General features: G+C 38.5%; 2 protein-coding genes and 2 pseudogenes across 4 annotated transcripts; all 4 read left to right on the forward strand.

Moving 5' to 3' along the window:
• Positions 1–17,760: 17,760 nt before the first annotated feature.
• Positions 17,761–18,675, forward strand: LOC308645797 (olfactory receptor 7E24-like; the record flags this gene model as incomplete). Its single annotated transcript, XM_081288204.1, has 1 exon — positions 17,761–18,675. Exon 1 carries the CDS (start codon positions 17,788–17,790, stop codon positions 18,673–18,675), a length of 888 nt encoding a protein of 295 aa, XP_081144330.1. The 5' UTR covers positions 17,761–17,787.
• Positions 18,676–26,011: 7,336 nt separating this feature from the next.
• LOC308645798 (olfactory receptor 7E178-like) lies at positions 26,012–29,968 on the forward strand (annotated as a pseudogene). The gene is made up of 2 exons: positions 26,012–26,960; positions 29,078–29,968. The product of its transcript is annotated as an olfactory receptor 7E178-like (transcript).
• A 7,552-nt stretch (positions 29,969–37,520) lies between these two features.
• On the forward strand, positions 37,521–38,351 carry LOC308645799 (olfactory receptor 7E178-like; the record flags this gene model as incomplete). The annotated part of the gene is made up of 1 exon (XM_081288205.1): positions 37,521–38,351. One exon carries the CDS (start codon positions 37,521–37,523, stop codon positions 38,349–38,351), a length of 831 nt encoding a protein of 276 aa, XP_081144331.1.
• Positions 38,352–53,435: 15,084 nt separating this feature from the next.
• Positions 53,436–54,402, forward strand: LOC308645800 (olfactory receptor 7D4-like; annotated as a pseudogene). The gene has a single exon. The product of its transcript is annotated as an olfactory receptor 7D4-like (transcript).
• Positions 54,403–72,089: the final 17,687 nt, after the last annotated feature.

The following is a 72,089-nucleotide window of genomic DNA, read 5'->3' on the forward strand; positions in this document are numbered from 1 at the left end:
TTGGGAAAAATTATATCACTCATATGGACTTTGGAAACAAGCAGGAGTGTCCATACTCATATCAAATAAAATAGATTTCAAGCCAAAGTTAATCAAAAGGGATAAAGAGGGACACTACATACTGCTCAAGGGAACCATACACCAACAAGACATAACAATCATAAATATATATGCCCCAAACAACGGTGCAGCTATGTTCATCAAGCAAACTCTTCTCAAGTTCAAGAGTCTAATAGACCACCATACAATAATCATGGGAGACTTCAACACACCTCTCTCACCACTGGACAGATCTTCCAAACAAAAGTTGAATAAGGAAACTATAGAACTCAATAACACAATTAATAACCTATACTTAATTGACATATATAGAATATACCACCCAACATCAAGCAGTTACACTTTTTTTCTCAGCAGCACATGGATCCTTCTCAAAAATAGATCATATATTATGTCACAGGGCAACTCTTAGACAATATAAAGGAGTAGAGATAATACCATGCATCTTATCTGCTCATAATGGAATGAAACTGAAAATCAACGATAAAAGAAGGAAGGAAAAATCACGCATCACTTGGAAAATGAACAATAGGTTACTGAATGATCAATGGGTTATAGAAGACATCAAGGAGGAAATTAAAAAATTCTTAGAGATAAATGAAAACACAGACACTACATATCGGAATCTATGGGACACATTGAAAGCAGTTCTAAGAGGAAAATTCATTGCATGGAGTTCATTACTTAAAAAAAGAAAAAAAACCAACAAATAAATAATCTCATACTTCATCTCAAAATCCTAGAAAAATAAGAGCAAAACAACAGCAAAAGAGGTAGAAGGCAAGAAATAATTAAAATCAGAGCTGAAAGTAATGAAATCGAAACAAAAGAAACAATTGAAAAAATTGACGTAACTAAAAGTTGGTTCTTTGAAAAAATAAAGAAAATTGACAGACCCTTAGCCATGCTAACGAAGAGAAGAAGAGAGAGAACTCAAATTACTAGCATACGGGATGAAAAAGGCAACATCACAACAGACACTTCAGAAATACAGAAGATAATCAGAAATTATTTTGAATCCTTATACTCCAATAAAATAGAAGATAGTGAGGGCATTGATAAATTTCTTAAGTCATATGATCTGCCCAGATTGAGTCAGGAGGATATAGACAACCTAAACAGACCAATATCAATTGAAGAAATAGAAGAAACCATCAAAAGACTACCAACTAAGAAAAGCCCAGGACCGGATGGGTATAGAGCAGAGTTCTACAAAACCTTTAAAGAGGAACTAATACCAATACTTTTCAAGCTATTTCAGGAAATAGAAAAAGAGGGAGAACTTCCAAATTCATTCTATGAGGCCAACGTCACCCTGATTCCTAAACCAGACAAAGACACTTCAAAGAAAGAAAACTACAGACCAATATATCTTATGAACCTAGATGCAAAAATCCTCAATAAAATTCTGGTGAATCGGATTAAAAAACATATCAAAAAAATTGTACATCATGATCAAGTAGGATTCATCCCTGGGAGGCAAGGATGGTTCAATATACAGAAATCAATAAATGTTATTCACCACATCAATTGACTTAAAATTAAAAACCATATGATGATCTCAATAGATGCGGAAAAAGCATTCAACAAAGTACAGCATCCCTTTATGTTCAAAACTCTAGAAAAACTAGGGATAACAGGAACATACCTCAACATTGTAAAAGCAATCTATGCTAACCCTCAGGCTAGCATCATTCTGAATGGAGAAAAATTGAAGGCATTCCCTCTAAAATCTGGAACAAGACAGGGATGCCCTCTCTCACCACTTCTGTTCAACATAGTTCTCGAAACACTGGCCACAGCAATTAGACACACGAAAGAAATTAAAGGCATAAAAGTAGGAAAAGAAGATCTTAAATTATCAGTATTTGCAGATGACATAATTCTATACCTAGCAGACCCAAAAGGGTCTACAAAGAAACTATTAGAGCTAATAAATGAATTTAGCAAAGTGGCAGGATATAAAATCAACACGCATAAATCAAAGGCCTTCCTGTATATCAGCGACAAATACTCTGAAATGGAAATGAGGAAAAACACTCCATTCACAATATCCTCAAAAAAAAAAATACTTGGGAATCAACCTAACAAAGAGGTGAAAGACTTATACAATGAAAACTACAGAACCCTAAAGAGAGAAATAGAAGACGATCTTAGAAGATGGAAAAATATGCCCTGTTCATGGATAGGCAGAACTAACATCATCAAAATGGCGATATTACCAAAAGTTCTCTATAGGTTTAATGCAATGCCAATCAAAATCCCAATGGCATTTCTTGTAGAAATAGAGAAAGCAATCATGAAATTCATATGGAAAAACAAAAGACCCAGATTAGCAAAAACAATGCTAAGCAGGAAGTGTGAATCAGGCGGTATAGCAATACCAGACTTCAAACTATACTACAGAGCAATAGTAACAAAAACACCATGGTACTGGTACCAAAACAGGTGGGCGGACCAATGGTATAGAATAGAGGACACAGAAACCAATCCAAAAAACTACAACTATCTTATATTTGATAAAGGGGCTAAAAGCATGCAATGGAGGAATGATAGCATCTTCAACAAATGGTGCTGGGAAAACTGGAAATCCATATGCAACAAAATGAAACTGAATCCCTTTCTCTCGCCATGCACAAAAGTTAACTCAAAATGGATCAAGGAGCTTGATATCAAACCAGAGACAAGGCATCTGATAGAAGAAAAAGTTGGCTAAGACCTACACACTGTGGGGTCGGGCCCCAAATTCCTCAATAGGACACCCATAGCACAAGAGTTAATAACTAGAATCAACAAATGGGACTTACTCAAACTAAAAAGTTTTTTTTTTCTGAGCAAAAGTAACAATAAGAGAGGTAAATAGGGAGCCTACGTCCTGGGAACAAATTTTTACCCCTCACACTTCAGATAGAGCCCTAATATCCAGAGTATACAAAGAACTCAAAAAATTAGACAATAAGATAACAAATAACCCAATCAACAGATGGGCCAAGGACCTGAACAGACAATTCTCAGAGGAGGACATACTATCAATCAACAAGCACATGAAAAAATGCTCAGCATGGCTAGCAGTCAGAGAAATGCAAATCAAAACCACCCTAAGATACCATCTCACTCCAGTAAGATTGGCAGCCATTAGGAAGTCAAACAACAACAAGTGCTGGCGAGGATGTGGGGAAAAGGGTACACTTGCTCATTGTTGGTGGGACTGCAAATTGGTGCATCCAATTTGAAAAGCAGTATGGAGATTTCTTGGAAAGCTGGGAATGGAACCACCATTTGATCCTGCTATTCCCCTTCTCGGTCTATTCCCTAAAGACCTAAAAAGAGCATGCTACAGGGACACTGCTACATCGATGTTCATAGCAGCACAATTCACGATAGAAAGACTGTGGAACCAACCTAGATGCCCTTCAATAGACGAATGGATAAAAAAAGTGTGGCATGTATACACAATGGAGTATTACTCTGCATTAAAAAATGACAAAATCATAGAATTTGGAGGGAAATGGATGGCATTAGAGCAGATTATGCTAAGTGAAGCCAGCCAATCCCTAAAAAACAAATCCCAAATGTCTTCTTTGATATAAGGAAAGTAACTAAGAACAGAGTAGGGACGAAGAGCTTGAGAAGAAGATTAACATTAAACAAGGATGAGAGGTGGGAGGGAAAATGAGAGGGAAGGGAAATTGCATGGAAATGGAAGGAGACCCTCATGGTTATACAAAATTACATACAAGAGGAAGTGAGGGGAAAGGGAAAAATAATACCAGGGGGAGAAATGAATTACAGTAGAGGGGGTAGAGAGAGAAGAGGGTAGGGGGGGATAGTAGAGGATAGGAAAGGCAGCAGAATACAACACACACTAGTATGGCAATATGTAAATCAATGGAAGTGTAACTGATGTGATTCTGCAATCTGTATAAGGGGTAAAAATGGGAGTTCATAACCCACTTGAATCAAAGTGTGAAGTATGATATATCAAGAACTATGTAATGTTTTGAACAACCAACAATAAAAAATGTAGAAGTGAAAGAAGTAAATTGGACATACAACTTAGCTCCTCATTAGTGTTAGGGTCCAAAACTCATGTGGACATACATTTTCTTTGTATTCCCATTAGTGATGGGAACTCCTTGGAGATGGGGATTTCATGGACCAATTAGTCTAATTATGAGCTCTAGTATTGATCTTCCAAGGTCATATCACAGATCATAATCAGCCTGTGCCTGCTGCCCTTCCATTGATGGTTCTTGTCCAGTGAGCTGCATGGCCGTGCCTCCTCCTGGGGTGTCTGCATCAGGAAGCTCCTGAGCACACGATCTGTTCCTCTGGACCCAGTTGTTCATTCTCTGGGCTCCACACTTGGTAGGGTCTCAGGATCAGCACTTCTAGGTCATGACCCTGCAGGGTGGTAGTGTGACCCAATAAGTGCAGAGGGCCTAGGATGTGGGAAAAACTGGGGAAGTAGTGTTACCTCAGCATGAGGACACTCACCACTGAGTATCCAGAAGGCAGGACACCAGCATGCAGCTTCAACTTGGGGTTGTGGGGTTCAAGCTTTTGTTTCAGGTGGGGAGATGAGAAATCTTATTCAAACTGTGCTCTCCACCCACACTGGTTCTAATTCACACAGAAATCTCACCCACAACAGCACAAAATGAGTCCTTTAGAAGTGTTTCCTAAGCTCTAGGAAAGGATTATGCACTGATGGTAAGGATGATGAAGGGGCTGACAGGAGACTAGATCATGAACTATGTACCGGGTTTCCTAGGCTCAGGTGCTGAGTGGTGTGTTCTTATTTCATGTGCACCATCTCATTTCATTATATGTGTTCACACTATTATTATTATATAGAAAAAGGAAAAAAAATGTGTTTTCCTTCTGTAACTTGTACTCCATTGTTACGTGGGAAAGGATGCAGCCTGTTTGCACTGGGCTGTCTGACCATGGACACAGGAAATCACAGGAGAACCCTGGCAGCTTTCCCATCAGGAAGCCAACTGCCATTTATCTTCCGTGTCACTGCAGAAAGAGAGTCTTGCCCATGGTGGTCTTCGTCTTGGGATTCCTTGGTATCTCAGGGCAGAGCAGTGTAGGCGCCTACTGCATGCACCATGTAATAACAGCCATAGGTCACAGGAGAGGTCACAGTCAGCACAGATCAGGCTCTTGGGCCTCCTCCAGGATCTTCTTGGAGCTCACCACATGCTCCTCCATGCTTGCAAAAAGTTCTTTCACACTCAAAGCAAACTTATTGTCAGGATTTTATTTCATTCTTATTCATGAAACTGGAAATGTTTAACAAATGTACCTGAGTTTTGCCAGCGGTTAAGACCTCTGGACCTATGCTGACAACTTCCTGTTGGGTGGGGAAGAATGAAAACATGTAGTGATGGGTCTCAGAGTCTGCCAGTCCCACTGACTGTCTCTGTGAAATTGGGCAGGTCACTGTTGTCATCTGAGTTGATTTCTAGTTGACACCACTGCAGTGAGAAAGGATTAAATAGACCTTGGAGATGCATGTGTGCTGTACTCTGGGAGAACATCTCCTTCCTTCTATTCTGACTCCTGTGCCCCTGCTTTGCTTGGCACAGGGAGGCAGCTAGAGCAAGTCTGTGGAGCATTGAAACCCGCCCCTCCCCTATTTTCCTTACCTTAATTGTTCAAAATCAATTTGGATTAATGTGGTTATTGATTCCTGTCTGTGTATTCATTCTTTAACCCATGCCCTGTGGAAACAGTGACAACTTTAAAGTGTCTTTCTATTTCCCTATCACAGTTACAGGCCCTCCTTATTATTTTGTAATATCATTTACATAGTCGTCGTGTATGGGATCATGACACAGATCTTCATGAGTTTAAAAAGGAAATGAAGCAGGAACGTAAGGTACAGCTTGAGCCTTCAACTGAGGCACCCATCAGAATTTCACACCCTTCAAGGTTCCAGTATCACCTGAAAATAGCTTTGCTCCCTAACATTGATATTTACCTAATCATGGAATTCTTAAAATTAAAATCACAATGACCAAATTTGTTACCTTCCTGCCTGTCTTTGGTGCCCCGTGTTTGGAGATGGGTGTGATTTTCTCTATTTTCATTAAGCAGTGAGTGAGGGACATGGAGAGATTCACACACTGTGCACACATTGGAGGGTCAGTGTGTGGGACTGAGCTGTGGCCTTTCTGACCCAGCCCAGGGCACCATCTCCTCTACTGGAGCCAAGTGGAAATATTATCCTTTATACAAGAAAAAATTTTTCAGGTGTTATTATGTAGAGAATATGCCTGGGTGCAGCAGTGTTTCAATGTTTTGATGATACATAGTAAGACTAAGGTAAACAAGATGACAGTTATTTTTAATAGTGACATAAATGCAGTCATTAATAGTATATTTCAACATGCATTTTTTCCATTGAAAATCAAACACCTATACTGTGTCAATATCTCACACAGACCTTCTTATTTGAGTGACGTTGAGAGAGGCAGAAGAATTTTGAAATGGTTGCCATACTAGTAAACTGTCCAGTTAAGCAATGTTCATTCTTCAGGTGACACTTTGAATCCAATAGAGACTTTGAATTCTACAAATGTACCTCACAGATGGAATTAAGATTTCATGTTAATGTATACTCATAGATTTGGGGGGCAATGGGTATTGTGTTGCAGACTGCAGGTTCTTTAGATGGATTTTAATGAAAAACTAGATGGATGTGTAAATGAATACTGACATAGAAAACATTGACAGAAAATTACACCTTCACAATTCATAATAATAAGTATGTTTGGGAGACAGGTTTGCAGGAGAATGGAATCAGGAAGAGTACTAACATTCAAGTTTCCTAGATAATTGTAAAATTTCTATCTAAGTTTCATCTTGAGACAAGTATTATCAAATTCTTATGCTTTAATATAGATAGAGGGTATTATTGACAATAAGAATAGGTAATATTCATGGAGCCTGTTCTATGTGCCAGGATGTTGTTAGACACTGGTTTCCAACTCTATTGTAAGAAAGGACCCCTGAACTTCACATGCATATATGTTGATTAAATTGGTGTTGATCTGATGTCACATTACATGGATATACTAAAATATCCACAAGTGGATATGTAATAAATGAGACACAACCACTATACGCAATTGGAAAGGTAAAACATAATTTCTTATGAGAACCGAGATACATAATTATTTTCCTATATGTAAAATTTGAAAATTGCCCAGAAGTGTTGACCTTATTTCCTGTACTGTCCTTTTTATGAATTGTTTTCTACAATCCCAGTGAGAACTGGCATATAGCAAACCAGAGTTGTCATCAGGTGGCTTAAGACAGATAACTGCAATCCACATAGAAGGAATGACCAGATATCCATAAAGTGAAAATAAGATGGTTGGAAATAAGAGAGAGGTTTAGGGCCTCCCATGGTGCAAAAATCATGTATTTTGATCTTGATGAGCCAAGATCACAAAATCCTGAAGCAGTTTTAACAGGTCAGAGGGAGAAAAAGCACAAAGTGTTGTTTTATATGCCAGATATTTTCAAGATATTGTATGAATAGGAAAAAAGCCTGTATAATATTAAACTATCCAAAAGTATTTCCTATCATTTTTAGTTTTAATATCTTTGACTTTTGCCACATTAGTAGTCAATGTTACTATTGATGATGTGCATTTAATTCAATCACATTTACTGACATTTGGATTGTGTCAAAGACAAGGATACTTGTTTCATATTACAGAATTTTTAAACAGCAAGCTTAAACTCACAGAGGAGGGAAGTGAGGAAAATCAACGAATGATGAAACCCTTTCAAGATAACTGGCTCATAACCTGCTTTCTGATTGTGGCCCCTCACCCTCAATTTATTTGTCAGAGAATGGAGCCTCAATGGTGTCTTAAATAGAATAAGTCAAAGAAGTTTGTTTTGGTACATAGACAAAAATGAGGTAAATTGCCCTGGTTCTTAATTAACTTTTATGAAGATTGCTTTTTCTTAATAGAAAGGTCATTACTTATTCTCTGTTTTCCTTTAAACCATATGCTATATTTTATTATCTTCTTGAACTACTCTCTTCTGCTCCTGGGCTTCTAACTTTGTGCAGTTAGAGGGGTGAATGATGGATAGAGCTATAGTGAAAGAATGTGCAAGACTGGGTGTTGCACTACTGAGAACTATGTTGAGGGTATGTGGATCTCTAGTGTGAGCAGCTTTGTCATGCATACTTGAACTCAAATGCACACAGAATCAGGGAGGCCTGCTGATGTATTCTTTTTCTCACTCTCATTGCTTTCTGAAAAGATATGTGAGACATAAAGAAGTATAATATCTAACTTGCATCCCAGAATTCCACCCCATAGGTCTCTCAGTTGACCTATACCTACAACCTATCATTTTTGGACACTTCCTGTCCATGTACCTGGTCACAGTGCTTGGGAAGCTGCTCATTATCCTGATTGTCAGTTCTGACCCCCCACCTCCACACCCCCAGGTACATCTTCCTCTCCCACCTGTCCCTCACTGACTTTGGTTTCATCTCCATCACGGTCCCAAAGATGCTGGTGAACATTCAAACTCACAAGGAAGTTGTCTTTTATTTGGGCTGCTTGACACAGAAGTCACTTTTTGCCATTTTTGGATGTATGAATTATATGCTTCTGACTCTGATGACCTGTGACCAGTTTGTGGCCATCTGTCACTCTCTGAATTATACAGTTATAATAAACTTTCACCTCTGTGGTATAACAATTTTGATGGTTTTTTTTTTCTGAGTCTTTTGGACTCCCAGCTGCAAAATTTGATGATCTTGCAAATTACCAGCTTCATAGATGTGAAAATTTCTAGTTTCTTCTGTGATCCTTCTCAACTTTTGACTCTTTCCTGGTATGACACCTTCTCTGATAACATATTCAAGTATTTTTTTGTTACCACATATGGCCTTTCCCCCATGTCCAAGATCCTTTTCTTTTATTACAATATTATGTCCTCCATTCTGAGGATCCCATCCTTAGGAGTTAAGTACTAAGACTTCTCCACCTGTGTTTTCACCTGGCTGTGTTTGTTTATTTTATGGAACAGGCATTGACAAATACATTGGTTCAGCTGTATCACATTCTCCAAAAAAGGGTCCAGTGGCACCAGTGATGTACACTGTGGTCACTTCCATGCTGAACCCCTTCATCTACAGCCTTAGGAACAGGGACATTAATGGAGCACAGAGTATGTGCATAGCTGATATGGTCTTATCTAGAATTCTAGATAGGGCAGAAAGGTGGGAGGGAAAGGGAGGGGTCAGGGTATTAGCAAGGATGATGGAATTTGATGGACTTCATTATCCAAAGTACATGTATGAAGACATGAATTGGTGCTGACATAATTTATTTACAACCAGAGATATGAAAAATTGGGCTATATAAGTGTAATAAGAATTGTAATGCATTCGCTCTCATTTATTTTTAAGAAATCAATAAAAAATAAAATAATAATAATAATATTAATAATAATAATAAAGATATTGACTGCACCCCAAACAAAAAATAAATATTCAAAAAAATTTGAAAAATTGAAATTACTATTCTGTGCTAAATAATTTCATATATAAGAGGTTAACGATACAATTAATCAAGGCAATAAAACTACGTTACAAATGTGACTGTTACAAGATTAAAAAAAAAAAAAAAGGAATCCATCTGGTCCTTGGCTTTTCTTGGTTGGTAGGCTCTTGATGGCATTTTCTATTTCATTCCTTGAACTTGATCTCTTTAAATCATGTATGACATCCTCATTCAGTTTGGGTAGGTCATATGTCTATAAATGTTTTAATGTCTTCCATATTTTCTGTTTTATTGGAATATAAATTTTCAAAATAGTTTCTAATTATCTTATGTATTTCAGACATGTCGGTTTTGATATTTTCTTCTTCATCTTTTTAAAATAATTTGAGTTTTCTCATTCTTTCTTTTTGTTAGAATGACCAGGGGTTTGTCTATTTTATTTATATTTTTCCAAGAACCATCATTTTTGCCAGTGTTTTCAATTGTTTTGATTTCATGGATTTTAGCTCTGACTTTAATTATTTCCAGTCTTCTACTGCTGTTGGTGTTGATTTCTTCTTCATCTTTTTTCCCTAGGGCTTTGTGATGTAGTTTCAGTCATTTATTTGTTGACTTTTTATGTTTTTAATGAAGGCACTCCCTACAATGAACTTTCCTCTCACTACTGCCTTCATGAAGTCCCAGAGATTGTGATGTATTGTGTCAGTGTTCTCATTTACTTGTTAGAATTTTATTTCATCCTTGATTTCTTCTACTATCCATTCATCATGCAATAGTGTATAATTTAGTCTCCATTTGTTACAGTAGCTTGTGGTTTTTATTTTATCATTGATTTCTAATTTCATTCCATTGTGGTCTGATAGAAATGTAGTATATTATCTCTCTCTCTCTCTCTCTCTCTCTCTCTCTCTCTCTCTCTTTATTTTTGTATTTACTAAGAGTTGCTTTATGGCATAAGATATGGTCTATTTTAGAGAAAGAGTCATGTGATTCTGAGAAGAAAGCATGTACATTTGTTGATGGATTAAATATTCTATATATGTATGTTAAGTCTGAATTATTGATTGTATTATTTAGTTCCATAGTTTCCTTATTTAGTTTTTGTTTGGATGATCTTTCCAGTAGTGAGAGAGGTGTGTTAAATTCACCCAGTATTGTTGTGCTGTAGTCTATTTGACTCTTGAAATTGAGAAGGGGTTGTTTGATGTACATAGATGTTCCATTGTTTGGGGCATAACTATTTATAATTGTTATGTCCTGCTTATATATACTTTCATTAAGAAGTATGAAATGTCCTTCTTTGTTTCTTCTGATAACTTTGGTTTGAACTCTACTTTATCTGAGATGAAAATGGAAACCCCCTGCTTGTATATGCAATCCATATGAGTGATAAGTTTTTCCCCAGTCCTCTCACCTTCAGCCTACAAATGTCTTTGCCCATGAACATATTGTTGGGTCTTGCTTTTTAATCCAATCTGCCAATTTATGTCTTTTGGTTGATAAGTTTAGGTTATTGTTATGGTATGTTTTCTATTCCCTGTCATTTTGATTTATTTCTGGTTTTTAATTTGACTTAGTGTCTCCTTTGGTTGAATGTCCCTTTAGTGTAGATCCTCCCTTTGCTGGTTTTCACTGACTAAACAGGTCTTGTTTGTGTCTGGTCACTGAAACAGGAGCCCTATACTTCTCCTTAATAGCATCTACAAACTTCAGTTGCACAAGAACAATGGCAGACATGTCCATGAGCCTAGGAAAAGTAAAGTAGGAACAGAGAGGAGTGAGAGGAAACCCTAGAGCTTATTCTGAGACACACTTTAGAGTTTCTGATCATTCTCATTATGCAGAGTCCTTTGACAATTGTCCTGAGGAGGAGAACCACTATTTTTTTAAATGACTGAATGTTTCATTTAAAAAAAAATAATGATCAGGGCTGGGGATGTGGCTCAAGCGGTAGCGCGCTTGCCTGGCATGCATGCGGCCCGGGTTAGATCCTCAGCACCACATACCAACAAAGATGTTGTGTCCGCCGAGAACTAAAAAATAAATATTAAAAATTCTCTCTCTCTCTCTCACTCTCTCTCCTCTTTCACTCTCTCTTTAAAAAAAATAATGATCAAATAAATGTAACTAAAGCATATGCTTATTAGTTTCAAATAGCAATGCTTCGTTATTTACATTTATACTGCATATTTATACTGAGAATAGACATTAAAAGCTGATTATCTTTAAAACACAAAAGTGATAGCAGTAAATTGAGTATACAAAGTCCTTCACAATTATAGCTAGTGTCCAAATCTTAAGTGGACCTTCGTTTTCTTTTCTTCATCTTCCTGCATTAATGTTGAGAAGTCCTTAGAAATGGCATTGCATGGACCTATTAGTTCAATAATGAGCTCTGTGCATTGAGCTTCCAAAGTCATATGTTAGGGCCCAATCAGCCTGTGCCTGCAGCCCTTCAGTGGATGGTTCTTTTCCAGTGAGCTGCATGGCTGTGTGTCCTGCTGTGGTTCTGCTTCAGGAAGCTTCCACCTGTGACAGCACGTTCATAGGAATGCTGGGCACTGAGTCTGAGCTTTTGTTGGGCAGCAGGTATGGGTAGGTCTTGGCATGTGCACTTCTTTGTCACGACCCAGCAGAGAAGCAGTATAACCCAGTAGGTGCAGATGGAGCCTTGGGACCCTGGAAGAAAATGGAAAGTATTGCTCCTCTATCAGAAGGACAAACATCTCAGTTTGAGTATTCAGATGGGAGTCTTTAGTATATCAATTTTCATGCATCGTGTTTGAAAAGTTTATGTTTTTATTTTTGCTAGGGTATTAGATATCTTATTTAAAATGTGCTCTCCATTCACACTGCTTCTGTTTCCCATAGGGTGCAAAATATGTCCTCAGAAGTGTTCACTAGCCTGGTGCAATGGTGTGTGTATGTGGGTTGGGAGTCTGAGGTGGAGTTTCACAAGTTCAAGGCCAGCCTCAGGAACTTAGCAAGGCCCTAATCAACTTAGGGAGCTCCTGTCTCAAAAAATGAAAAGAGCTAAGGATATGGTCCTGTGGATAGGCACCCCTGAGTTCAATTTCTGGTATCAAAAAAGAAAAAAAAAAACAAGCAGAAAGAATGAAAAGAAAAAAAGGTTTCCTAAGCACCATGAAAAGACTCTGGTGGTGATAAGGATGAGGAGGACGATGCCAGAAACCAGAGCACCATGGACTGATGCTCAGGGCTTCCCAGGCTCATGGGGTGAGCATGTGTTCCCTATTATTTGTTTAATTTCTTGTGCATTGTTCCAGTTTGAAAAAACACATGCCCCATTTATCATTAACTTACAGTAAAAAAGGAACTTTATAATTATGCAACTTGCTCTTGTTTGTTAGGTTGGAAAGACTGCAGCCTGGTTGCACTGGGCTGTCTGAATGTGGACACAGGGCATCACAGGAGAATCCTGGCAGCCTGTCCCATCAATAAGCCAAGAGCCATTCCTCTTCCCTGTCACTGCAGAAACAGAGCCTTGCCCATGGTGCAGTTCCTTGCTGGATTCCTGGTGATCAAGGGCAGAGCAGGGCGGGTGCCTGCTGTATGCACTATGGAAGAACAACCACAGGCCACAGGAGAGGTCACAGTAGGGGAGGCTGATGATCATTCAGCACAGATCACACTATTGGGCCCCCTCCAGGACCTCCTTGGAGCTCACTATATGACCCTTTATGCTCAAAAACAGCCCTTTAATCTCAAAGCAAACCTAATATTACATCTTTATTTTATTCTTACATCACTGGAAAGAACTTAAATGTATACCTTATATTTAAAACCTTAGGACATAGATAGAGAACTTTATGTTGGATGGAAGAAAACAAAAACACATAGCAAAGGGGTCTTAGAGCCCTTCAATCCCACTTATTGTGTCTGTGAAGTAGAGCAAGTCACTAGTGTCTGGATTCAGTATTGTCATCTGAGATGATTTTTGTTTGATACAACTGCACTGACTAAGGATGAAACAGGTACATCGTGCTCTTAAAGAAATAATGTGCTATTTTTGAAAAATTTCGGAGCAAAATAAGATCTAGATATTATTGTTACTGTTAGTGATTAGTTTAATCTTCATGCAACTCAAAGAATTCATCCCCTACTCAAAGTTACAATGTTTCTATTTCTGGATTGTATATTTTAATTTTGATGCTCAACATGTCTGTGCTGAATTTCTGGGGCCCATGCTTGTCTTTGCAAAGGAGGCATCTAAAACAGATCTGTTCCACATTGAATTCACCTGATCTTTCTTCACCAAAATGGCCCAAATTAATTTGGATTCATGGACTTCTTGCTTCCAGTCTGTACTTTCATTCTTTGAAACACTGCGCCATGAAAATCACGGCAAGTTAATCACTATCACTCTGTGTCCTTGTCATGGGCATAGGAACGCTTTATTTTTATTTAATTCCTTCTAACTTTTTCAAATTTGAGCACTCATGACATAGATTTTCTAAAGTAAAAAATAGCAAAATGTGGTAGGATCTGAAGGGATCCCCTGAAACCCGAGCCTTCTACTGAGGCACATGTCAGAGTTTCCCACTGTGGCATCTCTGGGGTCTGTTTACAATTTCTTTCCTCAAAATTGTTGGAATTTCCCTAATCATACATCTTTTAATTTAAAGTCACATTGACCAATCAGTTATCGAGTTCCGAATTTGCTTTGGTGCTGCACATGTTTTGGAGCTCGGTGTTGCTCTCCCTCTCTCCTTAAGCAGTTGGAGCCGGGAGAAGTGGAGTGATTCTCACACACTGTGCACACACTGGCAGGGCTGTGACATCAAATGTTGCTCTTATGACTCAAATGCAAGCACTTTCTCTTCTACCTGAGCAACATGGAAATATCCTATAAACCAGATAAGATTTCTTCAGGAGTCATTATGCAGAGAATATGTCATGGTCAGCAGTGTTTTGATGACACATATTAAGATGAAGATGTAGGTGAAAATCACAGTCTCTAGGACAAGATTCCTCCGTGTTTCTCCTTTACTAGCAAAACAATAATCCTTATTTTTTTCTGATAACCCTGTTTTTAATATTTAATTGGTATTGGGGACGAGATGAAGCTTTTGGTAACAAATTGGTAACCTACCTGGGATCGTACAGCTGCCCCCACCCTCGTCTTCTTGGGCAGCTCTGACACTCCAAGTAACCCCCTTCCACCCTAAAGATGCAAGGTGGCTGCTGAGCTTATTAAGAAATGACTGATGGAGAACTAGGACCTTGTGGCTTTGTCTTGTGAAGAAGCAGAGGAGCTGTACCTGTGAGTAAAGTGGAGGACTGAGGGACTGTCCCAGGAGCTGCTAAGGCAACTTTTCCGATGGGGAACTCCCATGTTCTGTCTCTGAACCCTAAAGATTGCTATTTTGGCTTATTGGAGAAAGAGAAAATGTAACACAGTAAACTTGTGACACATTTGGCCATCTGGTAAGTAGCCCAGTATGCATGCCAAGACCCTTTTGATTCTACATATCTGGTTCCCCTTCATGGGCATATGATTATATCAGGATAAACACAACTGCTATTATAACTATAATGTTCTTTAAAAATCAAAGGGAGATCAGTATGGCAGAGGAAAGGGACTGTGGGAGGGAGGATAGGAGGGTAAGGTAAATACTAGGGGATGATACTGGCCAAATTATACCAATATATTGTGTGCATGTATGAATATGTAACAATGAATCTCACCATTATGTACAACTATAATACACTCATAATAATATGGAAAAAACCCAAATCCAACTATTACGTATAACTATAATGATAATTATTTTTTAAATTGGTAAGTTAATGTAGCTTTTAAGAGTGAATTTGGACATGCATTTTTCTTCAGAGATCACACCCCTATCCCCTGCTGATATATTATATAGAAATTCTTATTTGTGTTTTATGGAGAGATGAACAACAATTTTGAAGTGATTGCCATACCTTACTGGTTAAAAGATGTACTTTCTTCAGGTAATGCTTTCTGTAGGATGAAGACTTTGAAGTAGAGGAATGATCTTCCCAAATGGAATTAGCACCTCAATTTAATGTAAATGGTACATTTCTGAGGCAATAGGTATTCTGTTGTGCACTACTTAGATGAGATTTAGGTGCCCTTTAGGTAATTTTTAATGGAAACCTTTATGGGAACATAAATTAATATTGACATAAAAACATCAACAGAAAATCACACCTCCACATTTCATAAAGTAGGCAGGTTTGGGAGACAGGTTAGCGGGAGAGTGGAATCAGGCAGACATAGTAATGTCACCAGGGAAAGAGATACTTCTGGAGATGGGTCAAGGAGCTCCCAAGGCAGAGGGGGAGCTCAGCTCTCGACCAGTGGGGTTCTTGGCATATGTGATGGAGAAGAATTTCAGCAGGAGATGGACAGAGGCATGGACAGAGGTTTATTTATGAAGGCAGGTACACATGCAAGGGAGAATGTGGGCTGTCTTGAGGCTGAGAGGAAGCCCTGTTTTGGGCTGGGTGTTGAGTGTTTACAGAATGGCTGTATCAGGTCCTGGGCAGGAGGTGGAGCCAGGGAGGAGCTGCACAATTTTGTACCATTTTTCCCTACATTTGTTTATTTCCCCCATATTAAAGGGGCATGAGCCCAGGGCATGGTCCAAGGGTATGTGGTTCAAGATTTATAACTTTGCTTTCTAAATCTCAAAGGCTTGTGGATGTGTCCTTTAAGATTCAATATTTCTCTCTCTTTATCCTAAATTCCGAGCTCACTAAGAACTCAAATTTCTCAGGTAATTGTTGAAATCTATTTATACAGTGTTAGTCCTAAGATAAATATTGTCAAATATCTATATTTTAACATAGGTAGTGGGTATTATTGAAATATGAGAAGGTAATATTAATGGAGCTTTTCCTAAGAGCCAGGATGTTGTCAGACAGTGAATTCCTACTGTGGTGTAAGAAAAAAACCACCTAGGATTTCACATGCAGATATCCTGATTAAACTGGTGTTGGTCTGATTTTACAGTAAGAGGATAATCGAAAATATCCAAAGATGAATATAACATTAACTGAAACAAAACCACTAATTAGGTAATTGGAAATATTTTTAAAACCAAGGTAGATAATTATTACCCCAAATTTAGACAAATTCAATCACAGCAAGAAGAGACAAAGAATGAACCCAAATTACACTCACATAGCTTAAGTGAGAGAATTACAATCTGCGTATCAGGAATGCCTGACCAGAGAGTCCACAAAGTGGAAATAATGTGGTTAGAATTAAAATCTGAGCTTTGGGCAGTTTTTTGGTGATGAAATCTTAAACTGCAAACTCGATGGAATGAGATCACAAAACCATGGAGCAGTTTTAACACGTTAGTTGGAGGACCTATTAAAGGAAAGAAAAACAGTGAAGAGCTCTGCAATATGCCAGCTATTCTGCTGAAATTGTTTGGGTTCATACAAATAATCCAGTATAAAATCAAATTATTCAAAGTGTTTTTTATCATTTATGTTTTTAATATCATCTCTTTCAGCCACATTTGTGATCAGGGTTACTATTGATTTTGTGCATTTAGCTCAATAATATTTATTGAAATTTGAAATGTGCCAAAGACAAGGAAATTTGCTTTATATTACATACCTTTATAGAGCAAGGTTTAATCTTTAGAGGAGGGCAATGAGAAAATAAAAAATGATGAGACACGTTGAAGATAAATGGCTCATGACCATGCTTTCTGACTGGGACTCATTACCCTCAACTTGTTAGAACAAAACAAAGTAAATTGAGCTGGTTCTTAATAAACTTTCATGAACATTATTTTTTCTTAATAAAAAATTACTTTTCCTGAATTTCCCCTTAAATGGTAGGCTATAATTTACTGCAATCATGAAATTCTTTCTGCTTCAGGACTGTTAACAATGATCAGTTAAATATCTGAAATAGGGTGTGGAGAGAGGGGTGAATGATGTAGATAGCAACAGTGAAAGAGTGTGCAAGTCTGGGTGTCTCAGGACAGAGACCTATGTTGAGGGCGTGTGGATCTCCAGTGTGAGCAGCTTTATAGTGAATACCTGAATGCAAATGCATGCAGAGTGAGGGGTGCCTGCTGATGGGTTTCTTTTTTTTCTTAAACTTTTTGCTTTTCCAAGCAACACAAAAGCACAAAATTTAACTCACATATCAGAATTCTATCTAATGGAACCCTCAGAAGATCCAGACCTGCAGCCCCTCCTCTTTGGACTGTTCCTGTGCATGTACCTGGTCACAGTGCTTGGGAACCTGCTCATCATCCTGGCTGTCAGCTCTGACTCCCACCTCCACACCCCCATGTACTTCTTCCTCTTCAACCTAACCTTGGCTGACATTGGTTTCATCTCTACCACGATCCCAAAGATGCTGGTGAACATCCAAAATCACAGCAGAGACATCTCCTTTGTGGGCTGCCTGACACAGATGTCTATTTTCACCATTTTTGCATATATGGATCATATTCTTCTGAGTGTGATGGCCTATGATTGGTTTGTAGCCACCTGTCACCCCCTGCACTACTTGGTCATGATGAACCCTCGTCTCTGTGGCTTCTTAATTTTGGTTTCCTTTCTATTAAGCCTTTTAGAATCACTGTTGCACAATTTGATGATCTTACAAATTACCAACTTCAAAAGTGTGGTAATTTCCAGTTTCTTTTGTGACCCTTCTGAACTTCTGAATCTCTCCTCTTCTGACACCTTCTCCAATAACATTGTCAAGTATTTTCTGGTAGCCTTGTATGGCCTTTTCCCCATCTCAGGGATCTTTTTCTCTTACTATAAAATTATTTCCTTCATTCTGAGGATCCCATCCTCAGGGGGGAAGTACATAGCCTTCTCCACCTGTGGCTCTTACCTGGCAGTTATTGGCTTATTTATAGGGACAGGCTTTGGAGTGTACCTTGCGTCAGCTGCATCACATTCTCCCAGGAAGGGTGCAGTGGCCTCCGTGATGTACACTGTGGTCACCCCCATGCTGAACCCCTTCATCTACAGCCTGAGGAACAGGGACATTAAAGGTGCCCCGAGGAGGCTGCCCAGCAGGATGGCCTAAATCTCAGACCCTGTGGGGTCCAGTTGTGATGTGTGTTGGAAAATTCATTATAACTAATTATCAAGTTGGGTTAATCTGCCTCTCCAGGAACATTGATGGGTTTAATACCACACATGATGTAAGTGAAATGCCTGCAGCCAATGATGGGAAGGAATATTTGGGAGTTCTCCATATTTGGAACAAAGGATCACTTTGAAATAATGAAAGATTTTTGAGATGGTGATGATGAATATTACAAAAAAATTATGTGATCAATGATGCTTATCATAATACTTGAGATTGGTTAAAATAAATTTTTTTAACTTCAATTTACTACAATAATATTAATATAAAGCTAAAAAGTTTTTTAAAGAAATGAAAAATTTATAGTAGAGAAGAGAAGAGCCTCTTCCTTAATAGAGATAAACTGATAAACACTGATAGATGTTCATTTTCTGCTCCTCTTCTCCATCATTAATATTAGGAAGCTCTTAAGAGTTGCTGATATGCTTTAGCTACTTGGTAAACTAGGAGCCTTACACACTGAGCCACCAAAGTCACACAGTGGTCAACAACTAGCCTGTGCCTCCAGCCCTTCAGCTTGAGGACCCAAGTACAGTGGGCACCATTATGCATCTCTTCCTGCTGTGGATGTCTGTATCAGGAAGCACCTAATTGAGTGTGTGTTGATACCCCAAGGCTGAAGTCAGGGCCACTGGGCACCAGGGAGGTAGAGCTTTGGACCTGCCCTCCTTAATCCTAAATCAACAGAGCCCCAGTGTGAATCAGGAGCTGCTGTGGAAAGGAAGGGTGGAGGAAGGACATTGCATAGAATTATTTCTTCACCATTAGGAGGAACATGCACTTTGTCTACCCAGATGGGAGAACAAGGGGCTGATTGTCAGGGATGATACTGTGAGTTCATAGGCTTTGTTGTGGTGAGGACAAGAGAAAGCTCGTGGAAAGTCCTCTTTAACTGCCACCTGACTCTCCTTGCCACACACTGTCATCCACAAGGGGATAAAAGGCATCCCTTTAAACTGTGTCCTCAACACTCCAGATGGTCTGTGAAGGAGATGATGAGGATGAGAATGAAGATGAGGATAATTTTTTTTTGTTGGGGATTCTGAATGCCAGATGCTAAGCTATGTACAATATTTAGATTGTTTGAATTCACGTGCAAAGTCTTTCCATGGCATAAGAATCACACAATTTTATTTTAGAGAAGAGAAATGAGCACAGATGTTCATGCAACTTGGGCTAGGTATTTAGATTGAATTACTGAAGCCATGTTTGAAATGCTTTATGGATTTGAGGCACATGGCATTAGCGAAAGCAATTGCTGACAGGCTTTCCCCTCCACAAAAAAATCATGTGTTTTAGTTTTCTGTCACTCCAGGATGGAACCAATTTTCTTGTTCACTTCCTTTGGGATTTCTGGTAGATTCCAGGACAAAGCAGTGAAGGGCATCAGTTGCATCATTTCTTCAAGAAAGTCTGAGACAAGACAAAATCTAAGGTCAAGTGGGCACAAGTAATCCAGAACATCCCCCTGTGTCCCGAACTCCAGGACACACCTGCAGCTGCCACATCCACCCTCTTGGTCAAATAGGAGCAAAGTAGGTCTGAATTTCATTACTACTCAGGTACTTTAAAGGGTTAAGAATGTACCAGAGATGCTTCTCTAGCTAAGACCTCTTTATTCTACTGAAAACTTTCTAATTGTTGAAAAAAATGAAAAAGGTGAGTGCATCAGACCCAGAGACTCACAATTTAATTTTGGCTGCTGTTGGCTTGAACAAAGTGCAGGTGCTATTGTCTATGATACTCAGTAATGTCCTCCAAGATGATTTCTAGTTGATACAACATCTTTGAACCCAGATTAAACAAAAATTATTTCTTCCTGTGTGATTGATATGTAATGAAGTTGTAACATATGGGCAAAAGAAAATTAGTTATTATAAATATGTAGATGCCAATCTTTATTATTCAAATCAATTATCCTGTGACCTATTACTGTTTTCATATTTCTGTAATGGTACAGCCTCTTATTCCCCTTTCATATGTATATGCTGTATGTGGGGTGAAAAACCTTCTCTTTCTCATTTCTGATTTCCCAGAGCCTCTACCATGTTAGGCATAGAGAGATAAAAATGAAAACTATGTTGTTAAACACTGAATAGACCTTTGCTACATTCACAGGTCCTGGTCGTGCTCAAGAGGGTTTCTACATAGTGGTGCTCTCCTGTCTGTGCCTTCAATCTACTAAAAAATGTCCCTAAGAGCAGGAGATGATATTGAGCAGCTCTTGTTTGTGTCTGTGGCATGTACACAGAAGTCCCAAACTTTCTCTCAACAGCATGTGCAACATTCAATTACTCAACATCAATGGCAGAGATGTCCATGAACCTAGGAAACGCAAAGCAGGAAGAGAGGGAAGTGAAGGACCCTTAGAGCTTGGTCTGAGACACACTTCAGAGTTTCACATCTTTCCAATGCTGCAGAGTCCTTTGACAATCCTTCTGGGCAGTAGACCCACTGTTTTTCATAAAACTGAATGTTTAATTAAAAAACTTAATGACCAAATAAATGTCACTCAAGTGTATACTTATTAAGGTTCAATAGTGATTTTTATTATTTATATTTTAACCTAATAAAAATGGAACTTAAAAAAAACAAAGAAGTGGTTCCATTCCAAGTTTTCTAAAAAATCTCTATACTGCTTCCCAGAGTGGTGGCACCAATTTGCAGTCCCATCAGCAACGTATGAGTGAGCCTTTTTCCCCCACATCCTCTATTTGTAGATTGTTTGAATTCACGTGCAAAGTCTTTCCACGGCATAAGTATCACATAATTTTATTTTAGAGAACAGAAATGAGAAAGTTCATGTAACTTGGGCTAGGTATTCAGATTGAATAACTGAAGCCATATTTGAAATTCTGTGTGGATTTGAGGCACATGGCTCTTGATAATTGCCATTCTGACTGGAGTGAGATGAAATCTTAGAGTACTTTTGATTTGCATTTCTCTAATTGCTGGAAATGTTTAATATTTTTTCATATATTTGTTGATCAATTGTATATCTTCTTTGAAGTGTCTGTTCAGTTCCTTAGTCCATTTATTGATTGGGTTATTTGTGTTTTGGTGTTAAGTTTTTGGTATGGAACCACCATTTGACTCAGGTTTCCCACTCCCTGGTCTATACCCAAAGGACCTGAAATCAGCATACTACAGAGAAACAGCCACATCAATGTTTATAGCAGCTCAATTTACAATAGCTAAACTATGGAAACAACCTAGATGCCCTTCAACAGATGAGTGGATAAAGAAAATGTGGCATATACACAGTGAACTATTACTCAGCCTAATGGAGAGCTGGAGAATATTTCGCGAATGAAATAAGCCAATCTCAAAAAACCAAAGGCCAAATGCTTTCTCTGATATGCAGAAGGTAATCCATAGTGTGTGGTGAGTAGGGGAAAATGGAGGAACTTTGGACTGGGCATAGTGCAGTAATGGGAGGAGGGTGGAAGAGTGGAGGAATGAGATGGACCTTATCACCCTATGTACGTGTATGTACAGCTAGAGAAATGAAAAGTTGTGTTATGTTTGTGTACAATGAATTAATTGAAATGCATTCTGATTTCATGTATAACCAGTTAGAACATTTTTTTAAAAAATAGAAGTATTTAAAAACATAAAATGAAAGAAGTAATTGATTATGCAAGTTTCTTCCTAATTACAGCTAGGATCCAAATCTTAAATGGATCTTAAATTTTTCTTCTTCATCTTTCTGCATTAATGTGGGGAAGTCCTTAGAGATGGGTATTGCATGGACCAATTAGTCTAATTGTGAGCTCTGTGCGTAGACCTTCCAAGGTCATATGCTAGTCCACAATCAGCCTGTGCCGGCAGCCCTTTTGCTGATAGTTCTTGTTCAGTGAGCTGCATGACTCTGTCTCCCTGCTGTGGTTCTGCATCAGGAAGCTCCCAGCTGACAGCATACTCCTGGGAATGCTGGGCACAGAGTCTGAGCCTTTGTTGGGCACCAGGTATGGGTGGGTCTTGGCATGTGCACTCCTTATCATTACCCAGCAGAGAAGCAGCATAACCCTGTAAGTGCACTGGGAGCCTTGGAATTGCAAGTATTGCTTCTGTATCAGAAGAAAAAAACATCAGAGTTGGAGTTGCCAGATGGGGGGATTTCAGGAGGTCAAGTTTCATGTATGGTATTTGTGATTTTTTTGAATACTTTGCTGGGCTGTCATATATCTTATTTAAAATGTGCTCTCCGCCCATGCTGTTTTTATTTTCTATAAAAATATCACCTATGACAGCAAAATTGGTCCTTCAACTACGTTTCCTAAGCTCTAGGAAAGAACTGTGGTGGTCTTGATAAGGATGATGAGGGGAGGACAGAAGCCAGAGCATCATGAACTGACACTCAGGGCTTCCCAGGCTCAGAGGCTGAGGAACAGATTTTGTGTTATCTGTCTCACTTGTTGTGTGTCCTACTCTGATAATGCACACCTCATTTATTATTATCTTACAGTAAAAGAGAACTTTATATGTATGCAACTTCTTCTTGTTTGGTAGGAGACAGCAGCCTGTTTGCATTGGGATGTCTGACCATGGACACAGGGCATCACGGGAGAATCCTGGCAGGCAGTCCCATCAGCAAGCCCACTAGTCATTCCTCTTCTGTGTCCTGCAGAAAGAGAGCCTTGCCCACGATGCTCTTCCTCATGGGATTCCTGGGGAATCACAGGGCAGAGCAGTCGGGAGCTTGCTGAATACACTATGGAAGAACAGCCACAGGTCACAGGAGAAGTCACAGAAGGGGAGGCTGACGATCATTCTGCAGAAGTCACACTCCTTGGCCCCTTCCAGAACCTCCTTGGAGCTCACCACATGCTCCTCCATACTTGAAAACAGCCCTCTCTATCTCAAAGCAAATCTAATATTGGGTCTTGATTTTATTCTTACTCATAAAACTGGAAAGAATTCAAATGTACACCTGATATTTAGCTGTAGTCAAGATCTCAGGACCTAGGCAGGAATCTTTATATGGGGTGGGAGAGAGTAAAAACATATAGTGGATGGATTTCAGAGCCTGTCAGTCCCACTTCTTGTCTCTGTGAAGTAGAGCAAATCACTAATGTCTGGATTCACCCTTGTTATCTGAGTTGATTTTTTTTGCTACAATTGCAGTGACTAAGGATTAAATAGATACTTGGTTTTAGGGAATAATATGGGACAATTGAATAAGTTGTAGGCAAAATAAGACCTAGATATTGCTGCTGTTAGTAATGATTATGTTAATCTTCATGCCACTCTAATAATTATCTCCTACTCAAAGTTTATATTTTCCTATTTCTGGATGGGATATTTTATTTTTGAATCTCCATATGTATTCACTGTGTATTTGGCAGAATGTCTCCCTCTGTCTTACTCACTGGGGTCCATTTTTGTCTTGGCACTGGGAGGTATAAAATCTCTTCAACATTGAATTCACCTCATCTTTCTTCCCCAAACTGATCAAAATTAATTTGGATTAATGGACTTCTTACTTCTGGTATATGACTATACCACAATTGTGATGTATATGTAGAAAGCACCAATAAACCATAACAAATAAATAAGCCAAGGAAGATCTGTACAGGAGGGGGAGAAGAGTGGGGGAGTCAGGAAGGGAGGGATTAGGGGAGAGAATGGGGATTGAATGGAATAAATCAAGTTCCATGGGCATATGATTATATTGGGATAAACACAACTACTATGTGTAAGTATAATTCTCTTAAAAATCAAAAGGAGATCAGTATGGCAGAGGAAAGGGACTGGGGGAGGGGGGATGGGAGGGAAATGAGAAATACTAGGGAATGGTACTGACCAAATTAAATCCTTACATTGTGTGCATGTATGAATATGTAACAATAAACCTCACCATTATGTACAACTATAATACAATAATGATATGGAAAAAGATGAACCCAACTGCTGAGTGTAACTATAATGATGATTTTCTGAAATTGGTAAATATATGTAGATCTGATGTAGTAAACTTGGACATTAAATGTTCCAATATGTTATAGAGAATTTCTTATTTGTGTGATATGGATACAGGAACAGCATTTTTAAATGATTATCATATTGAAAGTCTTACTGGATCAAAGCACTTTCTTCAGGTAATGCTTTGTGAAGGATGAAGACTTTGAAGTAGAGGAATGATCTTCACAAATGGAATTAGCACCTCCAGTTAATGTAAACGGTGCATTTCTGGGGCAATAGGTATTGTGTTGTGCACTACTTAGATGAGATTTAGGTGCCCTTTAGGTAATTTTTAATGGAAACCTTTATGGGAACATAAATTAATATTGACATAGAAACATCGACAGAAAATCACACCTCCCCATCTCATGAAGTAGGTTGTTTGGGAGACAGGTTTGCAGGAGAGTGAGATCAGGCAGAGATACTAATGTCATGGGAGAGAGATGTTTCTGGAGATGAGTCCAAAGTGTTCCCAGGGCACAGGGGGAGCTCAACTCCAGACCAGTGGGGTTCTTGGTATATGTGATGGAGAAGGATTTCATGGCCTGGACAGAGGCATGGACAGAGGTTTATTTATGAAGGCAGGTACACATTCAGGAAAGATTCAGAAGTTGAGAAGGGTCACAGAAGAAACTGGAAATTTCCACACTCACTCTTGAAGTTGAGAATTGTCTTGAGGGTGAGAGGCAGCCCTGTTTTGGGCAGGGTATCCAATGTTTATAGAAGGGCTGTATCAGGTCCTGGACAGGAGGTGAGCCAGGGTGGAGCTGCACAATTTTGCACCACTTTTCCCTGCACTTATTTATTTTCCCCAAATTACAGGGGCAGGAGCCCAGGGCATGGGCCAAGGGCATGGGCCAAAGCTTGGAGCAAGTGCAAGGGCATGGGCCAAAGGCATGGGCAAGTGCAAGGGCATGGGCCAAGGGCATTGGTAAAAAACATGCTGTTCAAGATTCATAACTGTGCTTTCATGACTATTGCTTTTTCTTAGTAGAAAAGTTATTACTTTTCCTGAATTCTATCTTAAAGAGTAGGCTATATTTTATTGTGATCACAAACTTCTTCTCTCCTCTGCTCCTGGGCTTCTAAGTTTTCTCAGTTCAATGTCTCCAAAGAGGGTGTTGAAAGAGGGGTGAACGATGGAGAGAGCAACAGTGAAAGATTGAGCAGGCCTGGGTGTTGCACTCCTGAGAACTATTGAGGGCATGTGGATCTCCAGCGTGAGCAGCTTCCTAGTGAATACCTGAATTCAAATGCACACAGAGTGAGGGGTGCCTGCTAATGTATTTGTTTTTTTCTTACACTCTTTGCTTTTTTCAAAAGGTGTCCAAGCAGCACAGAAGCACAAAACTTAACATGTGTTTCAGGGTTCTATCTCCTGGGACTCTCAGAGGATCCAGACCTGCAGCCCGTCCTCTTTGGACTGTTCCTGTCCATGTACCTGGTCACAGTGCTTGGGAACCTGCTCATCATCCTGGCTGTCAGCTCTGACCCCCACCTCCACACCCCCATGTACTTCTTCCTCTCCAACCTGTCCTTGGCTGACATCTGTTCAATCTCCACCACGGTCCCAAAAATGCTCATGAACATTCAGACTCACAGCAGAGTCATCTCCTATGTGGGCTGCCTGACACAGATGTCTACTTTTACCATTTTTGTCTGTATGGATGACATGATTCTGACTGTGATGGCCTATGACCGATTTGTAGCCATCTGTCATCCCCTGCACTATTTGGTCATGATGAACCCTCGTCTCTGTGGCTTCTTAATTTTGGTTTCATTTTTGTTCAGCCTTTGGGACTCCCTGATGCACAATTTGATGATCTTAAAAATTACCAACTTCAAGAGTGTGGAAATTTCCAGTTTCTTCTGTGACCCTTCTCAACTTCTGAATCTCTCCTGTTCTGACACCTTCTCTAATAACATTGTCCAGTATATCCTGGGAGCCTTCTATGGCCTTTTCCCCATCTCAGGGATCCTTTTCTCTTGCTATAAAATTGTTTCCTCCATTCTGAGGATCCTATCCTCAGGGGGGGAAGTACAAAGCCTTCTCCACCTGTGGCTCTCACCTGGCAGTTGTTGGCTCATATTTAGGGACAGTCTTTGGAGTGTACCTTGAGTCAGCTGCATCACATTCTCCCAGGAAGGGTGTAGTGGCCTCAGTGGTGTACACTGTGGTCACCCCCATGCTGAACCCCTTCATCTACAGCCTGAGGAACAGGGACATTAAAGGTGCCCTGAGGAGGCTGCACAGCCTGGTCTGATCTCTTCCCCTGTGGGGTCCAGTTGCAATGTATATAGGAAAAGGCATTAAAATGTAATATCGAGTTCTGTTTATCTGCCTCTTTAGGAATATTAATGGCTTCAGTTTCTCACATTTTTAGTGGAATGACTCTGGCTAGTGTTGATAATGTATGTTTGGAATATCCTCACATTTGGAATAAAGTATGAGTTTAGAAAAATGGAAAATTTTAAAGTTAAATGAAAGTGATTGTGTCATAGCCACATCCATGTGATTAAAACTGCTGATCTACATACTTCAGAATGGTTGAAATTATAACTTTTTAAAACCTCAATTTATTGTTTTTGCAACAATAAATATAGGAGTATAATAGCAATAGTGAAAATTCTTGAATTGTGGAAGTCAATCAACAAACCTACACCCATATAATTCTCAGTTGTGAAAAATGGAGAGAGGCATAATAATTTTGAATATATTGCCATAATAATGAACTTACAAGTTTAATGACATCTCTACAGGTACTTCTATCCATCTGTTTAAAGCATTAGAAACAAATGTTTGTCTTTTACAGAAACGCTGAAAAACACTTGTTACTGTCAAGTACTACATTTCAAAGTGCCCAACTCACAATCCTCCTGCCTCTGCCTCCCAAGTTGCTGGGGTCAGGGGTATGTACCACTATGCCCAGCTGCACTAATAGTTCTTGTAGATGTTTCTATGAATAGTTTCAGTAGATAAATATTGTTTTAGACACAATAAGATAAATGTTATATTTTAGTAAATGTGGTATACTAAAATTATTATTGACAGTAGCAATTACTATTCATGGAGCACCTTGTAAGTGCAATGAAACATTCAGGGGCATTGGTTCTCAACCCTGACATAAAAAAGGACCACTGAGGGGCTGGGGATGTATGTTTTTGACAACTTTTTTAGGACATATTGAGCATCAGATGATTGTACCTTTGTCAGTTTGTTTCTGGGTATTCTATTCTATTCCAATGGTCTTTGTGCCTGTTTTGATGATAATAACACGCTGTTTTTGTTACTACAGGTCTGTAGTTTAATTTGAGGTCTTGTATTGTGATGCCTCCGGCATCACTCTCCTTACACAGCATTACTTTTTCAAAGTACTTCTAACATATCACTATTATCATTGACACCTATACCAGATATCTAGTCCATGATGTAAGTGATAATCTGCAGTTCAATAAATCATATTTCTTTAAATTTGACTCTTTCTAAGCCAAGAATAGAAGTAATATATTGGATGACTTTTAAAAGATAAGCAATGCATGACTGAGTACTTCCATCCATGAAGGTGGGAAATCATGCAGGTTAGGAACCTTGGAGAGAACTAGCCCATAAGAATCTGTCCTGGTTGTGAAGAAACAACTTAATTTAGTCGTGAGATTATGCAGCTCTCTGGGTTTTTTTGTAATATGTACATATTCTTCTATATTCTGCATCAAGGAATTTGCACCACTATCTTAGAATATAATAAGATATGTGCTTTTTAATTCTCTTTAATTAAAATATTTTTTTCCTTCTTGAAAGAGGGAAAGATATTTCTTACGCTTTTTCTTTCCTAGAGAAGAGGCTGCATGTTGTTGTGCTTGTAGTCTTGTTATGTCTTTTGTCCTGGTCTTCTAATATTGTTCAGTTGAATGTCTCTAAGGTAGGGGGGTTGGCAGGGTGCAGTGGCACAACCTTGTGATTCCCATCTCCTCTGAGGCAGGAGGATAGAAACTTGGAGATCAGCCTGAGTATCTTAGTGATACCCTGTTTCACAATAAAACAAAAAGTGCTGGGCATATACTTCAGGTTAGAGCAATTGCCTAGCATTTAAGAGGCCATGGGTATCTCTTGGTACTTAGAAAATAAGTAGATGTATACAGAAGGAATTGAACAATACAGAAAACAGTAATAAATGTTGCAAGAAGATTAGGTTTCTCACGAATGTTAGATATTAATGAATCAAGTCTGAAAAATTTATTCATAAATATTTGAATTAAAAATATACACAGTAATGGAGCCTGATACTTTATTTCCTTTTTCTCCTACTTTCTTTCCATTTCAAAGGTATCTGACCAATAAAGAGCAACACAATCTAACATGTGTCTCAGAATCCAGCTCATGGGACTCTCAAATGATCCAGACCTGCAGTCTGTCCTCTTTGGACTGTTCCTGTCCATGTACCTCGTCACAGTGCTTGGGAACCTGTTCATCATCCTGGCTGTCAGCTCTGACCCCCACCTCCACACCCCCATGTACTTCTTCCTCTCCAACCTGTCCTTGGCTGACATTGGTTTCATCTCCACCACGGTCCCTAAGATGCTGGTGAACATCCAAACTAACAGCAGAGCCATCTCCTATGTGGGCTGCCTGACACAGATGTCTGTTTGTATCATATTTGGATGCATGGATAATCTGCTTCTGACTCTGATGGCCTATGACGGCTTTGTGGCCATCTGTCACCCCTTGCACTACTCAGTCATCATGAGTCCTTGCCTCTATGGCTTTCTAGTTTTGGTGTCTTTCTAGTTACCCTCTTTGAATCCCAACTGCACAATTTGATTACATTACAGATTACTTGCTTCAAAGGTGTGGAAATTGCAAATTTTTACTGTGATCCCTCTCAGGTCCTCAGTCTTTCCTGTTCTGTCACCTCCACTAATAACATGGTCATGTATTTCGTTGGTGCCATATTTGGCTTTGTTCCCATCTCAGGGATCTTTTTCTCATACTATAAAATTGTTTCCTCTATTTTGAAGATCCCATCTCGGGGTGGGAAATATAAAGCTTTCTCCACCTGTGGGTCTCACCCATCCATTGTTTTCTTATTTTATGGAACAGACCTTGGGGGTGTACCTGGGCACTGCTGTGTCTCATTCTTCTAGAAAGGGTGCAGTGGCCTCAGTGATGTACACAGCTGTCACTCCAATGCTCAACCCCTTTATCTACAGTCTGAGGAACAGAGGTATTAATAACACCCTGAAAAGGCTTTGTAATAGCATATTCTAACCTCATGGTCACTGACATCCATTGGATATGTAGTTTGGCAAAGCAAATACCATAACATCTAGATCCATAAATCCTGCCTTTTGGGTCAGATTGTGTTTTGTAATATATTTAATTTCTTATGTTTCATACTGGAATGGTGGTCATCAGGGTTGGGGTATAATGTTGATGAGGAGTTTTGAAAATGCTTATGAAGCTTCAGTTTGGGAAGATGAAGAGTGTTAGGTCAGTGTCGGTGACTTAGAACAAAGAAGCCACCCATGAAAGAAACATCAATCTGGTGCCCACAGTAACACCCGTCAATCAGTGGGATCTCTGCATTAATGCCTGTCAATCATCAGGACCCCCTGGCCAATTCTGGAGTTCAGCCAACTCCCCTGACCAACTCCAATGGGACAAGAGACCCTAAAAACACCTTTTCCTGTCCCAAGCCCTCCCCTTTTTGCTGGAAACCCCAAAGAAGTTCAGTCCAGTTAAGCTTCCACACGGTTTCTCCTCAGATCCTTCTCCTGTCCCCTCTGTGGGTCAAATCGAGTTCCACCCAGGAGTGAGTCTCAAATAAAGCCTCTTCGGTGGCCTTTTAAAATCTGCCTCCTTTGGTCGCTGCCTGCCTCGCCTGATCTTACAAAGAGTTCTGGTGACGTCTCATGGTGATATTTTTACAATAATATGAGTGTAATTGATGTCACTGTGAATGGTCAAAATTGTGATTTTCATTATGTATATTTTTCCACAATTGCAAATGTGAACATAATGGATCTTAAATTTTTTAGAAAAGGTAGAAAATTAATGACTATTAGGTACCAGTATGCTCTCAAGTAGAGAAATACTCCAAAACCCTTTGTGGATATTCATTTTTATTTTTCTATCTCTACTAATGTTAGGAAGTCCTTAACAATTAGACTGGCTTGTTCCAATTTGCATAGTTTTGAGCTCTGTTCATTGAGCATGCAGTTATGTATCAGTAAATAATCAGCATGTGCCTCCAAATTTCAGTTGGATGGTTCTAATTCTGTGGACTTCATACCTGTTTCTTCTCCCATGAGGAAGATCCTGTCTCAATTTGTACTCATATCAATTGTGGACATTGCCTGAGCTGACATTGGAACTTGGCAGGGGAAGTTCATCAGACCTGCAGTTCTTGGTCATGAACCAGGAGAAATGCAGTGGAACTGAGTCAATGCTGAAAGGGATGATGGAGATGACAGAAGCACTATTTCTTCACTTTGGCATCGACCATAATCACTGCATCTTCAAAAAACTTGGTGCCTTGAATTTGCATTTCCATCCCTTTTCCATAGAACTAAAGTAAGTTAAACTGGACACCTGGGCTTTATAATTCTGCTTCATAGCCCCTACAAATTCATTTGTTCAAAGATCATGACAGAGATTTTTATGGGCATATAATGAGAGTGTGGCACAAAGATAAAGGAGTATTCATGAATAGGACTAAGGCACATTTTAGAATTCACATAACTCTAAACTCCAGTGTTTTTGGGGGATTCTTTATTTGAAAAATACCAAAATGATCCAATATTTATTAAGTTCCAGACTTACATTGGGTGCCATGCCTGGTATAGAGATGGGGAGTGCTCTCCCCATTTTCATTAAATATATGAGCACAGAGTGGTGGGGAGATTTAACACTTCCAGTGGGTCAATGATATGAGAGTATAATGTTCACTTCCCAAAGGGCTATGTCTTTAGGAGCCAAATAGAAATATTGCTCAAGATGAAATTTCTTGGTGATTTATCATGGAAGGATGATTACTAAACAGACTGCAGAGATATGTCAATTGTATAACTTCATAATAAGAGGAAATAGTTGATAAAGCTGTCTTTTTTTTTAATTTGGACAACAAATATATTTTAGTAGTAAAATTAACTATGCATAAATTATTGGAAGTCAAATAAATATCCTCCACTTACATATAAATGGAAATTTCACTTGTGTGATATGGAGAGAGACATAGAAGTTCTAAAGGATTGTTGTAATAATACACTGAAAATTTAAATCATGTCCCTCCATCAATTTAAATACTGTGCATCAGTTAAAGCATTTAGTATAGAGATATGTACTTTAAAGACAGAGTTAAATCTACATGTTGATGTAAACCAGCACATCTCAGGGTAAGAGGCATTTGTTGTGGGTTGGGAGGAATGAGGGGCTTTTAAATGAATATAAAGTTTAAGTCTGGGAAATTATCCTAGAGATGGATGGTGGTGGTGGTTATAGGACCACATGAACGTAGTTAATGCCACTGAACTATGTACTTGACAATAATATATATATATATATATATATATATATATATATATATATATATATAAATTTAGCAAGAAAAATAGAAATAAAATATATATATATGTATATATATATATTAATTTAGCAAGAAAAATAGAAATAAAAATCAAATGAATATCAAAATAAATGAAAGTCAGAAATTATGCACACGTTTCCTCTTCAGTCGAGGATGAGTGAAAAACATCTGTGTTTTCTTTTCCTCTTCCTCCATTCATATTGTGAAGTCATTAGAGTTTGTGATAACATGGATTAGGTTGGCTAATTATGTGCTCTGTGCACAATAATGTGAAGGTGGTTAATGTCATCACAGCATGCACTGGATATGGTTAAACTGGTAGATGTCTTGTTCTGTATATTTTACCTAAATTAAAAAATGAACATAAAAAAGAAGATAATTTTTTTAAAAAAATAGACATGAACATTGTATGATGTACAAGTTATCTCCTAAGAAAAGGGTGGCTCCAAAACGTCTGTGGATATTCATTTTCACTTCTTCCTTCTCTGTGAATGTTAGGCAGTCCTTAGAGATTGGGAGGCCATGGACCAATTTGGCTAATGATGAGCTCTGTATATTGAGCTTCCAAGGTCAAACAGGAGCCAATAAATAGCCTGAGCCTGCAGCCCGTGGATTTGATGGTTCTGGTTCAGGGAGCTCCATGATTCTTTCTCCTCGTATGACTGCCTGCACCAGGAAGCTCCTGCAGCACACTGTGTCCATGGAAATCCTGAGGACAGAGCCCTGACTTTCCCTGGGCAGCAGACATGGAAGGCTCTTCAGATCAGCACTTTTTGGTCACTACCCAGAAGAGAAGCAGCATGGCCCAGTAAGTGGAGAGACAGCCCCTGGAAGAAGGACAGACCTTGGAACTATGAACCCCTCATTACAATGGCAGAAATGACAGTTTGGTAGCGGATGGGAGGACAGTAATATGCCAAGTTTCAGCTATGGGGACTGTGAAGGATTGCATTTATCGTTACGGTGTGGGGATCAGAAATCTTATTCAAAACTTGCTTTGCACCCACACTGGTTCTACTTCCCATAGAAATTTCACCCACTATTCTAGAAAACCCACAACACTCCAAAATGACTGCGGTAGTGACAAATGAAAAGGGATGGCACTAACCATAGTGGGCACTGAGATTGTGCTCTTGTGGCATGTTTCATTACAGGGCATCCTTTCACTTGTCCACTTTACAGTTATTTTTACAGAAAATGAAAGATTTTATTACATTTATATAAAATGTATTCATTTGTTAGGTAGAAAGGAATGAATCTGTGAAATGGGCTGCTTGATTACAGACACAGGGCTTCAAAACTGGGAGAATCCTGGCAGGGTGTCCCTTGGCAACCCAATCAGTCATTCATTTCACTTCCTGTCACTCTAGGAGGAGACCTCTTGCTCACTGTCCTCTTCTTTTTAGGAGTTTCTGGTGGATCACAGGGAAGGGCAGTGGCCAGCATCCATTATAGAAAGAATAGCTAGGCTCCCATGAAATGATTACAGCAGGTGCAGGAACACAGTACTTCAGCACAGATTGCTCTCTTGCCCCCTCTTGCAGAGTTTCCAAATAGCTGACCACATTCTCCTTCAGGGTTGTTTGTCCTTATTCTTGTGACATAGGTAAGTTGTGTCCTGAGACAAAGCATTGCCATCTGATAGAATTTCTAGTTGATGCAACTGTGTTGAGTATTGATTGAACAGAAAATAAGTGCTTTTTATAAAGTTAATTTGTGAGGAATGTATAAAAAAGGGAAAAATGAAATTTAGATGTCATTATTTATAATGACAAATTGTAGTTATTCTTATTTATAATGATACTTTCATACCATTCAATTAACCTATCCTGTGACCTGAAATTGTCATTTTTTCAGTTTCATGATGGGGCATTTTATTTTTGTCCCTCTACAAGTATATGTTGTATATCTGGAGGAAAAAAAGTCTCAATTCTGATTACTCAGGGCTATGCGTTGCCTGGTACAAAGGAGGCATCAAAAATCTGTTAGCCATTGAATTGCCCAATGCTTCATTCACAAAATATCTAAAGTTAGGTTTTTTTACACATATGGGGCTCTCCTGTCTGTACTTCTATACTTTTCACGAAGGTCTCGTAAAGGTAGAGAAAATTTACAATAAAATATTGCTGTGTCCATGTCATGGACACATGGATTCTTTCTTTTCATGGAATATGATCTACTCATCCAAATTTTAAAATGACTATGGCAGAAATTTTCATGAGTAGGAAACTGGGAAAAGAGTGAAGCCGAAGTGTTAGGGTTGCTTTGCTGTTTGGAGTGAGACACATTTCATTTTCACAGCCTTCCAATTTGGCATTTCACAGTTGCATTCATCAATGACATCAACACTTCTATAATGGTGGAATTCTTAATTTATTAATAGTAACACAAGGACCAAGTGTTTATTGAATTCCAAGCATCCATTAGGTACCACACATGTTGTAGAGATGGGTGTTGTTCTCCCTATTTCCATTTAAGCAGTATGAGTACAGAGAAGGGAAGATATTTACACACATTCTGCAGACAGCAGCAGGACAATGATAACAGACTAAGAGTGTTGATTTCCTGACTTCCATCCCAGGGTACCATTTTCTACTGGAGAAAACGGAAAATGTTATTCCTATACAAGATAAAATTTCATTGGGAGATATCAAGGAGATAATATTACTAGACAAACTGCAGGGCCATTTTGAGGGTATATTTTAATACTAAGAAGATGCAAGTTTAATAACCTATTTTCTTATTGGAACACAAATGTAGGTGATTCATAGTAATAATATGGAACATGCATGATTGTGGAAGTCAAACAATAATCCTATCAACATACTATAGAGAGATTTTCACTTGTGTGAAATGGAGAGAGTCCCAAGAATTTTGAAAGAATTCTCATAATAATAGATATAAAATTAAATGATGTCCATCCTTCAGTACATCAGATGAATACATTCAAGAAGATGTATGTACTTCACATAGTCTTACAACCACTTGTTGGTGTAAAGTAGCACATCTTGGAGACACTAGGCATTTTGTCACAAAGTATGTAGAAGACCTTTAGGTGAGTTCCAAAGATTCTTAGGAAAACTTATAAAGGATACATAAATCAACAATGTGACATGGACCACTGAAAGGAAATTATGCTCACCAAATTCATGAGAGTAGCTGTGTCTGGGGCACAGGTATGCAGGAGAACTGAATCCTGCAGAGACACCAAGAACCGAAATACCATAGGGAGGAATTAAGGTTTCTATGAAATGTTAGTTCTGATGCCAAGATCATCAGATATTTATACTTTAGTATATGTGGTGAATATTATTGACAATAAGAATAGTTAACATTCCTGGATCATATTTTAAGTGCCAAGAAGTATTCTAAGTATTTTTGATATAAGAAAATACCAGCAATATCTTCAACTGCAGATGCTGATGAACCTGATTTTGGCCTGAGATCAAATTATTGGAATATACATAGGTGAATTTATTAATTACCGATACTAAGAATCACTAGTTACTTTATTTAGGAGATTATTTTTAAAAACTCTCTTACAACAACCATAGGAGATAGGTAATTGTTTTCCCCATTTTGCAGATGATGATTCAGCCTGTTGTGTTTTCTTTCCTTCCTGTTCTCTTATCTTTTGCATTTTCCCAATTAAATCTTAGATCTGACAATGTAATGAACCCAAGTTTTCTTCATGTAGCTGAAGGAAGGGTATTGCAATTCATGCATCAGGAGAGATTGATGTGAAAGTCTATTAAGTAGAATTAAGAAGGTGGGGACTCAATTGTGAGCTTTGGATCTTTCCTTGGTTCCTACACTGTGAATGTGAAAAATTACGATCAGAAAAATAATGAAGCAAAACTAGCAAGCTAGATGGAGTAAAGAATCAAGAAAATGAAAAAGGGTGAAGGGCTACTTTATATACCTTTTTTTTACTGATACTGTTTGAAAGTTTTACAGACAAACCTATACAAAGTTAAACTTTATTTTTTTTTTTTAGTTGTAGAAGAACACAATATCTATCTATCGTTCTTTCTTTCTTCTTTATTTTTATGTGATGCTGAGGATCAAACCCAGTGCCTCACAAGTGTAAGGCAAGGGCTCTACCACTAATCTAAAGCCCCAGCCCTGAAGTTAAACTCTTTGAAGACCTTTATTATCAATTGCTTTTTTAAAAAAAATAATTGAGAGGTGATTTGTGTTCTAATGTCAAATTTGTTGTCAGTGACACCATTAGTGATATACATTCAACCAAGTTGATTTATCAAAATTTGAAACCAAGCAAATACAAGGATATTTGTTTTATATTACATGATTTTTAAAGGACAAAATTAAATCCATGAAGGACAGAAGTGAGACAGTCAAAGAAGGATGAAACTCATAGAAGATAAGGAGCCCACAATGTTTTCTGATTGTGAACCACTGACCTTAGTTTACTTATCAGATAATACAGTTCTTGCACAGTATTTTAAATCTTGTAAGTCAAAGGATTTTGTATTAAGGCCTTCAGACTAAATGAGGCATACTGTACTCTTTGTATTTCCTTTTTTAGTGGGGAGGTACTGGTGATTGAACTTAGGGACTCTCAATTACTGAGCCACATCCCGTTTTTTTGTTTGTTTGTTTGTTTGTTTTGAGAAGGTCTCTCTGAATTGCTTAGAATCTCGCTAAATTGCTGAGGCTGGCTTTGAACTCACAATTTTCCTGTCTCAGCTTCCTCAGTGCTGGGATTACAGGCATGCGCCATCACACCCAGTTTGCACTGCTTCTTAATATCCTTTTTGAGAATAAATTTTTATGATACGGAAGGCTATTACTATTTTTTCTTAAGGGAGTTGGCTATATTTTATTGTGATCCTAGAATGTTCTCTTTAGTGCTTCTCATTTTCCAACAAGGTCAGTTGAATATCTTGAAAGTTGGTGTGGATTGAAATAGGTAAATAACACAGAAAGCAATAATGAAAAAGTCTACAGATTTGTATTTTTCACAACCAAAAAGTAGTGCTGATGGTCTGTGGACCTCAAATGTGACTACTTTAGATATGAATACTTGAATTTGAAGTATATAGAATGTAGGTGCCCATTTATGTATTTCATTTCTCCCATCCTTTCTTATTTTTCAAAAGGTGTCCTAGCAATATAGAGCAACAAAATCTAACACGTGTCACAGAATTTCAACTCCTGAGCCTCTCAGAGGATCCAGACCTGCAACCCACCCTCTTTGGACTGTTCCTGTGCATGTACCTGGTCACAGTGCTTGGGAACCTGCTCATCATCCTGGCTGTCAGCTCTGACCCCCACCTCCACACCCCCATGTACTTCTTCCTCTCCAACCTGTCCTTGGCTGACATTGGTTTCATCTCTACCACGGTCCCCAATATGATTGTGAACATCAAAACTCACAAAAAAGCCATCTCCTATGTGGGCTGCCTGACACAGATGTCTGTTTTTATCATTTTTGGATGCATGGATGATCTGCTTCTGACTGTGATGGCCTATGACCGCTTTGTGGCCATCTGCCACCCTTTGAACTACTCAGTCATTATGAACCCTCGCCTCTGTGGCTTCCTAGTTTTGCTATCTCTTTTAATTAGCCTTTTTGACTCCCAGCTGCAAAACTTGAGTGTCTTAAACTTTTCCTACTTCAAGGATGTAGAAATTTCCAATTTCTTCTGTGACCCTTCTCAACTCCTTAATCTTACCTGTCCTGAGTCTTCCTCCAGTTCCATTGTCAAATGCTTTGTTTCTGCCATATTTGGTTTTGTTCCCATCACAGGGATCTTTTTCTCTTATTATAAAATTATTTTCTCTATTCTAAGGATCTCATCCTCCAGTGGGAAGTACAAAGCCTTCTCCACCTGTGGGTCTCACCTGGCTGTTGTCTGTGTATTTTATGGAACTTCCCTTGGAGTGTATCTTGGCTCAGCTGTGTCATGTTCTCCCAGAAAGGGTGCAGTGGCCTCAGTGATGTACACAGTGGTCACACCCATGCTGAACCCCTTCATCTACAGCTTACGGAATAAGGACTTAAAATGCTCCCTGAGGAGGCTGTGCCGTAGCTTGGTGTGATCACAGGATCTGTGGCATCTAACTGTAGTGTATGTTGAAAAATGCAGCAAAATTAAACACGTAGTCTGGTCAATCTTGTTTCCTCAGTAACCTAATTTGTGTAGTTTAATGACTTTAATTTTTCATCTTGTTTCAGGGTGGCATAATGGTACCTGAGCATTGGGGAGGGAGATATGGGAGTGGTTAAAAGGGATACAAATATTCAGCTTGGGAACATGAAAAATTTCTGGAGATGGATGGCGGTGATAATTGCAGAACAATGTGGAAGTAATTATTACCACTGAGCTGTGAATTTGACAACAGTGAAAATGTAATTTTTTGAACTTTAAACTGTATGGTAATAACAATGGAAATAGAAAGTAAAGGATCCTTCAAAAAATGAATAGAGTGAATAATATAGATGAGTTCCCTCTTCTGTAGAGGAAAAGCTGAGAAACATTTGTGCACATTCATTTCTTCCTCTTTCTCCTGCTCTTGGTAAATCCCTGTATACTGGGATTTTATGGATTGAACAGGTTCTGCCTATTGAACCTCCAATGTCATGATTGTCAATAAATAGTCTGTTCCTCCAGTCCTCCAATTTGAGGTCTCAGGTCCAGGGGACTCCAACAGACAGACATGCATTTCAGGTACCACATGTGAGAATAATAATATGCCACATTTCACTTATGAGGACTATGGGTATGTATGTATGTGGTGGCAGACAAATCTCCACGTTTGGTTCCCCCCCCCATACTGGGTGTACTCCCCATACACTATCACCCAGGATAGCAGGAAATACGCCCCTTTAGACTATTTTCTAAGCACTCCAAAAGGGTCACGAAGGTGTTGATGGTGATGAAGATGATGGTAATACCCATAATATTGCCAGTCCTTATTGAGAGACTCCTGAGGGCCAGGCTCTGAGCTACATGTTCTTTGTAGGTTGTTTGAATTCATCTGTAAGGTCTTCCACAAGATATAAGTGCCACCATATTTTATTTTAGGGAACACAAGGAGCCCATTTTTATGTAACTTGTGTTAGGTGTGTAGGTTGATTGAGCTTAACCCATGTTTGAATTAAGCTGAGGCGAGACACAGGATATCTGACTGGACAGTCCTGCCAGCCTGTCTCCTTTGCCACCCAAACATCCATTTCACTTTCCTGTCACTTCAGGATGGGACCTGTTAGTCACTGTGTACTTCCTTTGGGGATTTCTGGCAGATTGTAGGGCCGAGTCTTCTCCACCTGTGGGTCTCACCTCTCAGTTGTTTGCTTATTTTGTAAAACGAGTATTGGGGAGTGCCTTGCATCAGCTGTATCAACTCCCCCTAGAACAACAGCTGTGTCCTCTTTGGTGTGCACTGTGGTCGTCCCCATGCTGAATCGCCTCATTGTAGACTGAGGAACAGGAACATTGAGTGTCTTACAGAGGCTGCAGAACACGGTAATCTAGTTTCATTGTCAATTCCAACATTTTTATAGTTCGGGTTGTAAAAACCAATCATCTAGACCTGGAAAGCCAACCTTTTTGTTCACATTACTTTTGTAGCTTCGTAACTTGGCTTCCACTCCATGTTTCATATCTCAAAATTGGTTCCTTTGCTTTGTCTTTAATGGAATTGTGTGAGCATTTAAAATCCTTTTCATCGTAAATATCATGACTAAATCAGTGTATCCAGGTTGCCTCTGTAATTTCTGAGCAATGACAGTGGTCTCCAGGTAAAATGAGTAGAGACACAGGATATCTGGCTGGACAGATATATATATATATATATATATATATATATATATATATATAATATCCCCTTTAAAAGTTCATTCATGTTTTCTTTAAAAATTGCTTTGCTTCTCACATACCTATGTAGGCAAGTGATGCCCAGAGGCTACCTTGCTAGTCAAGGATGGTTTTGTTGGAATCACCTGGTGAGTCTATAGAAAGATCTGGTATAGAGGAGAGGCAGCTGTGCCCATCTGCCAGGTGTTCTGTGGGGAAATCTGACTGAGAGGCTACTGGCTTGATGGGTAGGGGGGCATACTGGAAAGCAGAGGGACATCTCCACCATCTTGGGGGTGCTTAGAGACCAATGTCTTGAAAATGGAATGGGCCTGGCCCTTTTGGGTCTGTCACCTACTTACTTCTACCAAAAGAAGCCACCTGACATATTCTGAGCTTCCCCATGTGTTCCTGTGGAAAGGAAATAGAGAGGCCTCTTTCCATCATTCTGAAAGGAACCAAATCCTCCTTGTGACCAGGTAAGTTGGCTCAAAACCAGATCTTCTCCAGTTGAGCCATGAGATGGCTGCAACCCTGGCTGACCCTTTGGTAAGATACTTGTTGTGGAATATTTGAAGGGAGTAGAAACTTAACAATGACTATGTAAAGATCAGAACTTTATACTATACCAACACATATCACTTTGAAAAAATCTAAAAATGGTTGTTATTTATACTGTCACAAAACAAAAAGGGAGGGGGCAGGGATTTAGCAAGGGTGGTGAAATTTGATGAACATCATTATCCAAAGTGCATATATGAAGACTCGAATTAGGTGTCAACATACTTTATATATAAACAGAGATATAAAAAATTGTGGTATATATATATATATATATATATATATATATATATATATATATATATATATATATAATAAGAATGGTAATAGAAAAAAACAAAGTACATGTATAAAGAATGAATTGGTGTGAATATACTCTATTTACACAAAGATATGAAAAATTGTGTTCTATATGTGTAATAAGAATTGTAATGTATTCTGCTGTCCTGTATTTAAAAAAAATAAAATCAATAAAACTAAAAAAAAACCCATAAATCACAATGCCCCAAATCCCAAACCACAGTAGTTTGAAGAATAAAATAGGAATCTCTTTAGAGACAAAAAAAAAATCTGAATTGCACAAACAAAAGTGCCTCAGCTTCTTTTCACAGATTGGATAATTTTCCTTTGTTTACATAATTCATTCAAAATATTTGCAGAAGAAAAAGACACAGGTTGATTTTTTTTCAAATAATAGTAAAACATCAAAGAAAGGATTTTACTACAAAATAGTGATAAATTAAATGTATGATATGTTTACCCTTATTTGGACATTACACTATATGTATGTATGTATGTGTGTATATATATATATATATATATATATATATATATATATATATATATATATATGTTTGTGTGTGTGTGTATCAAAACATCATATTTTAACCCATAAATATGTAAATTTTGTTTGTCAATTAAAAAAAGAAAGTGTAATTTTATATTACCATCTCTGAAACTTTGTAATGAAATGCAGAGTACAATCAAGCTTCCTGATGAGAAGAGAAAACCCTGACTATTAAAAGATCATTTGCCTTTGTCTTCTACTTCTATGAATGCAAATAAATTATATTTCTCCTTTAAAAGATATGGATTGAGCCAGATATGGTGGTACATATGAGTAATTCCAGCTACTCAGGAGGCTAGGCAGGAGGATAGCAAATTTGAGGCCAGTCTAGTGAGGCCCTGTCTCAAAAAAAAATAGGGTTTGGAGATGTATCTCAGTGGTAGACACTTTTCTAACATGTTGAAGGTCCTGGATTCAGTCCACAGCAACACACACACAATATAGATTGGCTGAATGGGTAACAAAGAAACATATAAACTGGATGGATGGACAAACCTCCTGCAAAATCTCATCTTACTGGTAAAGACACAAGAGATTGAGCTGGGTATGTTGGCACACACCTGTAATCCCAGGGATTTGGGATGCTGAGGCAGGAGGATTACAAGTTCAAAGGCAGCCTCAGCAACTTAGTGAGCCTCTAAGCAATTTAGGGAGACTGGGTCTTAAGATAAAAAGAGCTGGGGATGTGGCTCAGTGGTTCAGTGCTTCTGGGTTTATCCATTGAAAAGACACAAGAGACTGAAAAGGAAGGGAAAGGAAAAGCTATCCCACAACCATAGAAGCTGATGATACACAGGACTAATTATACTTATGTCAGATAAAAGAGTCATTAAGCCAAAAACTGTAAGAAAAGACAAGGAAGGCCATTCTATTATGATGGAAGAATCAACTCAGCAAATGATCAACGATTCATAAATAAAAAGACAGCCAACACAGCACCACCCAAATATAAAAAGCAAATATTATATATATAGGGAGAGATGGACTCCAATACAGTAATAACATATCTTAGCATAAGAGGAACTTCAACACCATGCTTTCATCAATGAATAGATCATTCAGGCAAAGGATCAGAACAGAAACTTGTAGATTAAAACATGGCATAGAACCAGGGAATGTGCAGATATTTATAGAACCCTTTGTCCAAGAGCTACAGAATTCACATTCTTCTCCATGGCCCAGGAGACATTCTTCAGAATAGATGATATCTTAGGCCACAAAATAAGAGCCAGAACATTTAAAAAATAGAAATCATATTTATTCTCTGTAAAAGATTGATGTCTATCAATAAGAGCAATGATACACACACATAAAAATACATACAACAAAAATGTTCTTACAAAAAGTAGGGTAGCAAAAGTCACAGGGTGGGATTGACCCAGGTTCCAGGTTATTGTGGACCCCAACCTCAGGATCTTCCTTTCAGAAACTGAATGAAAGAAAATACCTCAAATAAATATTTTGGGGATTAAATAAAGTTCTTTATGTAAAATGGTGAGTAATGAACTGGTAAGCACTTGGATTTTCATTCCATTTCTCCAGGGAATACAACAAGCAAATCAAGGTGATAAACATTAATAATAAAGCAATAGTTTTTTTAAAAAATATGTTTTGTTTGTTGATGGAACTTTATTTGTTTGTTTGTTTATTTATTTATTTATGGTGCTGAAAATTGAACCCAGGCCTCACACATGCCAAGCAAGTGCTTAATCACTGAGCCACAACCCTAGCCCCCCAAAGCAATTTTTTTAGAACACCATCTCAGCACACAATATAAGTGTTTTAAATCATGCTGAAAATCACAGGCCGGTGTGTATGAAAACATTCCAAACTTGAAATTTTAAGAACCACATATGGAGTAGAAAAGTTATAAGGAAATACAGATGCAGTTTAGGAGGAGAAAAAAAAAGGTGTAGAAGAAAAGTCATAGGTGCTTTGAGAATATAAGTAACCGAACATGCCATTTCGGGGAGAAAAAGAGCTAGGATATTGACATTCACATCAACCTTAAGGGTACACACCATCCATCAAGGACAAGAGGCTGCTCTGCTGAAGATTCTCCCCAGGTTGCCTTCATATGCTTGTTCTTTAGGCTATAAATGAAGGGGTCCATCATGGGGGTGACCACAGTGTACATCACTGTCGCAATTGAGCTTTCCAGTGGAGAATGGGTCCAGCAGAACTGAGGTAAACCCCAAGGCCTGTTCCAATCTACTGGTAAACAAAGAAACCAAATACATTTTCCTAATACAGTACAGAATGGTTGTTTTTAAACCACAGTCAACAGGTGTTTTTACATTAAAATACTAGAGTGTATTTGTGTTAAATTCGTGAACGTGCCAACACAATTCCCTCCAACTTAAAGCATTTGATATTTTTCTGAACACTTAGAGGGATTGACATATGAAAAGAGGAATTAGACTGATTATATAAGACATGAGAAATAATGACATTATTGGTAGATGATATTGTGGACCCTAACGTGAAATGACAAGTATAATAATATGCACTTATAAGAGATCACAGTAAGTCAAATCTGTCAATAAAAAATAGGAAACATAATGAAAATTTCAATCAATTTTGAACAAAGTGGACAATACTTTCTGCATAATAGGTCCTCAGTGAGAAACTATGTGCTCATGTGTCATATGTCACAGAGCCTATACTTTATAGGAAAGCATGGTGACAAGTCTGGGACTCACTAGGGTATAACATTCATTGGAAAGAGGGTCTATAATCCAAAGAGTAAGAAAAGGAAAGAGAATAGCTGGAAGGGACAACAAAAGCTAAAATTCTTCCAAAGTACAGGGATTCACCCCATAGACAGCACAAACAGGAGACTTCCCCAGTATCATTGTGCTAGAGGCAAAGCCCAGTACCCAGGTTCTCTCATGTTCTTCTGACTCATCATCCTCAGTGGGACACAAGGGTTCTCTCCAATGACCATCACTGAGGCTTTCTCTTCTTCATGATCTGTCCCTAGGAAGCCCACAGAGGTTTGCACCGAGGCTGAGATCTACACTTGAGGGGCATCTGCGCATGTTTATAGTTTCTGGAATCTCAAAGTTTGAATTCTCAGGCTCCTCATTAATCATTGCATTGTCTTCCCATCCTCCAAAAAAGTTCAGCTCCCTTGGGGTACCTTTGTACCCCAAGTAGGCAGAGTGGCAATTTTTCAGCCAATTTTGTGTCTATGGAGGTAACATAAGGTAAGATGAATTTATTTCCTTTGAAGAGAAACTGTTTTAACTTTGGTTTGATTTTAGAGTTACCAGGTTTTCTTTAAGCAAGGTTAATTTTCTATAAGGAACCAATCCCAGGAACAGTCTGTCTGTGCTGTACCTCCTCAGAAGGATATTTAGAGACTTAAGGGATCATTTGGTGTTTATAATGTTATGAAGGAAAAAAAAGGTTTTTTCTGTTAATATTTTTCTCAATTTTAAAATTTTTCAAATTGTTAGATAAAATTGTATGTGTCTATCACGTATGGCATAATGGTTAGAAGTATTTTATATTTTGAAATGGTGGAATCTAGAAAATTAATATAAGCATTACCTCACACAGTTATTTTCTGTGGGGAGGACACTTAACTTTTATTCAGCAGGGTTTTTTTTCACCATAAGTATTTATATAATTTTTATTATTTAAAAACAAAGAATACTTTTTCTTAGACATTCTTGTATAAGGGTCAGCAAACATCAGCTAGCCATGTATTTTTTTTTTAGGGTTAAAATTTTTATTGGTGAATATCTATTATACAAAATGGTGGGTTTTGTGGTACATGTTTGTGCCTACAGAAAAACATAAGTTGATCACTTTCGGTCTCCCACCCTCTCCCCTCTCCCCCTACCTTGTCCATTATCTCATTTAATTTAAAAGAGTACATTTATTTATTTATGTTATTTTCCTCCTAGCTTTCATGATTAAAGAAAACATATAATACTTTTCTGAGTCTGACTTATTTTTACTCAAAATTCTGGTCTCTATTTCCATCAAATTGCTGTAAATGACAATTCGAATTTTCTTTATGGCTGAATAAGATCTCATTGTGTGTGTGTGTGTGTGTGTGTGTGTGTGTGTGTGTGTGTCCCATTTTCTTTATCCATTCATCTATTGACAGATCCTAGATGGCTGATCCCATAACTTGGCTATTGTCAATTGTACTACAATAAACATGAGTATGAACGCAATTCTGAAATATGCTGACTTCATTTCCTCTAGATAAATACCAAGGAATTGCATAACTGTATCATATGGTAGATCTATTTTTTAACTTTTTGAGGAATGCCTGTACTGATTTCCAATTCTACCAACAGTGAGCAAGTATTCCCTTTTCCCCCACATCCTTGCCAGCATATGTTGTTATTTGTATTTTGAACCCTTGCCATTCTCAACATTGTGTGGGTTCTTCATCACCCCCCCTTTTTTTGGTAATGGGGATTTAATCAAGGGATGCTTAACCACTGAGCCACATCCACAGCCCTTTCTATTTTTATTTTGAGGCAGAGTTTCACTAAGTAGCTCAGGCCTTGCTGAGGCTGACTTTGAACTTGCAAGCCTCTTGCCTCAGCCTTCCCAAGAGACTGGGATTACAAGCATGCACCACTGTGCCCAGCTCATCATCCATTTTAGCAAATCCTACAGTAGTTGTTCTGAACTTTCACTGTGTAGAAATAAGATTTACCTGGAGGGCTTATTAGACACAAAGAGCTTCCTGACCCTGGAGTTTCTGACTGCATAGATTGGGGTGGAGGCCAAGAATACGCACTCTAACAAGCTCCCAGGTGATTCTGAGCCTGCTTATCTGGTGACAATGAGTTGAGATCCATTATTCTCTGTGTCCCTAGAGCTTGAGTCCAGTAAAAGTTGTCCTGCACTGATGACTTCTGCTGGTCCCCTAATCCCAGTCCTGTTGGGTGCGGTGCTCTTTCAGATGTCCCCATGGAAGCCTCTGCTGCCCCGTCTCTTCCACAAGGGTTTTCCCAGAGGGCACAGGGAGACTCTCCATTCAGCTTCTCTTGTTAGGTTCAAAGACGCTGTGCCCTGGGACTCTGGAAGCTGACTTAAACTTTTCACAACCTTACAAAATCCTCAAAGAACCTCATTCAATTAACTGTTCTAACAGCTTCCTGGTCTTTACACAGTTCTGCTCCCACAGGGTAGAAAGGGAAGCTTTCTGCCACTTCCTTCTCCCTAAAGACAGCTGTCGGAGGCAAATTTGGTTCTCCAATTGTTTGTCCCCTTTCTCGGGTCTGCTCAACTGCTTGTAGTCAACAAGCTCCTTCTCCTGGAGACTTAAAGAGAGTTCTTTACCTGCCTCCAAAACCGTCTCCCAGGGCCCATTAGGCTGCTGCTCTGACTGTGCTCTTCCCTTCGCAGAGTTTAATTTCACAGACAGGAGTTTCTCCCTGGGGGCTGTGTTAGTGCCACAGGGGCTCCCTTAGGCTTGCCTCTGAGCGCCCTGCTGGACTGACATGAAGTCATCACTCGTGACTTTGCCACTGCACATTGCAGAGTCAGAAGACTGGCAATGCCCTTCCTCATGGTGGGGGATGAATACACGTGGTCCCTGTAGACCTCAGGGCAAACTACTGTGTCAGAAATGAAGACTTCCTGTGAGTTAGGTGAGGAGAGAGTGAGCACAGGGAAAGGGGATTATCAGGTACAGCAACCTATCAATACATGAAGAACTAACCAAAGGGATGGATGGAAAGCCCAGGAGGGGATTTGTGAGAGGCCATCACTAACTGAATAATTACACAATAATAATTTAAGTGGTGCTCACCTCTGTGATAGATGTGTATGGAGACTAATATGGTCTTTGGGGACTTTCTTTGAGAGTCATGTAAGTCAAAGAGCATAAGGGGGTCCTGAGAATAATAACAGCATGGCCATGGGTCAGATTCAGGCTGGGATACTCCTGCCTTTCCAACTCCCAACTCTCTACGAGGAAAATTATCTTTCTCTGTAAACAATTAATAAATGTTTACTACCACTAGTGCAGACCCATGAAGACTGAATTAATACATTTGACCTTTAAGAAGTGCTCTGTAAGTACCTCTAATCAAGTGTTCCAAGACCAACCTGATGCTCTACATCCTCCCTGATATTCCTTTTGCTCTCAGAGCTGTACCTTCCAGTTAAAATCAGTAGCTCCATCTCCCATGGACTCTGCCCTGTGTGTCTGTGCCCTCCTCCAGCCTCCACTGGGATATCAAACCATCATCTCAGTTTGCTTATTGAAACATCCAATGATTAATTTTAACCATTTTTAGTGAAATGGGCTCTCACTATGTTGCCCAAGCTGATTTGAAACTCTAGGCTTCAAGCAATCCTCCTACCTCAGCCTCCTGAGTAGGTGTGCACCAGCGTGCCTGGCTATCCACCAATATTTTGTGAGTAAGTTCTGTGGCCTCAAGAACAGTCTCTCCATTTTACAACCATCAGTTTCCCAAACTTTTTCATCATCTCAATCAAAACTCTACATCTATTAAAGGTAACCCTTCTTTGATTTCCCCCACCTCTGGTAACTGCTGTTCCACTTCTATCTCCATGAATTTGAGTATTCCATGTACTCATTGGAGTAGAATCCTATAATATTCGTCTACTTGGTTATCTTAATTTTGGCATTTCAAAACCATTCCAAGAAGGGGTGGTGGTGAAAGCTCAGGAAAAGATTTTTTGAGAGGCAATCACTAAGAAAATAATTACACACAGTTATTGAATCAAAATGGTGCTCACTGTTGTGTTGGGTGGTCTCATAATCCATGGAGAGCTTTGGGCTTTCCTCAAGATCCACCCAGGGAGCTTTATGGGTCCTATAGATGAGAAGAACAAGTTTATGGGTAGGTTTCAACTTCTTGTCTTTCTAACTCCCATCTTGCTAAGCAGGAACTTTATTATTCTATGTACAATTAATCAATTATTTTCTCCCATCAATGCAGAACAATAAAGACCAAATCAATATATTTGACCTCCAAAGTCATAGAATCTTTGGGGGGTTCTTCAAGTTCCTCGACTTCAATGTTACAAGATTAAACATGATTGTTTTGTCTTCCCTAAGATATTGCTTTTTAAATTATGGCCATATATTTGAAAGTAATGCCATCAATCTGTCGCCCTTGGTATTGTTATGTCTTGCTGGTTCTCATCTGAGCTTAGTTTATCCCAAACCCCTACTGTCTTCAATTTCTGTCTCCACCACAGACTTCTCTCCCAAGATCCAGACTTCAGTAGAATCTCAAACTTACCTCTCCATTTGTCTTATTTTGGTATAATATGTGTAACAAATTTATAGTTTTTTAACCATGTTATGGTTTTCATTGGTGCAGAGATTTGGGTGTGTGATGTCAAAAGCATTGGTAGCAAGAGCAGAAGTGGATTACATGGAGCTAAAACATTTGTAATCTATGAAGGAAACACTCCAAACAGGGAAGAGAAAACTACAGAATAGGATAAAATATTTGCAAATTATATATCCAATGAAGATTAATACGCCAAATACTTGAGGAAGTTAAACAACTCAACAGTAAGAAAACAGATCTTCTGATTAAAAACTGGGAAAAACCCTGCATGGACATTTCTCATGAGAAGATCTACAGATGCCCACAGGTCCAAAAAGGGTTGCTCAACATCAGTAAATATTAGGGAAATGATCATCAAGACCACCTTGAGTTCTCACGTCCCTCCAGTCACAATGGCTGTTGTAAAAAAGGATAAATGGGAGTGTTGGCAACGACATGAAGGAAAGGGAGCCCCCCAAAACTGCTCCTGGGGGGTGTGTGTTAGTGCAGCCCTGAGAATGTCAGTGAGTCTGGTATGGAAACTCATATGGAGGCACATTCGAAAAGTAAAAATAGAACTCCACAAGATCCTGCAATCCCAGAACTAGGTGTGTATCCAAAGGAAATGACATCTGCATGTGGAAGACCCCTGCACCCCCTTGTTTACTGACACACTATTCACAGGAGCCAATATTTGTTGACAATCTGAGCACATATCTATGGATCGATAACAAAAATGTGATGTACACACACATGGAATACTATCCAGGAATCAAAAAGGAAATCCTATTATTTGGCACAACCCAGATGAACCTGAAGGATGTGAGATTACATGAAATGAGCCAGGCACAGAAAATCAATTTCACATGTATGTGGAATCTAAAAATGTTGATCTCACAAAAACAAAGATCAGATTGGCGGTTAAACATCTGGGGTGGTTGAGGGTGGTGATGGGAAATGTTCATTAAAGGAGAGAAGATTGCAATTAATTAGGTGGAAGTCATAGGAGAAACATAATTACAGTCTGGTGACCATAGTTATTGATGATATGTTGTATTTGAGAAAGACTGGATGTAAGCGTTCTCACAACAAAAATGATAATCGGTTAGATCTAGGCATTCTACTTTGTATATGTGCTTCTGAAACATGTTGTACCTGATAAATACACACAATTTTATTTGCCAATTTTTAAAAATGAACTTGAAAAATAAGCAGAAAACTCTGAAATAAATGGCTCCTTTCCTCCATAACACTGTGGAACCCAAGAGATCATGAAATCTGCAAAGAGTCTTCATGGAGACACAGCACAGAGAGATGCTCCTAGGACGTGATCCTTGCTGAAATTAATCTTTCCTTAGGGGACACATTATGACTTTTAAATCAAGTCAAAGAAAAAAGTATTTCTCCTTGAGGAACTAAATTCATCAAGCCCTACTGAGACCTGCCTTTCCCAGCTCCTCTTCTGTCTCCTTCTCTCACCCTTTGGAGTCTAGAGCCTCTTGTCAATAAGAGTTACTTCCTGGAGAGTCTCCAGCTTTCCCCCACTGGTTCCTATAAGTGGTCAGCTCCTGTTACATTTCCTGCATGCAATTGTTTATTCAATAAGTACACTCCAAAGGTCGGTTACACCCGAAATAGTGTTGATTTTGTTCCAAAATTCATTTTATTTTTTTATTTTATACCCTGTTTACTTTTAATGAAAACTTGACTTACTGAAAGCTCTTATTAGGTCAACAGTTTTTTTTTTTGTTTGTTTGTTTTAGGAATCATCTCACTTTAGTATCCCCAATTGCATGTGTCAATAATGTAATGAAAAAAATACATTTTTTTCTTCTTAAAAATTTTATTGGTGCAGAAAAATTCTACATAACAGGAGGACTTGTTGTGACATCTCCACACACGCACACACACACACACACACAGAACATAATTTGATCAGTTCCATTCCTGACTTTTCTGCTCCTCTTTCTCCTTCCTTGTCTGCTTCATTTAACTGACTGTTCTCACTTCTGTTTTCATGAGATCTTTTCCCCATTTTTCTCTCTGGCTTCCACATATGAGAGAAAAGATGTGACCCTTGGGTTTCTGAATCAGGCTTAACAGGATGCTCTCCAATATATCCATTCTCATGCAAATGATATAATTATTTCTGATATTCAACACTCAGTCCAATTGCTTTCTTATATGACCAGTCCCTTAAAGATTTCAGGAAAGTGTCAAATGATTGATGTTGGAGCAGACTTCCTTGGCATTTGCAAGAATTTAACACAAACACTCTAGTGCTTTAAAGTAACATCTCCTTTTGGCTGGTTTGAAAACAATCCTTCTTTATTGGAAATTGTCTTTGTTTTCTTGGTTTATCCACATTTTCTGGTTGTATTAGCAGCAGTAATTACTGTTAAATTTTCTCTAATACCTTCTGTGTGGTGATTATAGTGGATATTTATCTCCACTCACCTATTTTTTGTGAACAGTTATATTTACAAACATCATTATATAAAACTGACATTGATTCCCAGAACTGCTATGAATTGTTCATCATGAGTTGTTTTGTGGTAATGCTGGGGATTGATCCCAGGTATTTAAGCGTGCTAGCAACCTGCTGCCCTCCCATTGAACCACATCCCCAATACTTAAAAAAAATAGGAATGCACCCTTTTTAACTTTCATACTCTTGTTTTTAAATTTATGCTCAGAAATGTGAAGTTTGGGAAAGTCTTTTGTGACAAGTTTAAGAGTTTGGTCTTTTGTTTACTGTGCATCCATCATTTGTATCTGTGCAACACCTGCAGTGTGACAGTCATGCAGTCCTTGGGAAGGCAAATGGTGAGAGAAAGCTGTCACAACATCAGGGCCACAAATGAACATGAAATTACCAGGGTAAAGGGACATTAGACCTGGCGCTCCTCCCCAATGCCCCTCACTCCTGCTCTCTATCCCAATGGCCTCCAATCCCTCCCACCCAGCCCACCAGCTGATGGGCAGCTGCACACTCTGCTCTCTTGGCCTAGACTGTCTTCTTCTTCTTACTTCCTCTCCAGCCCACACATTCCTATTTGAAAGAAGGTGCTTATAGTCACTTCCCATTAAAAATTGGTTCTTTGTGATGTTTTTGTCTTTAATAAGCTCCTATTCTGCTGATCGTTTTTTTAATCATAAAAATGTAATCATTTTCAAGACTTACATAGTCTTTAAGATTTTAGATGGTTTCCATAGAACAACCTTGAATCATTGAAATGTAGGTCATAGAATATGTTTTGACAGTTAACTGCAATTTTGACACAATGCATACCACTCACCAGGTGGGCACATGGGCACACATAATCACACACTCCTTGCATGCAATTTCAGTGGCAGGTGCCTTTGTTCTCTCCTCTCATCTGTGTAGTCCCTGTGTTTTTCCTCTTCTTGGAAGAATCCATCATGGAGACATCTTTGTCTGAAGGAAGGAGCCACAGGATCTTCATAACTAAAAATTCCCTGTGGAGGTCAAAAGAGGTAAGAGACTTAATAACTGTGTTGATAGTGATTACAAGTCTGGGCTTGAGGGCTGCCACAAGTTAAGAGGGATACTGATGACACATTTATTATGAAGTAAACTGTGAAATCTCACATTTATAAAATGCTTTCTGTGTGCCCCAGGAACTGTAGCAGAAAAATGATAATCCTTATCTTACTGAATTTTCTTCTTCAACCACACTACTTAGTGAACATTTTCAATCCCTCCTGGAGAGGTGAAGTAATTTCAGCTAAGAGAGTTTAGAACCCTTTCTCAAGATCACACATACTATAAGAGATGGACTCAAATTCTTTTCCAAAGTGTTTGATTCAAGAAGCCAATTTTTTAAAAAAATATTTTTTAGCTATAGATGAATGCAATATCTTTATTTTGTTTACTCATTTTTATGTGGTGCTGAGGATCAAACCCAGTGCCTCACATGTGTGAGGCAAAAGCTCTGCCACTGAGCCACAACCCCAGTCCTCAAGAAGCCAATTTCTAAATCATAACTCTTCTATACCTTGTAGGGGTTTATCCAAAGTGTTTATCCTAGAGGAGGATTTTAAAAATGATCAGTAATAATTATATAAGTCACAACTTTGATTTATTGGAATTATACCATGAAGCATTTTTGCATTCCACAATTAGAGAAGTTATGATAGTATTATATTTAAAAAGAATATAAATAAGGTACTGAGAACCAACTCATATTCCTAGGAAGTTTCAAGCCATATAATAAAAGTGGATCTGAAAATCCATGTTCAATCCATATTATGAAGTTAATAGAATGAACATCATGGGATAAATAAGGCAATGGTTTAAAATGTCCTCACTTATTTTGGATGAGACTTATTGCAGAAGATAATTACTTATGTTGATTAATTCAAAGAGTAGAGTTAAAATGATTGAGTGGATGATGTAAGAGAGTTCTCTGCTAAATTGAATAAAGACAGAACAATTATACACGTTTAACTTGGAAATGGGGTACCACTTGTTCCATCAATCACAATCATGGGCAGAACTCAGTAGGGTAAAGAACGTCCATCCAAGAATAATATTGTAAAGTGGTACCTACCTGAGGTCCCAGGTGAGTAGTCTTTGAATGTTGCTTTCCCCCCTCCTCTTTTACTCAGAAGATACAATAGCTACATGAAAGCAGAGAACCACACAGCCCTATCCCACTTCCTCCTCCTGGGCCTCTCAGAGGATCCTGAACTGCAGCCCGTCCTCTTTGGGCTGTTCCTGTCCATGTACCTGGTCACAGTGCTTGGGAACCTGCTCATCATCCTGGCTGTCAGCTCTGACTCCCACCTCCACACCCCCATGTACTTCTTCCTCTCCAACCTGTTGTTTGTGGAAATCTGTTTCACTTCTACCACCATCCCCAAGATGCTGGTGAACATCCAGGCACACAGCAAAGACATCTCCTACCGAGAATGCCTCTCTCAAGTGTACTTTTATATTATTTTTCTTGGAGTGGATAATTTTTTACTGACTGTGATGGCCTTTGACCACTTTGTGGCCATCTGCCACCCCCTGAACTACAGTCATCATGAACCCCCGGCTCTGTGTCCTCCTGGTGCTGCTGTCTTGGCTCATCATGTTCTGGATCGCCCTGATTCAGATTCTACTGGCGAAACGACTGAACTTCTCCACAGGCACTGAAATCCCACATTTCTTCTGTGAACTGGCTCAGCTTCTCAAGGTGGCCGGCTCTGATGCCCTCATCAATAACATCTTCACCTATGTGGCAGGTGCCCTGCTGGGTGTGTTACCTATGACTGGGATCCTCTTCTCTTACTCTCAGATTGTCTCCTCCTTAATGAGGATGTCCTCCATTGAGAGCAAGTATAAAGCATTCTCCACCTGTGGGTCCCACCTCTGTGTGGTCTTCTTGTTCTATGGAACAGCACTTGGGGTTTACCTCAGCTCTTCTGTGACCCACTCTTCCCAGGCAAGCTCCGTTGCCTCAGTGATGTACACTGTGGTCACCCCCATGCTGAACCCCTTCATCTACAGCCTGAGGAACAAGGATGTGAAGGGGGGCCTGAGGAGACTCCTCAGTAGAGCAGCCTCTTGTCTTAGCGGGATCACTGAGTTCTGAACGTAGATCCTCAGAACTAAAGGGAAGTTGTGTGCCCATGTCAGATGATGTGATTTTCAGTGTCCTCCCTAAAACACACACTCTAGTCCTTCCAGAGTGGGAAAGGCTTTGTATATATAGTATTTTATTTGTTTATCTTCAACAACTCCTTTAGAAATTCCTTTAAAATATTTCTTTTGTGTACATGATCCTTGAGGGTAAATTTTTTGGTAAGTTTGCTTATAAGTATTCCACATATTTCTAATTTCTACCACTGAGCTACATCCTGAGCCCTTCTTACTTTTCATTTTGAGGTAGGGTCTTGCTAAGGTGTAGCAGTCCTCAAACTTGCAATCCTGCTGTGTCAGCCACTAGTGTGGCTGGGATTACAGGTTTGTACCTCTTCTCACAGACCTAACTGGATGTTTAAAGCACTTAATGTGTCAAGGCTGACATGATTTCCTCAAAAATTATCGTCTACATGATTTTCAATGTTCTAGCCACAAAAAATAATGGATATTTGCTGTGATGTATATGTTAATTACCCTGATTTGATGATTCTTCAATGTGTACTTGTATCAAAATATCCATCACATTTGGCACCTAAATATGCACAACTAAGGGTCTATTAAAATAAAGTACTGTTTTAAAATTATCTTCTTGAATGTTAATATCGTTCACCTTAACTTGATTGTATTCTTGTTTTCCTTGGTGGAAATGGAATGATAATTATACCAGCATCATGGCCAATTGGTTACCATATGAAAACCGTGCTTGTTGCTTTTAGACATGTAACTTCATTTATTCTTCCAAACATTTCTTTGAGATATTTCCTCTCATTTGCCTCATTTCTGAGCAGGAGAGACTGTGCCATTAAGATTGATTATAACCTTTCAGTGTCCTTAGTTTTCATAAAAACACTGATTGGATTTTTGACATAACAGAATATACCTTGAACGTGGTTTGGCCATTTGATTCATGGTGATAGCCAAAAGGAAGTCTCAGATATGAATACATCCATTTTGACTCCTGATGTTTTCTTTCTTTCCATGTTCCTTGTTTCCTTTCTTGGTTTCTGTCTTTTCTCCCTCATTGCCTCCTTCCTCCTTTTGGACTATTTCACTGGTTAAAGTTATTTTGATCCTTTCCTTCTTGTGGCTGAGTTATATTCTACTATATGTATATACAGAAGTTGCTCATTTATTCACTCATTGGTGTACACTTGGGTAGTGTTTATCTGTTAGGTGTTTTAAATAATACTGCTATCAGCCCACATGTACATTCATTTGTTTAACCATTTTATTTCAATCCTTTGGAGAATATTCCTAGGAGTGAGATGACAGGATCCTGGGATATTTACATAGTCACATTTTTGAGAACTCACCAAAATGTTTTTAAGAGTGGCCGACATATTTTACATTCACTACAATATCTCAGGTTATAACATCAGGTTTCCAATATTTTTTTTTCTTAAAAATAAAGGGAGAGAAAATTTCATCAAAACAGAGGAAAGATCAGTAGAGGAGATGATGCCAATTGAGGAGGATGAAGAAAGGATGTGGAAAGGGAAGAACAGTGGAATGATTCTGACCCAACTTTTGTATGTGCAAGCATGGATGTGGCATGGCGAGTCGTAGACCTGGGAACATCCACAGGTCACTAATTAAAAAGAAAAAAAAGAACAACAACAAGTATAAATGGATTGAAGAGGTGGAGTGGAGGGAGGGGAGTTGGGGGGCACTGAATTGGAGTGGGTTGTATTCATGCTTTTGTGATTCTATCAGGGTGTATCGTTGTGTTTATATAACTAATAAGAATAGGATAACAATGATAATACTGCTTTACTATTATCATACTAATATTAAAATTAAACATAGATAATGCTCATTTGTGTGTGTGTGGTGCTGCGAATTGAACCCAGGGCCTTATGCATGCGAGGCAAGCATGCTACCAACTGAGCTGTATCTCCAGCCCAATGCTCACATTAAAAAAAAAAAAATGATGATTTCCAAAGCATGATTACTCTTTATACGTAGTTATTACAATTTCTTCTGTAAAGCAAACACTGTCTGATGAAAACTAATAAAGGTTCTGTTTTGACAATATGAAAAAAAATACGATCATAGCCTCCTAGTGGCTGAGAAGTGGAGTATCGCTGTGCCTCTGATGTGAATTTCTCTGTGACTGAAAGAGCACCTTTGCTTATGCTTGTTGGAGACTGGTGGTCTTCCATGGAGAAATAACTTTTCAATCCTTTTCTCTTCTGTAATTATGTAGCTCATATTTTTGTTTTTGACTTGAATATATTTTGGATACTTGCCCCTTTTTGGTGTATGTTTTGACAGCACTTGCCCAATTCTGTATGTTTTCTTTCCACTTTTTTTTCCCCTGGTTGACAATTATTATTATTAGCAACACTCATCAGGATTTGAAATATATTTTGTGAAGTTATTTCTCCTTTCTCTCAGAGATTTCATGTTCTTTACCAAGCCACCTAAGTCACCTCCTTGCAGCTTCTGGTAGTCACCACTTCATTCTGTGCCTACAAGCCTTATTAAGAGTCCACCTATGTGTGAGTTCATGCAGTGTTTGCCTTTCTATGTTTGGATCTTTTTCTAAACATGAAGTCCTCCAAGTTCCATGTTGTAGTAAAGCATGGAACTTCTGTTTTACTTTTTTTGTGGATTCCACTCTGTATATAGACCATGTATTATTTTTCTGATCATCTGATGATGAGCATTTGGGTTGATTTCGTGTCTTGGATATTGTGAGTAATGGTGGGGCTGGGCATGTGTCTTGACATATTGATTCCATATCATTTGTATATAAATGCATTGGTGATGTTGTTGGATCATATGGTAATTCTATTTTTAATTTTTTGATGACTCTTCATACTGTTTCCTCTAATGGCTGTACTAATTTATTATTCTGCCAATGGTGCTCAGTGAGTCCTCACCAACACCAGCTATTTTTGGTCTTTATAATGAGTAGCAGTTCTAACTGGTGCAAGATGACTTCTCATTGTGGTTTTGTTGCATTACTTGGATGATTATCAATACTGAACATTTTTATACACCATTTTTCCAATTTGTGTCTTCTTTATTACTGCATTGTATTTATATATAATAGTGGAGTTCATTGTAACACATTGACAAATACATAAAGCTCAGTTTGCTCCATTTTAACCCCCAGTGTGTTTTCTTTCTCTCTCTTTCTCCTGTGTGTCTTGGTTTATTATTGCATTGTAATTATATGTAATAATGGGTTCATTTGATGTGTTCATAAATGGAGGCTGTCTTTTTATATTTCATTTGCTTAACATATTATTGTTCCTAGTATGTTAATAGTTTAGTCTTTTAAATATCATACTAAAAATCTCTGTGATTTATATACCACTGTGGACAGTATTAGAATATTCTGAATTTGACTGTTTTACTCTTGAGTTTTATACACTTCCATATGCTTTTGTTTTACTCATTAGTGGGCTCTTGTTCAGCTTGAATAACTCTCTTGAGCATTTCTTAAGGGACATCTGGTGGTGATGAACTCTTTGATTCCTGTTTTAGTGTAAAGTCTTCTCCACATCTGAAAGCCTGCTTTGTTGGCTAGAAGACCCCTAATTGGAAGGCACAACATATACAAAAATTAACTCAAAAATGTTCAATAGTTTTAGTGTAATGGTTAAAATCATAAAAATTCTTAGAAGAAAACAGAGTAATGTCTTCATTATCTTAGATTCTGTAATGGATTTTTACATCCTACATCAAACAAATGAGAAATAAAGCAAAAAAATAGTTATGTTGGAACTTATCAAAATCAGAATCTCTATGTCTCAAAAGTTATCAAAAAGAAAATGAAGCATATTAGGAGCATAAAATGAAGAAACAGAGAAGAATGGAAATGTATAAAGATGCAAACATAAATGTATAAAGATGCAAAGCATAAGTGTATAAACATAACCACAGTTCAATTTGTGGTTAATTGATTTTGACAATCTGACATTATCACGCAGTGGGAAGAGATCATCTCTTCAGTCAATTGTGCTAGGAACATTGGATTTCCATATGAGAAGAGGTACATCAGACCGTAGGTCACACTATACATGCACACAAATCAAAATGAATGAAAGACATATGAAACTCTTAAAGTACTAAAAGGATTTATAGGATGAAGCTACATGATGCATTTGGGTAATGATTGTTTTATATAAGCAAACATTTTGACAGCAGAAGCAAGAATAATAAAATGAGGTTGCATCCCATCAAGCAATTTCCACAGAGCAAAAGAATCGACCCAGAGAGTGAAACACAGTTTCCAGAATGGGAGAATATACTTGGAGATCATAACCAGATAAGAGATAAACAGAGAAAACAGACGGAAATCAAACAACTCAATAGTGAGAAAACAAACAGCTTCTTTAAAAGTGGGCTGAGGACCTGAATGGACATTTCTTAGAAGAAGACGTACATGCACACAGGAAGGTTTGGTCAGTTCCGTCCCCGGTTCTTCCCTTTTCCAGCCCCGCTTGCCTCTCCCTCACTGAATTTTACCTTTTGTATATCTATACTGCATTAATTTTAAGTGAAACTATTAAACAAATTAAAAATAAAACAGCAACCAATAGGTAGAGAAAAGGGAAAAAAGGAAGGAGTGAGAGTGGGGGGGAAGAGAAGTACTGAGGACTGAATTGGGGGAAATCAGAGCTCATGCTTGTACACTTGTACGACGGTGTCCAAAAAAATGCTCAAATTCATAAGGAAGAATGAAAGACCCAGAATTCCCCAAGCAATTCTGAGCAATATGAGCAATGTTGGAGGTATCCCAATACCTGACTTCAAATTATATCACAAGACTATCATGACAAAAGCAGCCAGGTCCTGGCCTAAGAATATACACGCAGACCAAGGGAAGAGAAGACAGAAACAAACCCAGGCAGATAAAGTCATCTGACCTTGACAAAGGCAAACAAAAGAGCCCTTGTAACAAAAGGTGCTGGGAAAACTGGAAATCCGTACATAGAAGAATGAAACCGGATCCCTATCTCTCACCTGCACAAAAGTCAACTCAGAATGAATGGGAGATCTAGGAGTTAGACCAGAGACTTTACAACTCCCAGAAGAAAACATAGGCTCAGTGCTCCAACATATGAGTTCATTAGAACCCTAAAAGAAATAATACCAACAATTAATAAACAGGATGGCATCAAATGAAAAAGCTTTTAAACAGCAAGGGAAATAATTAAAAATGTGAAGAGAGAATCGTCAGAATGAGAGAAAATCTTTGCTACTCTACTCTACTACTTAATCTTACTCCTGTTAAAACGGCAATCATTAAGAATGCAAATAACAATAATCACTGGTTTGGAGGTAAGGAGAAAGGAACACTTGCACACGTTTTGTAGGAATATAAATTTTGCACAGCCACTGTAGAAATCACTACAGAGATTCCCCAAAAAAGTATGAATGGAACCACCTTAAGACACAGCTATACCACGTCTTGGAATTTATTTAAAAGAACTAAAATAAACCAAGAAAAAAATTTAAAAGAACTAAAATCAGCATATATCGTGATATGTACAGTGCAATAATTCATGGTAACCAAGTTATGGAATCATGTAGGTGTCTGTCCGTGGATAAATGCATAAAGAAAATGTAATGTATGTGCATGATGGAATTTTATTCAGTCATAAAAAGGAATGAGATAAAGCCATTTTAAGGGACTTGAATGGAACTGAAGAGCGTCATGTTAAGTGAAATATGCCAGATTTGGAAAGTCAAGGGTTATGTGTTTTTCAATCATATATAGAAGCTAGAGAGGAAAAAATAGGTAGAAGGGAGCTCTTTTGGAAATGGAAGGGGTTGAGAAAAGGGATTAGTGGGAGGAGGAGGTTAAGTGAAGAGGAGGTACTGCGGAATGAAGTCTATGAAGTCTACATTGTAAATGATAATGATAGCCTAAAAGACTAAAAACCACATGACCATTTTTAATAGAGGTAAATGCATTTGACGAAATTCACATGCATTAGGATGGAAACCCCCTAAAATGAGATACAGAAGGAATGTGCCTCAATGCATAAATGCAATATAGATGAACCATATGTAATACATACTTGAACAGGAGGAGGTGAAAGCTTTTCCTGTCATTTCCAGACCAATACATGGATACCCACACTTGCCACCACCACTGAACATACCTCCAGAAGGAAGTAAATTTAAAGAAAGAAAATCCATTAAAATTCGGGGGGGGAGGGATGATAAATTATCCTGTGTGCAGATGACAAGATTTTATGTGCAGAAAGCTCAAGAGATCCACTGAAAGAATGAATATATGAATCCAGTCAAGTTACAGAATACAAGGCTAATATCCACCAATTGGTAGCATTTCTATACAGTAGCAGTGAATTGCCTGGAAAGAAACCAAGAAAAAAATAGCTATAAAATAATAAGTACAAATGGTCTCTAGGAATGGGGAAAGATCTCTGTGTTGAAAAGCATAAAACATGGATGAAAACCACGGAAGTGAAAACTAAATAGAGAAATGCTATGTTCTTGGATTAGAAGAATTAATATTGTTAAAGTGTCCCTAATATCTAAAGTGATTTGCAAGTTTAATGCAATCCCCATCAAAATCCAGATTATATTTTTCAATTCCATAGAAAAATATTTAAATGCTCTTAAAAATCACAATCACTAAAGCAACCTGGGGTCAACGTAATGAAATTGGAAGTCTAATCACATCACTTGATTTCAACACATAATACAAAGCCTTGGTAACTTTTAAAATGTAGTATGCTACTGAATAAAAATAGATGCACAGACCTGTGGAACAGAGCAGAGGACCCAGAAACAAATCCAGCCATTTAAGTCCAACCGATTATTGATAAAGGTGCTTAGAGTACAAAATGTAAACAGAACAGTATTCAAAAGCTGGTGCTTGGAAAACTGGATTTCACAGGAAGAAGAACACATCTAGACTTGTGTACTATAGAGAAAAAATCATACCAAGTGGAGAGAAAACCCAAATTTAAGAACTGAAAGCACGAAGCTCCTAGAAGAAAACAGGGGGAAGGCTCTGTGGCATCCATCTGTGCTGAGTTTTAAAATATGACCTGAAAAGCAGTGGCCACAAAAGTGAAAGGAGACCAGCGGGACTATGACAAAATGAAAACTGCAACACCCCCAAAGGAAATCAACAGATCGAGGAGATGACTTAAAGATTGTGAGGGGTCCTTTGCAAATCATGAATCTGATAAAGGGTTAATATCCCAAATCTATAAGAAATGAAAGCAACTCAGTGGCTAGAAATCAAACAACCCAACTTAAAAATAGAAAAAGAACTCAGTGGACTTTGCTTAAAAGAAGACACAAAAATGCCAATATCACCAGGCATCCAGGTAATGCAAATCAAAACCAGTATGAGACAGCGCCTCACACCCGTGACAATGGCTTCATGAAAAGGTGGAAGATAACTGTTGATGGAGATGTGGAGAAAAGGAAAGCCCTGCAGGCTGTTGGTGGGGTCACAAATCAGTACAACCAACAACCAAAGTAGCTAGGAACGCAGAGGTCCCTCAGAAAGTTAAACACAGAATTGCTGAATGATGCAGCAACCTCACCATGGGATATTTGTCCACAGGACATAAATTTAACATGTCGAAAACACATGTGCTTTCACATGTTTATTGAGGCACAATTCATGATATCCAAGATTGGGAATCAACCTAAGAGTCCATCTATGTATACATACAGGATAAAGAAAATGTGCTGTGTGTGCAGACAGACAGGCAGACAGACACGCAGACACACACACACACACACACACACACACACACACATAGGAGGGTCTCTCTCTCTCTCTCTCTCTCTCTCTCTCTCTCTCTCTCTCACACACACACACACACACACACACAGTGGTATTTAGGCATAAAAAAGGAAATCCTGTCATTTATGAGAATGTGGATGAACTTGGAGGATATTAAGAAAGATAAATCAGGGACAGGAAGGTCACTACTCACTCACGGAATTTTACAAACTTGAATTCAGTAGAAAACTAGAGAAGTTGGGGGTTGGTGTTGGGGGAGAAATACTGGTCACAGGAGACAAAAGTCCAATTAGACAGGAAGACTAAGTTCAAGAGAAGTGCTCTTGTGTGGTGACTCTCGCTAATGATTTGTATTCTTGAAAAATTCGGAGTGGATATTATATGACTCACCCCAAAATGACACCAATATAAGGTAATGTATATGTTAATTTCTTAGATTTAACTGTTTTTCAGTGTGTGATGCATCTAAACAGAATGTCGTACACAATAAACACCATCCTGTCCATTAAAAATTATGAAATTCAAAAACAACAAAAATAATTAAGAAAAAGGAAAGGATGGAATTCTTTCCACTCAAAACATTGTGGACCCCAATGATCCATTCAATCTCCAAAGACAATTTAAGGGAGATGTCATAGGAAGTTCCTAGGATTGTGTCCTTGTAGAAATTCCTCCTTCCTTAGGGGACACCTTGTGACTTTCAAACCTGACCAAAATCAGTGAGTTTGACCTTGGAGGAAATCATCTCTTAACTGATTGGACATAGATAAACACAAAATTGACTGAAATTTTTCCATTCTCCTATCTCCTTCATACTCTAAGGGAGCAGAATTATTTGGATCTGGAGAGATAATAAAACAATCTAGTTAATTGGGAGCTCTGAGAATTCCACACTTGAGAGGACAGAAACCTTAAACATGGCCCTGTTGGCCTTCACCTGTGATTCTCAGATGCAGTCTCCTTGAAAACCCTGGGAGACAGGGTGGAGAAGAGAAAGCATCAGTCTTAGCCCTCAGAGCTGGTGGGTCACAGTGAGGCTGGGAGCAAGGAGGGGGCATGGGGAGGACCTGGATCCTGGGCTCTGCTCCAGAATCAGGATACTGGGATGTCCCAGACTTATCTACTCCTTGAAGCTGTAGTCCCTGCACCTTGAAAAAAATTTAGCCATTACCTGAGCTATTTTATCACAAAACATACCTACCCAAGAGCAGAAAGAGCAAGAACACTCTCACACATGCATTGTGTTTGAGTTTAATTGCGCTGTAGTATTATTTTCTCCTCCTATCTACGTGGTCCACATTCTTATTCTTCACGTTGGAAGAGTTCACCAGGCAGGCATTCTCTGAAAGTAGGAGCCATGAGGATCTCCATTAATTAGGAATGCTGTACAGTGATCCTAAGGTAATAACTATTATATTTTGGGGGTGTGTATTTATATTTTCAAATTTTATTGCATTTTAATTAATTTATTTATTTAGTTTTATTTTCAGGGACACTTAAGCACTGAGCCACACCTCCAGCCCTTTTATTTTTTATTTATTTTATTTTTTTATTGTTGGTCGTTCAAAACATTACATAGTTCTTAATATATCATATTTAACAATTTGATTCAAGTGGGTTATGAACTCCCATTTTTACCCCATATACAAATTGCTGTATCACATCAGTTACACTTCCATTGATTTACATATTGCCATTCTAGTGTCTGATGTATTCTGTTGTCTATCCTATTCTCTACTATCCCCCCTCCCCTTCCCTCCCCTTCCCTCCCCTCTTCTCTCTCTACCCCCTCTACTGTAAATCATTTCTTCCACTTGTATTATTCTTCTCTTACCCCTCATTTCCTCTTATATGTAATTTTTTATAACCCTGAGGATCATCTTCCATTTCCATGCAATTTCCCTTCTCTCTCCCTTTCCCTCCCACCTCTCATCCCTGTTTAATGTTATAGCTCATTGCTTACAAAATTTTGCCACTGTGGGTGTTCCTAAACAGTTAAAAACAGATAATGCCCCTGGTTATACTTCTACCTCTTTTAAACAATTTTGCTCATCATTTGGCATTACTCATATAACAGGAATCCCATACAATCCACAGGGACAAGGCATAGTTGAAAGAGCTCATCAAACTATTAAAACATATCTATTAAAGCAAAAAGAGGGAATTGGTAAGGGGTATATATCCCCCAAAGATAAACTTAAAATAACCCTTTTTACTCTAAACTTTCTAAATTTGGATTCATCAGGACTTAGTGCTGCAGAAAGACATATGTATCCGAAAAATGTACATAAGCCTAAGGTACTTTGGAAAGATATTCTAACAGGACAATGGAAAGGTCCTGATCCAGTTATTGTCTGGAGTCGGGGTTCCATTTGTGTGTTTCCACAGGGAGAATAGCAGCTGATTTGGATTCCAGAGAGATTAACTAAAGCAATTTCTACAGAAGAAAAAGATGATTTGACTCAAATCCATAACAGCTGATATCCAGAGCTCCAGCTTGGCTATTCTTACATCTGTGACAGTGATTAACCACGGTGCTTTTTTCAATATCTATTTTATTATTGCATTTTTCCCACATGTAAAGTTCCATTTTATTTTTTGAGCTCATACAAACCTAGGTTAATGTTTTTCTGATCAGTTTTATTTTTTGACTAGAGTTTTTAAACATTGCAATGGAGATTTCACCTAGGTAAAACTACAAGGCCTTTATTGTCTTATGTGTTGTATGTTATGTGTGCACTGTTTTGTGTTGTATGTCTGTATGTGTGTATGTCCATATTTCATATATGAGGAGCGCTCATGAAAAAATGGATCCGAATTTTTTTTTTATTCACGTGATTTAAATGGTTTAATTTAAATTAGGTAAACAGCTGTTAAGGATTGTTTTTAAAGGAGGTTAACAGATCTGTTTGTTTACTTTCACCTTTCCTTTTCATTATATTTAATAATTCTGTTCAGGATAATGTCTCTTTAGTATCATTGCCAGAATTCCCATCTCCATCCCAGTGCTGGTGAAGACTAAGATAAAACCAAACTACAGCTTCTATGATAGCCATCACAGTAAACTGTATAAACTGATGCATCAATGAATATAACTCAACAAGTAATGCTCTATCAAGGACTTGATTTACTTTGGGAGGAAATGGACATATTGATAGACTCCTCCAATTTGAACTGCCTGCAGAACTTGCCTGGACTATATATCAGTTGCATGCATTGTGAAATATCGTCTGGTGCAGCGAATTGTGGTACTGCTGGCATATCTTTGCTGATGGTGTCACCAGTGATGCAATTTTTCCAAAGGAGCCATCAATTGGCTTGGTGTCGTGGCATTTCTGTATCCTCCTCCCTTCTACTAGTGATGGTCTAAAATTTGGGGGCCAACAGAGGTGAGGCAAAGCACCTCACCCCCCACTGGCACCAAGGCTAAATTTGGGGGCCAACAGAGGTGAGGCAAGAACCTCACCCTCCCCCCCACTGGTGCATAGGCCGATCCACAAGCATGGCTGACTGCTGGACCGGTAGTCAGTGACGGGTTGATCTGATTGCAGTGGATTCAAACTAAGACAGGAAGCTGACGCCTAAAGGTCAGTTCTCCCATGACGGGTAAGAACCATATGTTGAATTGGACAACCTACCAGGCACGTCACTTAAGCCACATTGCTTGTTGTTTAATTAATCAGAAGGGGGGAGATGCTGAGGGCCATTGCCAAGTAGAAATGACTCATGGAAATTTCCTTGCTAGCGTACCCCATGTTAAATGGATTTCGCTGTTGACATTGCATGTAAGGTGACCTTGCTCAAGGAAGGCGGATCCGGGTTTAGAGGTGATCAGGTTTGAGGAAGTATCCCGGTCCTTGGGTTTAGGGCGTTCCCGGTTTAAGACAATAGGGGTTTTAGGGAAGTTGGAGGTTGAAGATTATTGCTGCCGGGATTAGGATGTTCCTGCTGCTTGTTCCCGTGGAGTTCTCGTGAGATTCAAAGGAGATTGGAAAAAAGCCTCGTGGAGTAGGTGAATTGGGCGGAGGAGAACTGGGATTGCCCCAGAACGTGTGTAGAGGCCGGTGTGAGTTCGGGAATAAAGAATTGCTGTTTGAATCGACAAAGCTGTGAGTGGCTCGTGATCTTGTGCCCAGCCAAGACATTGGCATTTATGTAAATATACACACACATGCTTTTTGATGAACTTGTGTTGATTGCACATATTGATGGGTTTCCCTGTGACTTTTCCACACATCCATATGTTGTGTGTGGGTCGACCTTCCTTTCTAACCTTTCCCATTCTCCCTTCCCTCTCTTCCGCCCCCCCCCCCCCCCCCGGTCATTAGTCCAGTCCCTGATAGTCCCTCTTCTTTTAGGTCATTTTTTAAATTTCCACAGATGACAGAAAAGAGACGATGCTTGTCTTTGTGCATATGACTTATTTCTGTTAGTGTGACAACTTTCCATTTCACCCATTTCCTACAAATGACAGAATTTCATTTTGTGTGTGTGTGTGTGTGTGTGTGTGTGTGTGTCTGAATACTACTACTACTACTACTATTACTAATAATAATAATAATAATAATAATAACAACAACAACAACAAAGACCATGTTTTCTCCATCCATTCATCTGTGGTTGTGGGTGTGTAGGCTGTCCAGCATTAGCTACTATGAACAGTGCCACAATGAACACAGGTGTGCAGGTGTCTCAGACTGCATTGGCTGTGGACACACACCCCCTAGTAATACAGCTGAATCATATGATAGTTCCATTTTTAGTCTTATGAGAAACTCTGTACTGTTTTCTGTGATGGCTGTACTAGTTTACAGTTCCACCACTGATGCATAACAGCTTCTTACCCATATCCTTGCCAGCATTTGTTACTTTTTTTCCTTGTTTCATTGCTTTTTATAATAACCATTCTAAGGTGTAATTATGTTTCAATATCAATTTACATTTTCTTGGTGGCCAAAGATGTTGGGCATTCCTCGCATATTCATTGGCCATTTGTATTCCTTTTGAGAAATGTCTGTTTAGGTCATTTGCCCATTTTTATTGGTTTATTTATTTTTATTGTTAATATTTTCAGTTTTTATATATTCTTAATATTAATCCTATTTCAGATGAGTAATAATTTATTATTTTAACTAACAGGATTACAAATGAAATTGTGCCCCATTAGCCCCCTCTAATGACCTGAGAAAACAATTTAATTGTAGGGTAGGAAAGACAGCAAAACTAAATATCTATACCTTGATATCTTGCCTCTGTGGTCACATTATTTTTTGTATATGGTATAATGATTTTAATTTATCATTTTGTTTTATAGTAGAACAGTTGTAGCTAATTTGGGGGCAGATGAATGGGGAATTTTATTATTATTATTTGGTTCCAGGGATTAAACCCAGGGATACTTAACCACAGAGCCACATCCCCAGCCCCTTTTATATTTTATTTGGAGGCAGGGCCTCCCTAAATAGCTGAAGCTGGCTTTGAACTGAAATCCTCCTGCCTCAGCCTCCCCAGCTGCTGGGATTATAGGCATGTGCCTCCACGCCCAGTGAATGGGGAATTTTTTCCAATAGGTAGAATGTTTCTGTTTGGGAAGATGAGAAATTTCTGGAGATGGATGTTGATGATGAATGTACCACAGCATGATGGTAATTCATACCACTTTACATGTGCAAGACGATAGTGAAAGTTGTAAATTGTTTGGGAATTTTAATATTACCATAGTAAAACCAGAAATAACAACCTAAAAATAAGAATTGATTTTTTTAAAGATGAGCTTCCTCCTGTGTGAAAGAAGAGCCTCCAAACTTCTGTGGACATATTCCCTTCTATCTTCCCCATTACTATGAGAAAGTCCTTAATGTTAGTGACAAACTGGACCAATTTGGTTAATTATCAGCTCTGTGCATTGGGCCTCAATGTTATATAATCATCAATAATGAGCCTGTGCCTTCAGCCCTTCAGCTTCATGGTTCCAAGTTCAGTGGCCTCCATACCTGTGCCTCCTACCATGATTGGTGGCATCAGAGAAATCCTATGTGAAACTGTACTGGCATCAGTCCTGTGGATGGAGCTGGAGCCTTCAATTGGTATCAGAGAATAGATGAACCTTAGATCTTCATGGTTCTGCCATGATCCATCAGAGATGCAGTAAGTGCTGGAGGAGATAAAGGATGGAGGATGGTCTTTCCAAAGAATAGTTTCCTCATTATCACAGCAAAAGTTAATTTGGGGTAGCCAGATAGGAAAATAGTGATATGCAAAATCACATTCCACTATTGTTGTGTATGTAAAAAAAATCTTAGGTGTGACGACTGTAAAGTTTATGTTCTCAGTTGTGTCAAATGTCCTAGAAATCTCATTCAAAGTTTTACTTTCCTCCCAAACTTGTTCTATTTACCATAAACATATCTTCCACAATAGCAGAAGATAGCTCCCATTAAACTGTTTCCTTACTTCTCCAAAAGGCTTATGAAGGTGATGAGGAGGATGAAGATAGTGTTCATAATAGCATGACTCATTATTTATAGCTTCCTGAGTGCCAGGCTCTGGGCTATACATTCTATGCAGATTATTTCAGTTTTCCTGCATAGTCTTTCTCAGGTTAGAAGCACCTTTTGTTCATTTACAGAGAAAATAAAAGAACAGAATTTTTATGAAACCCATGCTAGGCTTTTAGCTTGTAAACTCTGAGTTTATGTTGGAATTGAGCTGTCTGGCTAAGGTATAGGGACTCTGGGAAGGATAATCCTCACAGGTTGTGCCCTTAAGTCAAACATCATTTAACTTACCTGTTACTCCAGCATGAGACCTGCCCCTCAGGGTGCACTTACATTTGGGGGTATCTGGTAAGTCACAAAACAGATCAGCAGGTGTCACCAGAAGCAGTAATTATGGGAAAAATGGCTGAGATCATAGGAAAAGATCATAGAAAGAAAAAAAAAAACACCATCATTCAGCACAGACTGCTCTCTTTCCCACTCCAGGATGACCTTGCAGCTGTCCACATCTTCCTGCATTCATAAAGTCAGACCACTTAACCTACAAAGGAGTCTTTGAGTCAGGTGTTGGCTTCATTATTACTCAGGAAACTGGAAAGAGTTGAAATAGGTACCAGATGTGGGCTTCTGATAAAGACCTCTGTACCTCTGCTAAAAACTTCCAGATGGTCGTTAAACAATGAAAAAGATTAGTCCATGTTACCCAGAGCCTGGGAATTTAATTTTACATCCTGTTGCTTAAACTATTTCCATGAAAAAGAAGGTTGTAAGACTCTCAGTTTCTATTTATAGTTGAGACAACTGTGTTGAGTAAGGATCAAGCAGATAATTGATGCTCCCTGTGTGTTTAATATGTGCTGAATGCATAAAATTGGGAAAAATAAAACTTGCATGCTATTATTGGTAGTAATGATAAGGTTAAGTCATCATACCACTTAAGTAAAAGATTCTGTGACCTGATGGTACAGATTTCCTATTTTTGTATAAAGATTTTTTTTTTGTGTGTGTAACTATATGCTGACATCTATAGAGGAATGATTGATCTGATTTCCATTTCCCCAGAACCAATACCTTGTTTAGCACAAAAGGGGACATAGAAACAGAAAAGTCTCTGTTAAATATTAAAGAGACCCTTTTCTGGTCCACAGTAGTTGGCCTACTCAGTGTGGATCCAGTGTTCTTGTATTTCCCTTCTTGCACTTTCATCTCTTTTAAGAATGTGCCACAGAACTAGAGACAGGTCACAATAGCTATTGTCTGTGTCTGTGCCATGGTCACTTGGGCCCTATGATTCCATTTAGATGCATTGACATTTATTGGGCAAATTTATTCTGTGAGCATGTACATATATGCAACAACAAATCCTATAAATATGTAGAACTGTAATGCACCAATAAAAATATCCTGGCAGAGATTTTTCATGCAATAAAATAAGAAAAATATGCATAAATATTAGTGGCCAGGTGAGCCTTAAGTCTTGGGGTGAGACCTATGTTGGAGTTTTGCATTATTCCAAAGATTCAGTAACTTTGACAGTTGTATTTACCCACATATTCACTGTTTAATTGTTGAATTCATTTTTGAACAGAACCCATGATGATTAAATACGTATTAGTTTCCAAACTTAGATATGTAGCATGAGTGTTTTGGAGATGAGTGTTATTCTTCATACTGAGAAAATAGGTGTGGAAAAAGTTACCCTCTTTCTTCATATAGTAGCAGGTCAGTGATGAGGGACTGAGTGTTGACTCTCTACCTCCCATCCCATGGCAATGTCCCTCGTATTGGAGCCAAATGGGAATATTATCATCCAAGCAGGATGAAATTTCTCTTTGATTTATCTTGGAAGAATTGTTACTAGATGGAAGTCAGGAATTTAAAAAAAATAGACCCAGACAGGTATGATCAATTCATTTTCAGGGATGGTACCAAGAAAATTCAATGGAGAAAAGACTTTTTTTTCCTTTGTATTTAATGCTTCTGGACCAATTGAATAGGTATGTAGGAAAAATGAACTTTAAACCTTACTTTAAAACACATATAAATGACATGGATTAAAAAATACAATAATAAATTTTAAAGAGGAAAAGACAAAAATATTTTTGTGGAATACACTATGAGTTTATTCACAGTTGTATAATGTGGGGGTTCATTTTGATGTAGTTACACAAGCACAGGATATGGCTTGTTCCAATACTTCCCCTTCTCTCCCCTTCCCTTCCTATAATTCTCCTTCAACTATTGGTTCTTCTTACAATTTCTTATAGTTTTTTTGAAATTTCATGCAATATGGATATACATCAAGGTGAAATTCACAATGGTATGTTCATGTATGGACATAAGAAAGTTTGGTCAGGTTCATTCCACGGTTCTTCCCTTTCCTCTCATCCCTCCCTCCCCTTCAACCCCCTTCTCCTATTCCACCTATCTCTCCTCCCTTTTCATGGGGAATTCAGGAGTATTTTTGATGGTGCATATTAAGAATAAGGGTATGTATTGTATAATGACTGATAATTTGGGGGCAGGTAACCACTGTAGGTGATTAATAGTAAAATCGAGTATATATCTGTGCTTGGAATTCAATTATCATTCACTCACATTGTTTGGGGGAATTATAATTTGTTTAATAAGGGAAAAGGCACAGAATTTTGAAAGAATTATTTTAAGAATAAATAGACAAATTAAATGATGTTCTTCCCTTGGGTCATGCTGTGTGTCTTCTAACCCATCTGAAGTAGAGGTATGCACTTCACAGAGAGGTTGAAATCCGGGTGTTGATATAAGCTAGTGCATTTCAAAAGTATAAAAGGCCTTGAGTGGTCTTAATATCAGATGTACTACTGAGTTTATAGGAAGTTAACAAAAATAAACTAAAATTTAAAATAAAATTAAGAAGAAATACAATAATTAAAAAAGTGTTTCTTCCAATTTCATTACTTTTTGATCCTTGACTGGTACAGTGCCACACTAAGATCACATTTGGTCAGAAACATCATAAGATTATGCTCATTTGGGGCTGGGGATGTGGCTCAAGTGGTAGCACGCTCAACTGGCATGCGTGCGGCCCGGGTTCGATCCCCAGCACCACATACCAACAAAGATGTTGTGTCCGCCGAGAACTAAAAAATAAATATTAAAAATTCTCTCTCTCTCCCTAAAAAAATGATTATGTCATTTAACCAAACACTATATATGTAAAGTTGAAGTTCATTACCATCAGAGATAACACTTTTATATTAAATACTTCTTAAAAGACTATCAACATTTGAGTGAGTACTTGAATAAATGAAGGAAATCAGAAACCTAACAAAGAAGAAAACCTTCTGGGAGTTACTGGTACATAACTATGTATTCTGATTTCCAACTGTCAACTCTAATAGCATTATAATA

Source organism: Spermophilus citellus (genome assembly GCF_964194105.1).
Source record: "Spermophilus citellus genome assembly, chromosome: 3".
In the NCBI taxonomy this organism is placed as follows: Eukaryota; Metazoa; Chordata; class Mammalia; order Rodentia; family Sciuridae; genus Spermophilus; species Spermophilus citellus.